Genomic DNA, 72,089 nt, shown 5'->3' with positions numbered 1-72,089 from the left:
GCCCGTTACATCACCGCCGTCATCCTGTCCAGAGGGAAACAGTATACATATATATGCTGCCTACAGTATCTGTCTGCTGTCTCAGCTCAGCCTTTAAAAAAATAGAAGCAAAGTACTTAAGGCCTACTAGTGAATTCCACTAGCTCAGTCATACGCACCTACGTCTCACTACAGGCTTGCGCAAAATTCTTTCCTGGCTCTGCTGTGCGTTCCGTAAGCGAAGTCAGCCTCCAACCACAGGCGAATAAGCGGCACATTTAATTACAGCGTTCTGTTTCTGCTCTACTCGTAATACACCTTGCTGAGGGGTAGGGGTAGGCCTAGAGGACGTGGACGCGGGCGAGGATGCGGAGGCCCAAGTCAGGGTGTGGGCACAGGCCGAGCTCCTGATCCAGGTGTATCGCAGCCGACTGCTGCGGGATTAGGAGAGAGACACGTTTCTGGCGTCCCCAGATTAATCTCACAATTAATGGGTCCACACGGTAGACCTTTATTAGAAAATGAGCAGTGTGAGCAGGTCCTGTCGTGGATGGCAGAAAGTGCATCCAGCAATCTATCAACCACCCAGAGTTCTATGTCGTCCACTGCTGCAACTCTGAATCCTCTGGCTGCTGCTCCTCCTTCCTCCCAGCCTCCTCACTCCATTACAATGACACATTCTGAGGAGCAGGCAGACTCCCAGGAACTGTTCTCGGGCCCCTGCCCAGAATGGGCAGCAATGGTTCCTCTCCCACCGTAGGAGTTTGTCGTGACTGATGCCCAACCTTTGGAAAGTTCCCGGGGTCCGGGGGATGAGGCTGGGGACTTCCGGCAACTGTCTCAAGAGCTTTCAGTGGGTGAGGAGGACGACAACGATGAGACACAGTTGTCTATCACTCAGGTAGTAGTAATTGCAGTAAGTCCAAGGGAGAAGCGCACAGAGGATTTGGAGGAAGAGCAGTAGGACGATGACATGACTGACCCCACCTGGTTTGCTAAGCCTACTGAGGACAGGTCTTCAGAGGGGGAGGCAAGTGCAGCAGCAGGACAGGTTGGAAGAGGCAGTGCGGTGGCCAGGGGTAGAGGCAGGGCCAGACCAAATAATCCACCAACTGTTTCCCAAAGTGCCCCCTCGCACCATGTCACCCTGCAGAGGCCGAAGTGCTCAAAGGTGTGGCAGTTTTTCACTGAGAGTGCAGACGACCGACGAACTGTGGTGTGCAAGGTTTGTCGCGCCATGATCAGCCATGGAGCCACCACCACCAGCCTCACCACCACCAGCATGCGCAGACATATGATGGCCAAGCACCCCACAAGGTGGGACAAAGGCCGTTCACTGCCTCCGGTTTGCACCAGTGCCTCTCCCCCTGTGCCCCAACTTGCCACTGAGATCCAACCCCCCTCTCAGGACACAGGCACTACCGTCTCCCGGCCTGCACCCACACCCTCACCTCCGCTGTACTCGGCCGCATCCAGCAATGTCTCTCAGTGCACCGTCCAGCCATCGCTAGCGCAAGTGTTTGAGCGTGAGCGCAAGTACGCAGCCACGCACCCGCACGCTCAAGCGTTAAACGTGCACATAGCCAAATTGATCAGCCTGGAGATGCTGCCGTATAGGCTTGTGGAAATGGAGGCTTTCAAAAACATGGTGGCGGCGGCCCCACGCTACTCGGTTCCCAGTCGCCACTACTTTTCCCGATGTGCCGTCCCAGCCCTGCACGACCACGTCTCCCGCAACATTGTACGTGCCCTCACCAACACGGTTACTGCCAAGGTCCACTTAAGAACGGACACGTGGACAAGCACAGGTGGGCAGGGCCACTATATCTCCCTGACGGCACATTGGGTGATTTTAGTGGAGGCTGGGACCGAGTCAGAGCCTGGGACCGCTCACGTCCTACCCACCCCCAGAATTGCGGGCCCCAGCTCGGTGCCGGTATCTGCGGCGGTGTATGCTTCCTCCACTAAACCACCCTCCTCCTCCTCCTACGCAACCTCTGTCTCGCAATCAAGATCTGCCAGCAGCAGCACGTCGCCAGCAGTCGGTGTCGCGCGGCGTGGCAGCACAGCGGTGGCCAAGCGTCAGCAGGCCGTGCTGAAACTACTCAGCTTAGGAGAGAAGAGGCACACGGCCCACGAACTGATGCAGGGTCTGAAAGAGCAGACCGACCGCTGGCTTTCGCCGCTGAGCCTCCAACCGGGCATGGTCATGTGTGACAACGGCCGTAACCTGGTGGCGGCTCTGCAGCTTGGCAGCCTCAGGCACGTGTCATGCCTGGCCCACCTCTTTAGTTTGGTGGTTCAGCGGTTTCTGAAAAGCTACCCACGCTTGTCAGAACTGCTCGGAAAGGTGCGCCGGCTCAGCGCACATTTCCGCAAGTCCAAGATGGACGCTGCCACCCTGCGCACCCTGCAACATCGGTTTAATCTTCCAGTGCACCGACTGCTGTGCGACGTGCCCACACGGTGGAACTCTATGCTCCACATGTTGGCCAGGCTCTATGAGCAGCGTAGAGCTATAGTGGAATACCAACTCCAACATGGGCGGCGTAGTGGGAGTCAGCCTCCTCAATTCTTTACAGAAGAGTGGGCCTGGTTGGCAGACATCTGCCAGGTCCTTGGAAACTTTGAGGAGTCTATCCAGATGGTGATCAGCGATGCTGCAATCATTAGCGTCACCATCCCTCTGCTATGCCTCTTGAGAAGTTCCCTGCAAAGCATAAAGGCAGACGCTTTGCGCTCGGAAACGGAGGCGGGGGAAGACAGTATGTCGCTGGATAGTCAGAGCACCCTCATGCCTATATCTCAGCGAGTTGAGGAGGAGGAGGGGGAGGAGCATGAGGAGGAGGGGGAAGAGACAGCTTGGCCCACTGCTGAGGGTACCCATGCTGCTTGCCTGTCATCCTTTCAGCGTGTATGGCCTGAGGAGGAGGAGGATCCTGAAAGTGAACTTCCGAGTGAGGACAGCCATGTGTTGCGTACAGGTACCCTGGCACACATGGCTGACTTCATGTTAGGATGCCTTTCTCGTGACCCTCGCGTTACACGCATTCTGGCCACTACGGATTACTGGGTGTACAGACTGCTCGATCCACGGTATAAGGAGAACCTTTCCACTCTCATACCCGAAGAGGAAAGGGGTTCGAGAGTGATGCTATACCACAGGACCCTGGCGGACAAACTGATGGTAAAATTCCCATCCGACAGCTCTAGTGGCAGAAGGCGCAGTTCCGAGGGCCAGGTAGCAGGGGAGGCGCGGAGATCAGGCAGCATGTACAGCACAGGCAGGGGAACACTATCCAAGGCCTTTGACAGCTTTATGGCTCCCCAGCAAGACTGTGTCACCGCTCCCTAGTCAAGGCTGAGTCGGCGGGAGCACTGTAAAAGGATGGTGAGGGAGTACGTAGCCGATCGCACAACCGTCCTCTGTGACGCCTCTGCTCCCTACAACTACTGGGTGTCGAAGCTGGACTTGCGCTGTATGCCCTGGAGGTGCTTGCTTGTCCTGCTGCTAGCGTCTTGTCAGAGAGGGTGTTTAGTGCGGCTGGGGGAATCATCACGGATAAGCGTACCCGCCTGTCAACCGACAGTGCCGACAGGCTTACAATCATAAAGATGAACAAAGCCTGGATTTCCCCAGACTTCTTTTCTCCACCAGCGGACAGCAGCGATACCTAAGCAATACGTAGGCTGCACCCGCGGATGGAAGCATCATTCTCTATCACCATAAAAAATGGGGACCTTTTAGCTTCATCAATCTGTGTATTATATTCATCCTCCTCCTCCTGCTCCTCCTCCTGAAACCTCACGTAATCACGCCGAACGGGCAATTTTTCTTAGGCCCACAAGGCTCAGTCATATAACTTTTGTAAACAATGTTTATACGTTTCAATTCTCACTTCAATAAAGCGTTGAAACTTGCACCTGAACCAATTTTTATTTTCACTGGTGTGGGAGATATCCTATATGTATTTTCTGTTGTCAACTGTGAATATACTGTATTTTGTCTATAATGGTCTGAAACTCTGGGGGAAGTGAAGATCACCCCCCCCCCCCCCACCTCCACAAGAATTTAAGGAGCAGTGCCTATTGTTCCAGTACTGGTTAAACCGGTTCTAACTGGCAGACACCTATCTAGGAATGTTTGTCTTGGACAGCAGAGAGGAGAAACAGGATGTTCTCCTCATGAGACCAAATTCAAGAATGAACTGAGCGTGCTCACTGAAGTCCCTCCCAGATGGATGACATCACAGGCTACCTCACAAATACCTCCCTATGAGGACAACCAATCAGCACGCTAAATAATGTAACTGTATACTTCCTGTGTTGAAACTTATTTAAGTTTTACCCGCGCTTAATAAAGCTAGAGATTCTTTTGGGGCACATGATGTAGACGTGTGGTCTTTGAAAGGCTCTCCAGGCCTGCACATATTATCTTAATTTGGAAACGCACAGTATATCGAAATAGCGAAAATTGCGCTAACACTGGGCTGCCTTCAGGCCTAGTTACAAATTAAGCCACATTAACCAAAGCGATTAATGGGTTTCACCTGCACTCTTGGTTGGGCATGGGCAATTTTTCTGAAGTACATTTGTACTGTTGGTACACCAATTTTTTGGGCCCTCGCCTACAGTGTAATCCTACTAATTTTTAGCCTACCTGCATTAAAGCTGCCGTTACCTCAGCTGTGCTGGGCACTGCAATGGGATATATTTATGTACCGCCGGTGGCTTCCTGGGACCCACCCATGCTGTCAGTGCACACAGAGTTGTAACTCCATGTGTCCACTTCTAAAGAACCCCAGTCTGACTGGGGCATGCAGTGTGGGCCGAAGCCCACCTGCATTAAATCTGACGTTACCTCAGCTGTGCTGGGCACTGCAATGGGATACATTTATGTACAGCCGGTGGGTTCCAGGGAGCCACCCATGCTGTGGGTGCACACGGAATTCCCATTGCGGAGTCTTACCTGCCTGTGACTATTTATAACAACCGCGGTCTGACTGGGGCATGCAGACACCTTGACAGAATGAATAGTGTGTGGCACATGGGTTCCCCATTGCTATGCCCACGTTTGCAGCTCCTGATGGAGGTGGCACAGGATTGGATTTCTCATTGCTTCTGTACAGCATTATGGGCTATCGCCCTTTTTAAAGAGGGTCGCTGCCTGACTGTGCCAACCCTCTGCAGTGTGTGCCTGCGCTTCCTCCTCATGGCAGACGCACTTATAAATAGACATGAGGGTGGTGTGGCTATGAGGCCAGCGTGTGGCATGAGGACAGCTGAAGGCTACGCAGGGACACTTTGGTGTGCGCTGTGGACACTGGGTCGTGCGCGGGGAGGGGGGGGGGGTTGGGCAGCATGTAACCCAGGAGAAGTGGCAGCGGAGTGTCATGCAGGCAGTGATTGTGCTTTGTTGGAGGTAGTGTGGTGCTTAGCTAAGGTATGCCTTGCTAATGAGGGTTTTTCAGAAGTAAAAGTTTTTGGGAGGGGGGGGGGCCCACTCTTGCCGCTATTGTGGCTTAATAGTGGGACCTGGGAACTTGAGATGCAGCCCAACATGTAGCCCCTCGCCTGCCCTATCCGTTGCTGTGTCGTTCCCATCACTTTCTTGAATTGCCCAGATTTTCACAAATGAAAACCTTAGCGAGCATCGGCGATATACAAAAATGCTCTGGTCGCCCATTGACTTCAATGGGGTTCGTTACTCGAAACGAACCCTCGAGCATCGCGATAATTTCGTCTCGAGTAACGAGCACCCGAGCATTTTGCTGCTCGCTCATCTCTAGTCCTGAATGTTTGTAAATGGGACCTAACTCATACTTTAACATCTTTTACATTTGTCTGCAGAATATCTGCTGCATTGCTGATGTTTAAGGAACGCGGTTTCTCTTTAAAGGGGTTGTCCCGCGCCGAAACGGGTTTTTTTTTTTTTCAACCCCCCCCCCCGTTCGGCGCGAGACAACCCCGATGCAGGGAAGTAAAGAAAGTTTACCGGAGCGCTTACCTTAATCCCCGCGCTCCGGTGACTTCAATACTTACCGCTGAAGATGGCCGCCGGGATCCTCTGTCTTCGTGGACCGCAGCTCTTCTGTGCGGTCCACTGCCGATTCCAGCCTCCTGATTGGCTGGAATCGGCACGTGGCGGGGCGGAGCTACACGGAGCCGCTCTCTGGCACGAGCGGCTCCATAGAAGACTGCTGAAGACCCGGACTGCGCAAGCGCGGCTAATTTGGCCATCGGAGGCCAAAAATTTGTCGGCACCATGGAGACGAGGACGCTAGCAACGGAGCAGGTAAGTAAAAAACTTTTTATAACTTCTGTATGGCTCATAATTAATGCACAATGTACATTACAAAGTGCATTAATATGGCCATACAGAAGTGTATAGACCCACTTGCTGCCTCGGGACAACCCCTTTAAGTGTTTTGTGGACTATTAGATGCAAGAATCGTCTGTGGATTGCCATAATTCCTTTACATTTAGTTATTGCATGTTTTGCAATCACTTCTGCAGATTTGCTAACTGTCCCTTTAATATTTGAAATACATGAGAACATATGGGGTTCTGGAGTGCTATAATATTTCTAAATATTCCTAAATAATTTTACTTTATCATAAGGTCCGGGTCCATCGGTTCTGCAGGATTTGCAACTCATATATATATATATATATATATATATATATATATATATATATATATATATATATATATATATATATATATAAATGACGAGTAACTATTAGGAAATTATAGTACCAGTGTTTCTGGTAGCACATGAGCCACCCAGCTTTGCTACATGCACGTCTCAGACAGCTGTGGAACATAGGCGTGTGACAGACACACACAGCTGTGCTACATGCCATGCGCATAACAGACACAGCTCTGCTACATGACATGCCTGTCACAGACATAGCTTTGGTACATGACATGCGCATGGTACAAACACAGCTCTGCTACATTATATGTGCGTGACAGATACAGCTGTGCCACAGTACATGCACATGTTACAAACTCAGCTTTGGTACATGACATGCGCATGGTACAAACACAGCTTTGCTACATTATATGCACATAACAGACGCAGCTGCGCTACATGACATACATCCATGCTGACTATACACATTGCACTCACAGCACATTAGACAAATAGCCACTTGCAGCTCTACTACATTTATGCTGACTGCACACATGACACACACAGCTCCTGGAATACAGTGATGAGCCTCTGGTCATGTGATCCCTGACTCTACTCACACAGGTGATCACATGATGGTGACATCATCCCAGGTCCTGGTACTTTCTGTTGGCTTGTCCAGTATACAGTACTACCAAACTCCAGAATGGCTCCTCCCACTGCAGTGACTTCACCACAGGTCCTTCAGCCCACACGATGTCTGTGGTGGCGGTAGATCGGTGTCTCCTGTCAGGACCGCTGAGTTGTGTCTAACATAATAACGGCTTAGTTGTATTCTTAGTGTGTTAGGACCTGCCATAGTGATGATGGCACCAGGGCGGGGCTATCATATCAACATGGTGGGACTATGGCATCGCCAAGGAGCCGAGCTATGAGACTCACTCACTCACATACAAACAGACAAGTGGTCCTTAGTAGTTTGATTTATGTGTGTATGTGCCACCATAACTCATGAATGTCTGTAGCAATTTCAACCAAACTTGGTACATAGATAACTCAAACTATGAGGACACATTTGAGGAGGGGGGGGGGGGGTACACAGCTCTACTACCCCTGGGGGTGAGGGTGGAATGCCAGAATTGCACTTGAGCAGATGGTTTTTATTTTACAGTCTTATCCACCACAGACGACCTCCTCCTCATCATACATTAATCTATTACACAGACAACTTCCCCCTCAAATACTAATATATTACACAGACCTCCTGCTCCTCAGATAATAATATCTTATATAGACAACCTCCCCCTCTGCTCCAACTACCACACAGCTTCCCACCAACACTAAGTCTCTATGTACCACACAGAAATGAGCACAGCACCCACTCTTATGAAAGATGTCCAATGGGAAATCTGTGTTGCCCATAGCAACCAATCACAGCCCACCTTTATTTTACCTCAGCAGTATAACAAATTAAAGCTGAGCTGTGATTTGTTTCTATTGGCAACAAAAATTACAGGAGAAGTTGGTGAGTTTTGGACTTTTAATTACGCCAGTATTACACGGACCTCCTGCTCCTCATAATATTTTACACAGCCCACTTCCTCCTCCTGATATACCAATATATTACACAGACGACCTCCTCCTCTTCTCTGCTGTTCTCCTGTACTTCCTTAAATACCCAGAGCATGGATAGAGTGAGTAATGGAAGGAAGGAGGGATCTGGGGATAGATAGATAGATAGATAGATAGATAGATAGATAGATAGATAGATAGATAGATAGATAGATAGATAGATAGATAGATAGATAGATATGAGATAGATAGATAGATAGATAGATAGATATGAGATAGATAGATAGATAGATATGAGATAGATAGATAGATAGATAGATAGATAGATAGATAGATAGATAGATAGATAGATATGAGATAGATAGATAGATAGATAGATAGATAGATAGATAGATATGAGATAGATTGATTGATAGATAGACAGATAGATAGATATGAGATAGATAGATAGAGATAGAAGATTGATAGATAGATAGATAGATAGATAGATAGATAGATAGATAGATAGATAGATAGATAGATAGATAGATAGATAGATAGATAGATAGATAGATAGATAGATAGATAGATAGAGGAAGGGATAGAGCTATAGATGTTTGGATGGTTGTGTTGATAGGTGGATGGATGGATTAGGGGATGGATTGATGTTTGGATGGCTAAATAGATTAGGGAATAGATGGTGTGAGGGCTAATTAGATGGAAGTGGTATATGATGGAGGCAAACAGAATGGATTCTGTATCCTTCCCTACACCCGTGCGCCATCCTCCTTTCCCTGCCATTTCTGTGCAGCGCATCAGATGCCGTTAGGTGAGAATCATAAACTATATTTTTACTTATTATATATCAGCCAAACAAACATCTGTTTACCTGACCTACTAATTAACACAATGCAGTGACAATCAGGGACAAAACCTTTTATTCAAGGTTCTCAGAGCAGATGGGCATGCCATATTGGCATTATGTGGCGGTATTACAAGAACGCGTCTAATAGGCTTGAATAATGTGTTTCCTGAATAGTATTAATATTAGTTGTTGGCACGTTCAGCTCTGCAGTGTTTCCGGTAAAAATGGTTTATCTTATTATGATGGTATACATGCTTGGAGAATAAGTGGTGCTTAGTGCAGGTTGCAAGATATCCCAAGACCCTGGTGAATAACTCTGATGGGCAGTATGGGGGCAGATAGTGAGTCAGTAGCAGTTCGAGCCACCACCTTCAAGACAGGATTTGAGAGATTGATCTGTAATGGATGTGAATCCTTCTATGCCTGGATGCTGAAGAAACATGAGTTATCTGTTGCCCTGCTTGACTCATTTTACTGTCTTCCACTGGAAAACACTGAACTATACCACTGTATTACACCAAGGAGTAGACACTAACCTTTACCATCAACCCCCAACAATTTTACTGTAGTGTAGCCAGGTAGGAGTTATACTATCACTGCCATGGTGACCCTAAGCTCCCACTCCGGCACACTACATGCACAGCCAGAAACACATTATGTACGTGACACATTCTGGTACTAAAGATAAAGAGAGTATTATAAAGGGAGGGGGGACTAAACGTATATACTGACACCCCAATGGAATCATCTGTCAAACACTTTACATGGCGGGGTATCCAATGTATTGTTGTGCAGTGCCTGGTCCAGAGCTGCACTTACAATTCTACTAGCTTCAGAACTGAAATCTTCCAGATATAAAGGCCAGTATAATTATACCTAATTTTGAGTTCTAGGTTCTGCTATGGCCTCGAAATCACCATTTTATCAGTTGAATTATGTAGACATTAGCTCCAAACTGTCCAATGGGCAGTATGTTGGCTTGCACTGCTTCAGGCTCTTGTTGGTCTCCTGTAAAACCCTAAAATCCAACCTCTTGGTGAGTAACTGATATCTTCAATTTCTGCTTGCTTTGCACACCTAGTACTAGACACATGAACAGTGGTGATAGGGAGGGCAATGCCCACAGCAAGCAAGTCAGTGCTGTACACATCTGCGATGTAATGGCCCATTTACATGTAACAATTATCGCTCAAAATGTGTTCGAACAAACAAATTTGAGCAATAATTGTTCAGTGTTAGGGCTCCTTTCCACTGGCGAGGTAATCGCACGTTGTCAGTGCGATGCCAGAGTGCGAGCTCTCGCAGGAAAGTCCCACACATGTTGTTCTATGACAACCTTTCCACTAGCGATGTTTAAGGGCAAGCTGCGATGTGACGATTAAAAATCGCAGCAGGAGGATTGTTTCAGCATTTTGCATTTTTCTGCGGACATACAGTGCAATGGCAAAACAGATTCTCGCATCGCAATGCAAAAGCTTGCGATTTTGCAGTGTTGCGATGCGATTTTAACATTGCAATTTTCTCGCTGTGATATCGCTTTCGCCAGTGGAAAGGAACCCTTAGGGCTCCTGCACAGTTGCGTTTTTCTTGCGTGTTTTTTTCATGTGATATCGCTGCGTTTTTTCACGCAATGGTCAATGAGACTTTCTTTTTTTTTTCAAATCAATTTTTATTAGATTTTTTATATAAACATGCAAGGTATGGGCATGCCTCAACACATATGTAAAACCGCTAATACAACAATCTTTTTACTCCAGAAACCCTGGCTCTGCAGTGACAGCGTTAAATAAAGGCTTTAACGAGAGATCAGGGAACTGAAGACCAGCGTGCGTCCGCTGCCCAAGTGGTCCCTGTGGGCCCTCCGGACTGGAGGATCCAACAAACCTGTTACACAACACATATTGGGAAAAGTGGGGCGGGTAGGAGGGGAAGGGGATAGGAGGGTAGGGGGGTCTTGGTAACTGCACCTACTGTTGGGAGAAAACGTCTAGGAGCCTCAACTCACGCCAGGGATGCCACGTTATAATGAATTTGTCATGTGTGTTATTCTGCCAGCTCGCCAGTTCCTCAAGATTATAGATCCAATCCACCTTCTCTTTCCAGTGTGAAAGAAGGGGGGGTGCCTCAGACTTCCAGGACAGCGGGATCAGGGCTTTGGCCGCATCTATCAACTGGGCCACCAATCTGTCTCTCCGTGGGTGAAACGCTTGGGAGGGTTTCCACAGGAAGACTATCTCCGGCGTTAGAATAAAGTTTTGTTTAATTTCACACAACACCTCGCTCACTCCCCTCCAGAAGGTCCCAAGTCCCTTGCAGGACCACCATATATGTAGGTAGGACCCCACTTCGGCGTCACACCTCCAACATCTGTTATGTGGCGCCAACCTGTATGCAGCCAACCACTGTGGTGTTTTGTACCAGCGTACTAATAATTTATAATGGGATTCTTGAGCAAGGATACATGGAGAAAGGCCGCAGGAGTTGGACAAAATTAGATTGATATCTGAAGATGTCAACGAGATGCTCAGTTCCTTCTCCCAAGAGGCGAGAAATCCTGGCTTGATTATAGCGTGCGGAACAATAAAATGGCCGCGGAGCTGCGAGATTCTTCTTGCCCTGGGGTTGGGATCGATTAAAGCGCGTTCAAAAGGGGTTTTGGGCCTGGTAGATGCATAAGCTTTAAAAAAGTCCTCCATGATCCCTGTAACCGTGGCTTTCACCAAAAAGGAGGGGGACCAATCCGTCTGGATTTTTTGTAAGATATCTACAGCCGGCAGGTGAGCCAGCGCCTGAAGGTCCCCCACCGTAAGGTGGTTAAATTTTTTCCAGACCGAGGTGGTAGTGGGATCTTCTGGTAACTTCATGTAATTGTGTATTAAGCTTAGTGGAGCCACCAGGGAGGGCTCTGGTGACAGAGTCCCCTTCAGTTTATTCCACACTTCGCATGGTCGGTCCTTTCAAAAGAGGAGAGAACCCCTTTGCCAGGTATCTTTTCCTCTCAGGGAACCACAGGTCTTTCTGAGAACCACTGTAGGTGTGGGCCAATGCCAGGTTAGAGAGTATCTTGTCCCCTGACGGACACGTCAAGTCCATCCAGTAGTTCAACTGGGCTGCACGATAATAATCCAGGACATTCGGGAGGCCTATACCTCCCTCCGATCTCCTTTTGATCATTAGGCTGTAAGCCAATCTGGGTCTTCTTTGCCTCCAAACGAAGGCAGCAAAGACCGTGCGAATCGTTTTAAAGAAACTGGGAGGTATATAGATCGGTAGCATTCTGATCTTATAAAGGATAATCGGAAGGCTGTATGATTTGAGGATATTGCGTCTACCAAACCAAGATATGCTGGGTATATCATAATCTTTCACAAGCTTTCTAACCTGGTCCAGTAGCGGGACGAAATTAGTTGCATATATATCCTCTATTTTTTGTGGGATTTTAACTCCCAGATAGTCCATGGCTGTCTCCGACCAGACGAACGGTGAAGAACTAGCTATGTTTTTGCCAACTGTGTGTGGAACCGAGACATTTAGAACCGTAGACTTGTCGAAATTAATTTTAATATTTGATAATTCACCATAGGCATTTAGTGTTTCGACAAGTCTGCGGAGACCCTCCTCGGGGTTAGTGATAATAAAGACGATGTCGTCTGCAAAAGCCGCGGAAGACAACCGATCGTTTCCGACCGCTAGGCCTTCTATCTTTGGGTCCTGTCTGATCTGTACTAGGAGGGGCTCCACAGCCAAGATGAACAGCGAGGGCGATAATGGACACCCTTGACGTGTGCCATTGTTAATTTCGAAGGGGGGGACAGAGTGTCGTTAACCTTAATTCTGGCATGTGGAGCGGCGTACAGAGAAAAGATGGCTGTTACAAAACTATCCGGGATATTGTAATTTAGTAGGGTAGTTTTCATGTACTGCCAATTGACCCGGTCAAAGGCTTTCTCTGCGTCGGTTCCTACAAATACCATGGGGATATTCTGTGATTGCGCGTATCGGGAAGCATGTAGAAGTCTCCTACAGTTATCCTTACCCTCCCTTCTTTTTACAAAGCCCGCTTGCTCCTTGCCGACAAGATCGGGGATAAATTTGTCGAGTCTTCTGGCCAATAGCTTAGCCCATAGCTTGGCATCTAGGTTAATAAGGGAAATAGGTCTGTAGTTGCTACAGAGAACAGGATCTCTTTTTTCTTTGGGGATTAAGGTAATGTGGGCTTCTTGAGCCTGTCTAGGGAGAGGGGCCCCACCTAGCAACGAAGTTAAATAAATCCGTCATCTTGGGCACCAGGATATCCTGGAGGGCCTTATAATAAGGCATAGAAAGCCCGTCCGGGCCAGGACTTTTATTAGGGGGGGAGGAGGCTAATATCTCCTTAACTTCTGCTTGTGTGACCGGAGTCAACAAAGAGTCAGCGTTCGCTTCGCTCAATTTCAGTAGAGGAATCCGACGGAGGAAAGACTCAATCCTGTCTTTTGCTAACAGGGCTTCTTCTGGGGAGGTTTGTTTATCCAAATTATATAGGCCTGAGTAATAATGTTGAAATTCTTTAGCTATTTCGTTAGTGTCCATTGATATTTTTCCAGTGTGGGTTTTAATGGCAGTAATTGTGTTTTTGGTCTTTGCTTTTTTGATTAGTGAGGACGTAAATTTACTTCCTTTGTTGCCCTGTATATAGATTATATGCTTCCAGAACAGGTGTTTTTTATTAAATTTCGCGTTAAGACAGAGTTGGAGATCTTTTCTTAATTCCGTCAGCTTTCCCAATTCAGTTTTCACTTGGGAGAGTTTTACTTTTTGCTCAATGGTGGCAATTTGGGTTAATTTTTCGTCTATCTCCTTTTGCGCTATTTTCTTGGCCCTGGAGCCCATAGCAATCAACAGGTCCCTAACATATGCCTTGTGGGTTTCCCACACAGTTGGCACATTCACCCCTCCCCCAGAGTTTAGCTGGAAGAATTCCTCTATTTGAGCTGAAATGGCGGAGACATTTTCCAGAGAATCTAGCAAAGAGGCGTTCAGTCTCCAACGCCACTCTCTAGACGGCTGTCTGAAGGGAAGGAACGTTGCGTGGACCGGCGCGTGGTCGGAGACAGTCACTACATCTATGTGCGCCCCTTGAAGAGCTTTTAACAGCCCCGGGGAGACGAAAATGTAGTCCAATCTTTGATGTGTAAGATGGACCTGAGAGAGGAACGTATAGTCCCTATCTACAGGAAATAGGAGGCGCCATGCATCTACCAGGCCCAACTCCTGCAAGCTTTTGTTCAGTTTTCTTAGCTTCGATTGGGATATATGGGAGCGACTGGTGGAGGAGTCTAACAGGGGATTAAGAGTTAGATTCAGGTCGCCCCCCAGGATAATTTGGCCTATTGCAAAATTTTTTAATATGTCCAATTGTGCTACCAACCATGAGACCTGATCTGTGTTAGGTGCATACAGGTTGGCGATGGTGATTTGCATGTTGTCTATCTTCCCCTTCAGGAGCAGAACTCTTCCCTTACCATCCGTGTACTGCGAATCGCATATAAAGTTAACGGAATGGTGGAAGAGAGTTGAGACTCCCCTGGAGGCGGAGATCGCGTACGTGCTGTGGAAGTGCTGTGGAAATTGCTTACCCGGTAGCGTGAAGCACCTGGTCCCCTTGAAGTGGGTTTCTTGTAGAAGCAAAATTTTTGTCCCATATTTCTTAATCATACAGGCAGTGTTGTGGCGTTTGACCGGCGTGTTAAGGCCCCTGACGTTGAATGACGTGACCTTCAACTCGTTCATCGTACCTGCTCACAACGGAAGATAAGACAAGAATTAATGGAAAAAGTGATAAACGTTACTTATCTTACTCAGTTACCAAAGCAGAGGTAGAGGGACAGGGACAGGGAGGGGGCAGGGAAAGCGGGGGACGGAAGGCTTGTAGGTAAGGTGTGGAGCACCCCTAGGTGCTTACTGAGAGAACAACAGGGGTTGCCTCTCAGGGATATGAATCAAAAGATATCAAAAGACTCAGAAAAAAAAAATGGAGGACGGACTGCGTCCAGGAGTATCAACGCAGTACTCAGTAATTAAACGAGAACTAAGTCAGCCTGACCTGACAGGCACGATCGGGGACCCCCTCTAAAAGGGGGGAAGTATTCCAGCATAGAACTTTAGAAAAAACAGGAGTTTAAGTAGAGAACAAATACTTAACAAAATAGACCATTCTTAGCCTGATTAATCGTGCAAACAAAGAAACTCCCAACGGAAGGCGGAGAGGGGAGAGACGTCTGGCCCCCCGTAGGTGGCTGCACAGCCCGCCGAAAGTTCCGCTGCCTCTCTTCCTCTCACTTGGATCAACAGGAGAAACATAAACCGTGATAGACCTCAACCCTAGGCAATAGGGTTGGCTTGCTCCAGGGCATACGCGGTGTAAGTGGACTGTTCCACTTAGTCCTTCAAGTGTCCCTTGCTTCGGATTCGTCTCTGGTTTTCTTTTTTTTCCCTTTTGGGGACTTGTGATTGACCACCGGCTGCCAGCTCTCTGTCGCTGTTAAGGAGGGTAGTCTCACCGGTTCAGGCAGCGGGAGCCAATTAGGAATGTCCAGAGGTTCCATTTCCAACTGATGCCAGCAACGATGCAAATCTTCCGGGGACCGTATATTTATCTTACCGTCTTTATGGGTTATCCCCAGGCCAAAGGGGAATAACCAAGCATATCGGATCCCCTTCTGTTTTAGGGCATCCAAAAGAGGGCGCATCATCCTGCATTTTGCCAGAGTGGATGGGGACAAATCCTGGAAGATGCGTATGGAGGCGTCACCGTAACGGATGTCGTTAATTTGCCTTGCAGCCTTCAGGACTTCCAGCGCATCAGGGAATGCCAGAATCTTGCAGATAATGTCCCTCGGTGGTTCCGAAGGTGGGGGAGGGGGTTTAAGCGCCCTGTGGACTCGCTCGATGCAAATGGTCGCCGCTCTCTCTTCTCCTAGCAGTTGGCTGAAGATCTCTTTGGTGATTTTCATTAGGCACTTTGCAGCCCAGGTCTCAGGAAGCCCCTTGATGCGCACATTATTGCGCCTGTTTCTATTTTCAATGTCCTCTTGCATCAAGAGGGCTTTGTTAATTTGCAGGTGGTGCTCTTGTAAGGTTTTTTCTACCTCTAGGGAGTGAGATGTGATTGCAGCAGTAGTGGACTCCAGCTCTTCAACTCTGCGCCCCAGCTGCTTCAGCTCTTCTTTAATTTCAGTCAAATCAGTTTTGACTGGGTGCAGGGCTTGTGAAAGGAGCTCTCTCATAACGCTCCTGGATAAACCTTCTCCCTCCTCTCCATCTGAAGAAGCCCCGTCCTCCCCCTCCTTACTGTTGGTGACAGAAATCCCTGCAGCCGGCGCCATCTTGAAGGGAGCACGAGGAGAGCGGGAGCTCCGTTCTTTTAGGTATCGCTGCATGTCCGCTTGTCCCTTACTTGCTCTGGGGGTGCTCTGGGCTTCTCCCCCCTTCTCTCTGCCGATTTTCCCCATCTAAACTTCTTGTAGCCGCTGTGTGGGGTCCCCGCGGGTGCCGGTGTGATGGAGCTCCGGGCTCAGCACTCCATCTTCTTCAGCGGTCAGGCTCCGCCCCGTCAATGAGGCTTTCTAATGTTAAAAATGCATTGTACAAAAATTGCAAAGGACCAACTTGCGATGCGTTTTTAACATTAGAAAGTCCCATTGACTATTGCGTGAAAAAAAACGCGCAAGAAAAACGCAAGTGTGCAGGAGCCGTAAACGCAGAGTGCTGATGACCTTAGCGGTGACGTCAGCACTCATGCAGTCATTTAAAAGACTGCTGGCCTGAGTAAAAGGACCATTACATAGGACTACAGTGGGTCGGGAGAGGTATCATCTTTCCTTAAGGCTTCCTGCAGATGGGATTTCCTGCAGAATTTCCATCAGTGCATGCTGCCATAGGATTGCATTAGATAATCCAATCCTATGCAAACAGCCGAGATGTGACCGCGGGAAAACTCGCGTGGTAAACAAATCGCGGCATGTCCTATTTCTGTGCGAGCCTCGTAGAGGCCCGCACAGAAATGTCACTGGTGACATCTGGTCTGCGCATGTGCAGAGCAGGGAGACGCTGGAGCAGGTGAGCTGCAGTGGTCACTGCAGGGGCACGGCTCGCAGCAGGATCTGACCCGACCATCTGTAGGAGGCCTTAGGAGAGCACCCAGAAGGTGTGTGAGGAGACTTATAAGGCCATCCATGCTACTTTGGGAAATATATACAAATAAGAAAATGGAACAATACCTCTGCAGCTCCACCTATTGCATGGCAGCATTCCCGCAAGTCAATGTCAGACCCTTTATACAGGTTTTTAGAACAATGATTGGGAATTGAAACCCGATGTTACCTCATCAGTGTGCAGTAGATAATCAAGCCAGAAGCCTACTGCACACTGATGAGGTTCAAAAGCCCAAAACAGTTGTCTGTGTATGGATTCTGGCTTGGTTTCCTGATACTCTCCCAGAGCCGGATTCCACTAAGACTTTAGGTATTGATTTTTACCAAGGGAATTATGACTTAAAAAACTGGGAAGGCAGATTGAGGAATGGCGCTTAAAAGGTGGAGCAATGGAAAGGGTGGTCTTTGACCCTGACAGAAAGGATTTAATTGATCAAGACCTATCTGTTCCCTTTATTAATATACCTGGGAAGTGTATGTTTTTGCCAGAACCTCTTTTTTCATGGGTCTACAGCCTGTTCTTCCAGCTGTTATGTGGAAATAAAGTGAACCTAGTTCAGAGGGAGGTTCCTTACCGTACGAGGAGACTAGGCGGGTTGGGTATAGTCAACCCAGTGGCATTCCTTGTGAATACCTTTTTGAAACTTAATATCACAAACCTCTGGAAAAAGAGGAATTCTCCGTGGGTATCCTCCAGTAAGGGATGCTTTCGGCCTTTATTCCAGGATAGGAGATATGGGGGCATGTGAAAGATTTTTGTACATCACATGGACATTTTCCTGCTTATGCTGCATTGCTTCTGAAGGTTTTAAGCCAATGGGAGCTGACTAAGTGGGAAGTCTGGGTGCTGGTTAGGTGTATGCTTGACCAAAGGGTTTTGACAACTCACTTTCAGAGTCCATTGGCCCTCAAAGACTGCCCAAGTCGGGATTTGAGGGTAGGTTTGTTTCTTTTAAATTCAGTGAAAATCTCATTGAAGTATTGGGACTTGACCTGGCGCTGCTTCCATGAAAACCTATAGGTAGGGGACAACTTGAGACCTGGAGGCGTGTGGCCATACTCTGGAGAGCATGGATCACTTCCTGCTTCATTGGGCCTTTAATACAAAGATGTTCAAGAGTTTAGGGGACAATCAGTTGGCCTTGGCTAGCTGACCTTATCTATGCTGGGTGATGCTATGGCGCATTCAGAAATCTGACTGGCAGGAACAGCTGTGCTTTATTTTCATTAAGTATAGTGATTAGGTATCACCTAAGGTAAGTAGGAACATTCTCGGTGACCTGGTGAACTTGCGTTCTCTGGAGTTTAAAAGGTTTTGTGAGCCTCAAGCAGCCTCCCCTTGGAGGTTTTTCTTTTTCTTTGGGGTTCCCTAACATGGAGAACTCTTTCATGGTGGGGGGGCTGGCTTATTTCACACAAGCTTTTTGTTTTAAGTTTAGTGAAAGGCTTATGGGACCCAAACCATTGCTTGAGGGCTGGAGACCCTGAAACGTATTGGCTATGTCTTTGTCATTTGTTCTACATATTTACTAATTCACAAATTATACTAATTCCCCGCCGCAACGCTGTGGTAAGAGACTGCTTGCCTGACCTTTTAAGACACTTCGTCATAAAATATGACAATCAGAATTTTTCATTTTTCTTCGCGAGAGCCACCATATTCTGCCCAACCTGCCTCTGTGGCCCCCTCAACATGGACCAGCCACCTCTCCTATTTCAATCAGAGATACTTCATCGTCCGAAGAAGAATCCTCGCAGACATTGCTCTCAACGGTAAACTACTTCGTGTCTGAGTATCTGGACAAGTGTGAAGAGGAGGTCAGCTTGTTATGTCAAACCAGCTCTTCAGGAAGCTCCGTGGTTGAGGTGCCTGTCAGTACAAGAGCATCAGCCGCCATTATGGCTACTGACTCCGAAAGTGATGACTCGCAGGAAGCTTTGCAGGCCAACCTAGTTTCGCGAGGGAACTGTTTCCAGTACTAACATAAAAGACTCTTTATTTCCACCCCGTTAAGCCCATTTTTATCTAAAAAGGACTCCAAAGTTACTTATTCCCTATTGCATAGTCTTATGCCATGTTAATTATTTTTTCACATTGAAAAGTCGGTTGTTATGTAACGTTGTGTTTAAGAAATGTGCAGGAGGAAGTACTTTAAGAATGCTCATTGCTCTTAAACTAAAAGTGTTTAATTTAAATGCTCCCATCTGAATGAGCCTTTGTGAATGGTATGTATGCTTTGATGTGTATGACTGGAGGTTTCTGTTCCCCATGTCGCGTGCCAGTGTCAGTCCACTGTCCTAGTCTGTACCAGCAGGCAGGGCATCCCTTTCACCTTCTCTTTAGTCCCGGGCAGGGAGTATTGACTTAAGCTACGACCTGTTCTGGAGTCTAGTGCTTTTTTCAGAGAGAGTGATGATCATTCCACTCATCTCTTTTCTTTCCTGCCAGTCACCCCTTTTAATTTTGAAGTTTAGCACTAGTATTGTACTTGCTTTTTGTCTGAGGAAGTGATGTTCATTCCACTTGCCTCATTCCTTTTGTCTTTGGCGAAAAGAGTCATGTAATTGCCCCATAGCTATACTAGTGCATCCTGAATTCTGTTCAGCCTAGTAGAATCTACACATGGTTAGGCCAACCATGTTCATACATGCTGTCATAAACAAAGGCTATACTCAGAAAGTGTCATTCATAAGGTAGTTGCAGAGCATCAAGAATGGGTTAATGTTTTTACATAATAACTGTGGGGTAGGAGCTGTGTCTACAGGTTTTGTCTTGGACACTCCGTGACTGAGCAGAGGTCCTATAGGTGAAATGGGAGTAGCAGACTGAGATATTCCTTCTCCGAATGATACACTCTGTTTTAGAGGTACTGGGGTCAGCTTATTTTAAGTAGGGGGGAAGTGTAGTGGCCCAGAACGTCTATTCCTGGCCCTTTCATAAATGTCATACATGTCATGTCCTTTGTGTGGATGCACTGTGCAAATTGTCTTGTCTCTTGTTATGTGTATGGCACAGCTGCAGCAGATGAAGGGTTAATGTCTGCATGAGACTGGGAGAAGTCTGCAAATGTATCAATTTATGCCATGTCACATGTTGTGCTAGAGACTATAAGTATGAGTGCTTGAGAGCAAGGTGTGGTTCATCATCTTCAATGGTAGAGAGGAGTGTAGTGCCGGCTGCATGAAGGTACCTTCAACACTCATATGGTGAAGAGTGATGGAAGAGGAAAAGCGTTTTCCTGAGGGCCCTATTGCCAGGAATCATTAGAGAGGATAGAGAGAGAGAGATAAGGAGAGCGTGAGCAGTGAGAAAAAGTCAAGAGCACCGTGCAGAGGTACTTCAAAAAGTGAGTGTCTATGGTGAGTTTGCCTCTTCCCCTTCCTGGAGCAGTACCATACAGATAACGAGGACTGTAGGACTGCCATCATCTGGAGTTCCTCCCTGACCTCCCTGCCTCTGTCTTGCCTGCACCAGTGTGTTTTTATGTTGTATAAGTGTCAAAGTTTACAGTAAAGTTTTACCAGGCCCTGACCGTTCCCAGGAACTGAGGTACTTAAACTAAAGTGTGTGTGGGCTCTCATAATTATTATCGCTGAGGGTCATTCTGGTGAGTAAAGGAACGTTGGTGTCACATAAAAAGTTAAAGTTCTACTGCATGTATATTGGCTATCCCTCTCCTAGGGGTGTCCGGAAGAGGCCCAGCTATAATCTGGCTGAGGATGCATATGTCCCTCTGGGGAGGAGTCTGGTAAGTGCCACTGTGACAAGTGAGAGCTTTACCCTCACAGCTCCTCATTCTGTGCCCTGTGTCCTGAGCTACCCCTTGGGATGCTGCACCGTTGAGCTCCAGCCTTTCGTGCATACACCTGTGAGCGATTCTATCAGTGGACGATAATTATTATGTTTTAGCACCGGTTTCATGTTAAATAGATGCCTATTTAGATAAATCCGTACTATAAATCAGTTCACAGAAACTCTCAGCTTCCTCTATTAATTAAAGCAAAGCGATGGGGATCATTCTATATTGTCACATCTTCTCTTCTTAAGGAAGGTCACTAAGAAGGTCATCAGCATCCAACAAAATCACTATTAATCAAACAGCAATGAGTCGGCTGCCCCGTCAGGATCTGTAAGGTGCTGCAGTCCTGGCAGAGAGATGAACTGAGTAATGGATAGGATATCAGGAGGTGACTAATGGCTCCATCACAACCCTTTGTGATCTTCCGCTGTTTAACCGCTCGGATGATGGGATTTTCTGGAGCGACGGAAGGACCGTTACATTATATGGATGGAGCCATTTCCAAAAGGGTCTATAAAGTTTAGAAAAGGTTACCGTATAGTTCGCAGGATGTTTAGTATTCCCAACATGTCTCCAGATGTTTAAGTATCTAATATATATATATATATATATATATATATATATATATATATATATATATATATATACTAGCTGATATACCCGGCTTCACCTGAGTTAATTTGGTACTGGTGTTTATCTGGCGTTCACACGGAAAGTCTTATGAAGTCGTGGTTACTTTAGAGATACCGAGAAAAAAAATATGTTCACCATTTTGCATGGTTCTTTGCGTTACCCTGGAACGTGGAGTTAACCATGCAAGGCTTCCTTTATATAAATGACATCAGGAAGTGAGAGAATTAGATTCCGTATGTAAAATTTGGACGCTAATTCTTTTGGGCTTAGAATTGAATAATCAAGTTGGGACCCATTAATTTTTCCTATTTATGACATAATCAATGCCCGTGCCAAATTTCAAAGTTCTATGACATCAGGAAGTGAGAGAATTAGATTCCGTACGTACAATTTGGACGCTAATTCTTTTATGCTTAGAATTGAATAATCAAGTTGGGACCCATTAACTTTTCCTATTTATGACATAATCAATGCCCGTGCCAAATTTCAAAGTTCTATGACATCAGGAAGTGAGAGAATTAGATTACGTACGTAAAATTTGGATGCTAATTCTTTTGCGCTTAGAATTGAATAATCAAGTTGGGACCCATTAGCTTTTACTATTTATGACATAATAATCAATGCCTGTGCCAAATGTCAAGTGAGAGAATTAGATTCCGTACGTAAAATTTGGACGCTAATTTTTTTGCGCTAAAATTGAATAATCGAGTTGGGACCCATTAGCTTTTCCTATTTATGACATAGTCAATGCTCGTGCCAAATTTCATGTTTCTATGACGTCTGGAAATAAGAGAATTAGATTACGTACGTAAAATTTGGACGTTAATTCTTTGGCGCTTAGAATTGAATAATCGAGTTGGGACACATTAGATTCTCCAATTTATGACATAATCAATGCCCGTGCCAGATTTCATGTTTCTACAACATCGGGAAGTGAGAGCATTAGATTACGCACGTAAAATTTGGACGCCAATTCTTTTGCACTAGAATTGAATAATCGAGTTGGGACCCATTAACTTTTCCTATTTATGACACAATCAATGCTCGTGCCAAATTTCAAGTTTCTATGTCATCGGGAAGTGACAGAATTAGATTCCGTACGTAAAATTTGGACGCTAATTATTTTGCACTTAGAATTGAATAATCGAGTTGGGACCCGTTACCTTTCCTATTTATGACACAATCAATGCTCATGCCAAATTTCAAATTTCTACGACATTGGGAAGTTAGAGAATTAGATTACGTACGTAAAATTTGGATGCCAGTTCTTTTGCGCTAGAATTGAATAATCGAGTTGGGACCCATTAGCTTATCCTATTTATGACATAATCAATGCTTGTGCCAAATTTCAAATTTCTATGACATTGGGAAGTGAGAGAATTAGATTACGTACGTAAAATTTTGACGCTAATTATTTTGCGCTAGTATTGAATAATCGAGTTGGGACCCATTAGATTCTCCTATTTATGACATAATCAATGCTCGTGCCAAATTTCAAGTTTCTATGACATCGGGAAATAAGAGAATTAGATTACGTACGTAAAATTTGGACGTTAATTCTTTGGCGCTTAGAATTGAATAATCGAGTTGGGACCCATTAAATTCTCCTATTTATGACATAATCAATGCCCGTGCCAGATTTCATGTTTCTACAACATCGGGAAGTGAGAGCATTAGATTACGCACGTAAAATTTGGACGCTAATTCTTTTGCACTAGAATTGAATAAACGAGTTGGGACCCATTAACTTTTCCTATTTTAGACATAGTCTATGATTTTGCCAAATTTCATGTTTCTACGACCTCGAGAGAATTAGATTCTGTACAAAAAATTTGAACGCTAGTTCTTTTGCGCTACAATTGAATAATTGAGTTGGGACTCATTTACTTTTTCTATTTTGGACATAATTTATGCTTGTGCCAAATTTCATGTTTCTACGACATCGGGAAGTTGGAGAATTAGTGGCGAGTCAGTGAGTGAGTGAGTCAGTGAGGGCTTTCGGCTTTATATATATAGATATATATGTGCTTTAGCATGTCCTGTGTCCGTTTGTAACCAAAATACTGCCATTGTGTGGTTGGATGAGCACATGACATGCTAGGGCATTTATATACAGGAATGTGCAGCATAATGTGGGCGATACCAAGCAGGGGGGCACCATCTGATCCGAGCTCACTCCACTGTTCCCCATGCCCTGCACTCAGCAGCATAGCAGGGAATGGTTCCCACTACACTAAGGGTTCTTTCACACAGTAATACGCATATGTCGGTCTGTGAAGATGCAGAGTATTCACACACTGAAATACAGTGATTGCCTGCGTATTTCTGCCTGTCAGCAGGTTTTTTCAGTGCATAAATACACAGCATATTTCCCCGCCGCCCCCCAAGCCTGCTCGGACGAGAATGCAGTTACTCGAGAAAAGCGATGCTTGCTCGGGTAACTGCCTTATCCGAGTGTGCTCGCTCATCTCTAAAGGGGACAACTAGAAGGTGACAGATGCTGAGTTACATTGTGGGGTGATCTGTTTCCCTAGCGGTGCAGAGCATTTAAGGAGAAGATTGTAATCATCATTGGGGGAGGTAGGGGGGGGGGAGCACAATCCAACAGGTGTACAGAGTATATCAGGACATCGCTGTGTTGCTCTTATGGGACGTTGCGGCACACAATACATCAACAAAGGATGTAATTTATATGAGTATCAGTGTGCACTTTTACGATGACTGCATGAAGGTTTGCTTCCACCATGTGGCTCTGTGACAGCTATTGCCCCTTACTGGTAAAGCACACACCACAATGGCACAGCCATCATCTGCCCGTAGGGTTACCATATGGCGCAAAATCCTATATGCCGCCAACTGAATCCATCTGATCACTGCACGCAGCCGTGCCATGTAACACAGTTATCAGGCCCTTGCAATTTGGTGCTCCGCTCATTATCATTCACACAGATTTTAAGGAGAAGTCGTAAATTCTACAGCATTTTGTCATTATTTCTTTCTCTGCTTTTTAAGCCCAGTCCAGAAGTTCTGTCTCGACGGCAGTAATTACTATTGTTATAGATTGCTCCTTCGTCACGTTTGGGGTATGGCTTTTTTTCCTTTCGCAGAGTTATTATTTTGCAGCGAGCAGTTCATAGCGCCGCAGCTTTCTCTTCTATTTGAAGGATGACATTTTCTGCCCTCTTGTTTTTGCTTCTTGTTCTAATTGGGAATTCATAAATCTTTTCAGACATGGACTTTCTACTCTACACACCCCTCTGACCTTCAGCGAAAACTATAAAGACATCAGGGTGACACCGAAAATACAAATATACTTATAACCGTGAGATGCTTAAAAAGCAAATTAAAATGCAGCACTTGTAGGTAATGTGGGCGCATTCATTACCTCATTTTCTATTGTAGTTTGCTTCTCCTCATTTCGGCATTACCTTTCAGCGTGCCGCAATGTTATGATATTCAATCCATAATATTCTAGAAATGTGACTAACAGAAGGTAATTAACGTCTCTCACTTATTTGGTAATTTTGGTTAATGGAAATGGGATTCCTGGGTAATTTGATGCGCACAAATAAAGGGAACATCTTGCACAGAATCAAAATACATGCAAGTTTTTTTCTTCCACGTTATTAAAGTTTGTAAAAGTTTTCTAATTGCTTTCATAGGATAAACTTATACAAACTTCTTTAAAGAGGATGGATGGTTTAGAAAGCACAGTTTCAAATGCCACATTAGAGAATTCTGAAGGTAAAAAAAGGGTCTGGGGGCTCCCTTTTAAGAGCTGTGATCTACAGTGGGTCCAAACAATCTTTAGACTTGTGCAAATTTTTAAAAAATCAAGTTTGTTCCCCATCATTCTGCACTCAATACCTCATAATGGCAAAGTGACCATAGAATGTTAGCCTCTGGTTGATCAGTCCAGAAGAATGAGGGCCTCTTGTAATAGTGCTTGTAGCCTTTGTCCTCTCTGCAGACCATTGCACCTTCACTCCACAGTGTCCACAGTAATCTCAATGCCGCTCCTGCTGCCTCTCCTCCTAGATGCTCTTGGTGGTGCATACCACTGTGCCTGCCACCCTTCTCTACTGCCACTGCACGCTGTGTCTGCCACCCTGCAGCTGCTCTACAGGATATTATGCCTTCTAAATATCATTTAGCAGCACTTCTTGCTACTGGCAGCACTCCCTGTTTTCAGTCTGGTGCAGTAAACAATTTCTTTTATTGGCCAGCTGCAGCCAATCAATGACTGTCCTAAAGTTCATATTTTGTTGCAAGGCCCAAATTATCCCAAAATTTGTTGCAGCTCTGCCCCATTACCATAGTAACTAATTAGCCCTCTAGGGGAAAACCCTTACACATGCATTTTAGGGTCAGCACATCAGGAGTGTAAATAAAAGCTCATGGGCGCTGATGCATAAGTTTGGCTTGGGTGCATTTCCAAGCAACTTTACTTCATGGTTCATGGGCGTGGGCCTTCAGTATCTTTCAGTCACATTACTGCATCTGTAAAGTGAGCCACGGTCATTGCTATGGTAATAGAGGGATTTCCCAAATAGCTGCAACTGCGTTAAAATAACCAAAAGAGCTATACTTACTAGAGATGAGCGAGCATACTCGTCCGAGCTTGATGCTCGTTCGAGTATTAGGATGCTCGAGATGGTCATTACTCGAGACGAGCACCACGCGGTACTCGTCTCGATTAAACGAGCACTGACCATTGAATTCAATGGAGCCGGCAATACAGCCGGCTCCATTGAAAGCAATGGGCTGCCGGTGAGCGCGGGATGAATTGTCGGGAAGGGCTTAAATATATAAGCCCTTCCCTGCAATTCATCCAGAAATGTGTAAAAATAAAAAATATATATATATATACTCACCTTGTCCCGGCAGACGGAGTTCAGCGCGGCCGGCCTGCAGTGGGTGTGAGTCAGACATGCCCCTGATTGGCTCAGCGCTGAGCCAATCAGAGGCAGATCTCACTCACACCCATTCATGAATTCATGAATGGGTGAGTGAGTGTTGCCTCTGATTGGCTCAGCGCAGCTCTCAGCTGAATGACAGCAGTTCAGCACCACAGTGCAGGGGACAGCAGGAGAAGACGAGGCTGTGCCCCGGCAGCTGAAGGGAGGTGAGTATCTATTTTTTTGTTTTTTAAATCACTTTTAATTCATTTCCAGGGAATGGCTTATATGTAAAGCCCTTCCCTGAAAAAGAATTCAGGTGTGCCAGCGGACCATTGTCTTCAATGGAGTCGCCGGCAGCAGCAGAGAATGCCTGCATTTTTATTCTTTTTTACACTAAAATCTTTCTTTTTCAGGTAAGGGCTTATATTTTTAAGCCCTTCCAGAAAAATCATCCCGCGCTCGCCGGCAGCCCATTGCTTTCAATGGAGCCGGCTGTATTGCCGGCTCCATTGAATTCAATGGGCTAACATTGTTCTGCTCTGCCACAGCTGTTACAGCTGTGGCAGAGGAGAACGATCGTTATGCTGACAGTGAGGGGGGGGTCTCACTCTTGCCACTATTGTGGCTTAATAGTGAGACCTCGGAGCCCGAAATGCAGCCCTGCATGTTGGTCCTCGCCTGCCCTATCCATTTCTGTGTTTTTTACATGACTTTGGTGATTTTGCTAAGATTTTCACAAATGAAAACCTTAGCGGAGCACCAGTCATATACAAAAATGCTCGAGTCGCCCATTGACTTCAATGGGGTTCGTTACTCGAAACGAACTCTCGATCATCACTGAAAGTTCGACTCGAGTAACGAGCACTCGAGCATTTTGGTGCTCGCTCATCTCTAATACTTACCCATCCTCCACCATGGGTATCCAGCCCCGTCATCCTCCTGGTAGTTGTCATGGAAGATGTCATCACAAATAAGTCACCTCACCTCTGCAGTCAATCAGAGGCTGCATGGTCACCATTCTGAACTCCTGGCATCATGGCACCCAGAATGTGTGCACTGATGCCAGGAGAATGGCTGGTTATGCTGCAGCCTCTGATTGGCTGGAGCAACTTGTTGTGACATCATCGCAGATGTGTAGGTGAGAAGCAGCACACCAAAAAAAGGAAGGTTTTTCACAACATCTTCTTCCAAAAATAAAAAATACCTATCTTTATTAGAACATCCAGGTCAAAAGGCAGAGCAATGCTATGTTTCGGCTGATACGTCAGCCTTTCTCAAGATGATGCCATATAGAACAAACTCCCCGCATTTATAAAACCAATCCACCAATCAGGATACAAAATTTTAAGGTATGGGTAAGTATAGCTCTTTTGATTATTTTAGTGCAGTTGCAGCAATGTGGGAAATGTTGTCCAGTCTTCGTCTTTTCCTATGCGGACATCCAGAGCTAGTGAATCACTGGGTAGAGGTACACATATTTATCTTTCACACACTGGCATCCTGAAGCCAGGGATCACCGGGTGGAGGTACTACTTCACAAGTTTATCTTAATACCTGCACTTCAAGTATTGTCAATTGTGCTTTGTATTTTCCAAAGTTTATTCAAGTAAAGTTCTTCAAGGCCCTGACCATTCCCAGGGACCTGAGGTACACTAATTCCATCTGCAGCTCCCTTTATTCACTGCCAAGGGTCAAACTGGTGGGTAACGGAACAGTAGCTTCACCCGTGACAACCACTATCTTTGTTCTCATGTTTATTGGGCATATTGGGCAACCCTCTTTGAGGGGTGTCCAGAAGGGGCTCAGTGCTGCCCTAGCCAAGGCTATATGCATCCCTCCGGGATGGAGCGTGGTAAGTGCCGCCGTTACAAGCAGCATCTTACCCTCCTCACTACCCAATGTATGCCATGTGTCCAGGGTCACAGGCCACTAGACATGTGCTTCCCACATTTGGGGAGAAAAACATTGGTGTCAACAGGTCTATAAGATAACTATTATAACAGAACAGTCTTAAATACAGCATCTCAGCTCATAATCTTACTGACCGATACGATAAAGTTATCATGTCATTTTTACCGCAACGTGTACTACGTAAAAACAGGACCCAGAACAGGCAAATACAAGAATAAATACAGGTAAAATAACTCCCCCTCTGGTCCCTGGACAGAATTTTGCCCTGAGTCTGGAGGTTCACATTAATAAAGGCCAACCATAAATTACAACCATTAAAGGCATATTCTCATCTCAGCTTTCATAGCCGAGATAGGAATATGCTGTCATGGTTACTGGCCACCCATCTGAAGCTATGAAAAGAATCGAGTGCTTAGGCAAGCAGTGTTTCCGTTGCTATCATTGAAGTGAATGGGAGCTACGGGAATAGAGTAGCACCGTTCACTACATTGTTTCCGTAACTCGCTGTGCTACACTGTTTCCATAGCTCCTATTCACTTTAGTGAGAATTATGGAAACAGCGCTGGGCTAAAGCACTCGTCTCTTTCCAACAGGTCGTCGGAACAGAGCAACAAGTTTTTCCCATCTCAATCATGGGAAGCCAAGATGAGAATAGCCCTTTAAGCAGCTTGAAATGCGGCACTGTTTTCTGACTATAAATCACGTTATACATTTGCCAATAAAATACATCTTGCAGGTAGGAGTCACCAAAGGGCCAACAGCGATAAATGAGTATGGAAATGATGAAGATGAATGCGTATCTGTGCTTGAAAGTAATCTCACACAGTGTTTATCTGAGAGTATTAAGGGTCACTATAGAAAATGGAAGGGTAATTAGCATTCCAACATTTGTAGAAAGACGTAGAAGCATCTTTGTAGTAGATTTCTATTTATTTTGCCTTTTTGTATAGTAAAACACAGAACGCCTGACTAGTAAATAATAACTCTTGGAATGGGTGATACTTCAGTGGCACTCAATAGTTTGCTGGATATTTGCCAGAACAGAGAAATGACTCTATAAAGACAGCAAAAATAATCCAGTCTGTAGTTTAGTATGCATCTACTGAACCAAAAGAGCACAATCTTAAGAAATATGCTCAAGGCACTTAAAGGGATTGTGCCAAGATGGCATCCTCTGTTGATATGCCCTATTAAGGCATATGGATGTCATAGAGCGCGCCCCCTGCTTGTGTCCTCCTCTTTGTCCCAGAAAGAGCAGTAAGAGCAGCCTCCATTTTGGTGGAACATCCGCCATTCTGTTATTATATGACGGCCATTCATGTGAATGGTCGTGCTATAATGTTCCATTGGCCTGCAGTAGCCGCTGCAGTGAAATGATCAGGCTGGCTGCGACTTTATCGGCAGAATAAGCTGTTTGCTAGCGGTAAAAGCTGAGAGTGAGATTCAGATCAGCTGATTACCCCTAGCCCTGCATTCTCCAAGGGGTTGTGTATCTTGGCACTATCCCTTAAAAGAACACCTGTCCATGGTTGTGTCAAGTATTGCAGCGCAGCAATGGATCTGAGCTGCGATACTACACACAACCTGTGGACAAGTGTGGTGCTGTTTTTGAAAAAAGATTTGCCATATTTTTCCAATGCTGGATAAGCCTTTAATAATTTTTGTGGTTGCAACTTACAGGGGTTTGGCCAATAATAGGTGTGAAGATTTATGGCTTAAATATACCATCAATTGCTAATCAGTACCACACCAGAGCAGCTCAGTGAATAAATACTGTAGCTGAACTATGATACTACAGCTCCAGAACCAAGCTCATCACATGAATACAGAACCAGAGTACATAAATATACAGTTTCCCTGAAAATAAGGTAGCAACAGGAAACAATTCCAGTTTATAAATACAGCATCAGAAACAAGCTTAGCCCATGAGTACAGCACCAGAACTAAGCTCAGTACATAAGCACCATAACCAAGCCCATCTAATATAAACAAGCCTACAGGCTTTATCTTGCCCCACACTTTGACCCCTTTGTGTGACCTTTGGTGGATGATTTTGGTGTCATTAGATTAGTGACATCCTCACCACAGCCGTAAATCATAAAATTTAAGATTGCTAAATTGAGTGACTGTCAGGCCAGGTCAAAGTTCCTATGTTACGTCTAGCGGCGCTGCTGCTCTTCAGCCAGTGAAGCATTGTTAAGCGGCGTTCATAGCAAACTATGGACGGCGAATACTTGTAGTGGAATCCTCGCTCTGCGAGAGGGAGAGACCGAGAGAGAGAGACCGAAAGAAAGAGAGACAGACAGAGAGAGACCAAGAGAGAAACAGACAGGGAGAAAGACTGAGAGAGAGATAGAGAGAGACAGAGAGAGTGAGAGACCGAAAGAGAGAGTGAGACAGAGACAAAGTGAAAGAGAGATGCAGAGAGACCGTGATCGAGAGAGAGACAGACCAAGACAGTGACAGAGAGAGATTGACAGACAAAGAGAGAGACCGAGAAAGAGAGACACCGAGAGAAAGCAAGACCGAGAAAGAGAGAGACCTAAAGAGAGAGACAGACAGAGTCCAACAGTGAAAGACAGAGAGGGAGAGAGAGACAGACCAACAGAGACAAACTGAAGACAGAGAGCAGCCGAGAGAGAGAAAGACAAAGAGAGAACAAGAGAGAGACAGAGAGAGGAACAGAGAGACAGACCGAAAGAGATAGAGAGAGAGAGACAGACTGAAAGAGACTGGGAGAGAGAGACAGATCGAGAGAAAGAAAGAGACAAAGAGATAGACACAGACAGAGAGAGCTGTAGGCTTTTTTATATTAGATATCTGCTCCAAATACAAAGTGACACTCTGAATAGTCACCTAATCAAGCAGATTTAGAAGTTCACAACCCCCACTTTTACAAATATTCTATGTTGGTAGCGAACATCGGCTCAGTCTAGTAACATAAATACAGCATCAGAACCAAGCTTGGTACACAGATTCAATACCAGAGCCATGAGGAGGAGGATTTATGTAGCTCCACAAGGAGCAACTGTACGGAGGAAGATCATCTGGTTGGGCATACCTAAGGTGTGCAATCACTCCCAGCCCATATCTGCCTATATCTGCCTGGTGCCTGACTTGCAAGCTGGCCACAGACACCCTGTGTGACCCCACAGATTGCACGTAGCTAAGGTGGGCCATGTCTTACAGCTTTTCATATACTTAACGTTCACAATATGGGTGTAGATAGACAGTAAGAGAATGCACTCACTAAGATGAGCCCCTCATCAGAAATGTACTGTACGTCGTTGGCACTAATAAGTACCTCTGAGCCGTAGCAGAAATGTATTATATTGGCATGCACTGGAGTTATGAAGCCAATGTTAGTACAAACTCTAAGCCTCTGTTCATTAGACCATAGGGCTAGGCCTCTGTACACAGCCGAGACGAGCGGCTGCCGGAATGATGCACGGCATGTTTTATCGCTATGTAATGTCTAAATAAAAATTCTTTTAGCCAATATATCAGTGCGCAGTATTCTGGACATCTCACCATAAAACTTTTATGTCATTAATCTGTGTATGTTTATAGTCCCTGCAGAAAGTGCATAATGCCAAGAAAGAAATCTGAATACTACAATGTATGTACAGATGCTCAACCCTTAAAGGGGTTGTCAGGTTTCTAAAGATAAAAAAAAAATAAAAAGGCACACATGCTGTAAAATAAGAAGACTCTACTCACCCTGGTATGTGTCCTCTGTGGCCATTTAGTGGCCACTGCAATCACGAATGGGAGCCATGATGCTAGTACTAGGGCTACTGTTTACCTACAGCTGTCATTTGCCAGTGATTAATGCCTTTAAGTGATCAGCAGAAAGGGTTCACTATTCCTTGAGAACCATGTCTTAGCTAATCAAAGACCTTTCAAAGATGACACAAACAACATCGCCATGCAATACTCTATTAACTGTGTGACTACTTATGTTTAGTGTGTGGGAAGAGTTACTGCATTACTTCTGTCTTGTTCTATCTATGGCAGTGGTGGACAACCACCAGACCAGATAGAATTCATCGACTTCTATGGGGATCAGAGTTTCGGCACTCATTGAATGAACATGTTGGACATCCTTGTTACATCATCATTCTCTCCTTGAGACTGGTGCAAGAGTGTTTATTGTATTCTAATGCTACCATCATAGAGATCAATGATCCTGTTGTTTCCAGTCCAATCTGCCCCCACTGATAAATTAGTTTGAAGAAGACACAACCATGTTACCACATATCAAATGTAAGTCTACAAGTTCATCAATGCAATCCTAGTGACAACACTCTGAATCCAAAAACAAAGGTTTCTAATAGATTTACTGTATTCTTGACAATTAAGGGCCCAACACAAAATCTGGGCCTCACATTTAATCAAAAGATGCAGTTTCTTAAACTCATAGAATTCATGGTAGAATAGTCCCTTATGGAAATGTTATGACTAGTGGTACAACACTAGTCTGGTAGCCTCTCCAGGCAGAATGGTGACTTTATGGTTAGCACTCTTGTCTGACATTCTGAGTTCAAATAGGTTTAAGGACAATGCCATTTATAGAGTTAAAGGGTTTTTTCATGACGTTAATAAACTTCCACAGGGTTAAAATAAATAGAAATTGAATACACATCTATCCCAGGAGCTCCCCATCCAGCATTGCAGCCCATGTGCCCAGTCATACCCAAACTTCAGCAGTCAGAGAACAATCACTGTTGAAGCCTGTGAGTGACTGAGTGGTCATATGTACAATAAAAGGCTTCTTCCAGGTTCCGAGCAGTATACGTTTTTTAATGTCCCAGAAAACCCTTTTAAGCCAATTGGCTAGTGAGTGTGTGTGTGTGTGTATTTGGGTGTTTAAGATATGGTGAAGACTGGAACAGATGGTGTGGAACTGAAATAACTACCAGAAAAATGCTGACCTTAACACAGACTCTCTTTGACATTGTTCCTAACAATACCAAACCCCACTATCTCTAAACAGCTCTAAATTGTCACCATGGTTGACCCTGTCCAAAACACTGTCCCCGAGAACAAGAGGACACTAGAACTCAAACAAGAGGCTAAAAAAGCAAATTCTGGAATGATCCAAGGCAAACAGGAACAAACAAGGAATGATTAAACAAGAATCAAACTAGGAAACAAAGACTAGACTAGAAAACCAATGGGCAAGACTGAGCTAGGTATTTGGAACTAAAACAAGGAATATAGGATAGCACACATGTTATCATAGCTATCAACTGCACTGCACTGCAGAAGGCAAAATTATTCATAGAAAGACTTACCAATCAGACACTCCTCTCTGTTAAGAGACTGTGCATAGTGGTTCATTTACCTCCCTTAATGAGCAACTGCTCCAATAACCACTTAAAATGCAGGATATAGAGGTGAAGTAGGAGACCTCCTGTTGGTCATAACAGTAACACAATATTGTGTGCAAAGAATGAAAAGTTTATGGGGTGGTAAAGGGGTGTGGATGCTCTATCTTTATAAAATTGCATGGAGTTCTGAATATTGACTCCACCGATGAGAACCTCTCACATGTTAATTTGCTGTGGACTTCTCTTAGAAGTAGAAGCCTTTTAAGGCTTTTATACTCTTCTGTGAAGGGATAAATATTTTGGAACACCAAATATTGCTAAGACTGATGATACAAAGCTAATGTTCCCGGCACGTGTTCTAGTCCATCAACAGCCAACGCAGAGTCTTGAAGCTCCTTTTGTTTCCTTAACTAAAATGGACTGTCCAAGGTCTCCGGAAAAAAGCCTGATCCTCACCCATCACTCTGCATCTACCTCTGACTATTATATTCTGGTTGCAGGAGGCTATTTATGTCAAAATCACATTTCAATAGAAACGTTTCAGCCTTGACTCTGCGTATTATGGCACAATGCAAGGTACATATTTCTGGGCCACCTTTTCATCTGAAGCACATTGTTATTGAAGAGCTTTTCTTTGCAAGGTTTTGCTCCATCTTCATTCTGAATAATCAATAGATCTGAAGATAAAAATAAGCTTGAATTACGACAAAAGAGAGGAAAGAGAGGCTGCAACCAAATAACAGTAAAGTAAAAATATAAAGATTTAGTCAATAATACTGTAAGTGTAAGATCAAAGGAAATGTAGCTCATCTTCATGTCCGTGCAGAGTAAAACCACAATGCCCTGCATGAGCGTCACCAAAAAAGGCAAAGATGAACTGAACAGACGCAAGTTGGGAATTCTTTCCCTCACTGAACCAAAACTTCTTGGACTCTTGCCTGAAAGCAGGATGATCATGTTATGCTTTTCCCTGACTCTGAGGTTTTGTGTTTGTCAGTTGTCTTCTGTTAGTTTGTCTTCTCTGTCCCTTCTGTCACGGGGTCCCCCTTAGTGCAGAGTAGGGACCGCCGCCCAGTTGTCGCCCTGGGGTTTAGCCCAGGGGGGCAAGTAGGCAGGGACAGGGGAGAGGGCTGGTGTAGGGACTTCCATGCCCCCTGGTCCCTAATCAGTCCTGACATAGCCAAGTCACACCATGACACTTATGTTATTCTTTAACTTGCAGTTTCTTGTGATCCTTCTCACTGCCTGTCCAGTCCTGTTGAAGAAACTGACCAACAGATTTAGATACAGTTATGGAAACAGGCTGAATGATCTGTAGAACACGGGGGTCATCTGAGTCAAGAAACCTTATGATTATAGAAATGGAGGTGAGGCTCGGGATCTTTCCCTGATTTGTCTCAACAAGCCCTGCCAATAAAACAGAGCACCCGAGCCAAAAAGGGTGACCCCACATCTGGAACCTAAACTGGTCCCCTTTATGCCCCTAGCTACTATATGGAGGAGAAGGTAAATATAAAGGCAGAGGTGTAAAACATTGGTCAAATAATGTAGTGCTCAGAGTGCGAGTGACAACAGATTACAATTTAACATATCATATAATGTATCTGTATCTCTCTGATCTAGGGATATAGACTGCCGGTATGATGTCTTCTATATACTGCACATGGAGAAAAAAGCAGATTCTGTTCGCTAACTCTCTGTAGCACACAGAGAGAAATAATATTGTCATGTAGGACACCAGAGAAGAAGAATAACTCACTAGTAGCTCTAAAAGCTATATCTCTGTGAATCTCTGTTTTTCTCCTCCTCCTTTCCTGTCCCCTCTCCTCTCTATAGACTTTATGGGCAGCATGAGTCATCACCCTCCTTCATTTCTGTGATCCATCTTATTATTTCTGTTACTAGTGATGGGCATCACTTCATAACAGGCAGTGGACAGGTAAGAGGAAGGCAAGCTCATATTGGCCAACACTTCTTAGCCCCAAAACATAATTGTAGGTAAATAGAATGACTTGCACTTCTGCTAGTTATCACATTGGCCATCACATAAGAACAAATAGTTTACAAAGTTACTCATAATTTAAATCAGTATAAAATAAAAGTATAAAATAAAACAAGGTCTAGACATCGCCAAGGTGTTATCTGTATGTTCACCATAGTAAAGAATACTGAGCACTTGTGTCACATGAGAAAAAAAGACCCAGTAAATCTAAATACATATCTGTTTAATCTGTGACACACTTTCTATCCTACATAATGTTAAAGGTCATTCTTTATATACTATGCAGTAGTTTCACATAACAAATGTTCTAAATACCACTAAGCACATTAATCTTCCTTTCTCTAGTGCCTTAGAATGCCCTTGTTTACGAGACACAATGAAATATGGGATATATGGATAGATATGAGATAGATAGATAGATAGATAGATAGATAGATAGATAGATAGATAGATAGATAGATAGATATGAGATAGACTGGCGTAACTATAGGGGGATGCAGAGCATGTGATTGCACCCAGGCCCAGGAGCCTTAGGGGGCCTATAGGTCTGTCATCTCCAAATAGGGAGCCCAGTACTATGAATATAGCATTATAGCTGGGGGCTCTGTTACAGGTTTGCATTGGGGTTTCGGAACTTCACGTTACACCTCTGAGGGGATAGATATATAGATAGATAGATATGGGATAGGATATAGATAGATATATAGATACTAGATAGATATGAGATAGATAGATAGATAGATAGATAGATAGATAGATAGATAGATAGATAGATAGATAGATAGATATTAGATAGATATGAGATAGATCGATAGATAGATATGAGATAGATAGACAAGAGATAGATAGATAGATAGATAAATAGATAGATAGATAGATATGAGATAGATAGATATGAGATACATAGATAGATAGATAGATAGATATGAGATACATAGATAGATAGATATGAGATAGATAGATAGATAGATAGATAGATAGATAGATAGATAGATCGATAGATATCAGATGTTCCATTCTTCTACAGTCTAGTTTTGATGCCCACTGTGGGATCCAATTCTTATTTTTCTCTTATGTCAGAGAAGAGCCCAGTGTGATTTTCTGTAGATTAATTCAATCCCAACATTTTAAGTGATTAGAAATGATCACCTACTGATTGTGTATAATATGGAGGTATTTGGGTTTGGCCTCATACTCTCCGCCACATTGTAGAAAACACCTGAATCACATCCTAAACTTTCATGAGCTTTTTGAATTTCTGTCATATGATTGGATACACAGATATTTGCATTCGTGTACAGGAGACCTACCCTATTTTTCGGATTATGCGACACACCTGGCTATAAGGTGCACTGAGGTCTAGACAACAGAAAATAGTAATATTTCATACTTACATAAACGTCCCTGGTGGGCTAAAGAAGTGCACTTGGATAGCCACAGCGACTCTAATAGGGATTTTGTCCCCTATCAGTGTCTCCAATAGTAATATTGGTCCCCAACAGTCCTAGTAGTAATAGTGGCACCTAGTGGTAATAGCGGCCCCTTGAAGGTCCCAGATGTTATAGTGGCCTCCAGTAGTATAGTGCCTCCCAGTGGCCCCAATACTAATAGTGAAACCCAGTATTCATAGTCGCAATAACGTCCCTCTGTACTGATAATGTCCCCAGTACCTATGATGGGGCAGCAAACCCACCAGAAAACATTTTACCTCTCTTTGTAATTCCAGACCAGCCGCTGTTGATTATCACATGCTCTGACTTCTGACTTCTCCCCCTGGTGTCTGTGTTACTGCACATTTGGTATGCTGCACAGATGCCGGAAGGAGAGATCAGAGTTCAGAACCTGTTATAATTAATGTCAGGTGGACTAAGGGAGGTAAAGTGCTTCCTGGTAGTCCTAAAGATCAGTTGCAGCACAAAAGCACTGTAACTGATCATTATGGACGTGGTCAAAGGGGTCTGGCACTACCGGACCCTCCTGATCTCAGACCAAAGGGGACACACACTTTTTAGCAATTTTTTTTTTCCTTCCTAAGATGTGCATCTTTTAGTGTGAAAAACACAGATAGCCACCAATGAGTGCAGATTACAATGTGGATAATGGACAGTTCTATTAACGATAATAACATGAAAAACAGAAAGAAAATCACACTTAAAGGGGTTGTCTCGCGAAAGCAAGTGGGGTTATACACTTCTGTATGGCCATATTAATGCACTTTGTAATATACATCGTGCATTAAATATGAGCCATACAGAAGTTATTCACTTACCTTCCCTGCGCTGGCGTCCCCGTCTCCATGGCTCCGTCTAACTTCAGCGTCTAATCTCCCGATTAGACGCGCTTGCGCAGAAGGGCCTTCTGCCTTCAGCTCAGTCCGGGCACGAGCGGCGTTCTGGCTCTGCCCCCTTCTACACGTCATCGCGTAGCTCCGCCCCGTCACGTGTGCCGATTCCAGCCAATCAGAAGGCTGGAATCGGCACACGTGACAGGGCGGAGCTGCACGATGACACGTAGAAGGGGGCGGAGCCAGAACGCCGCTGCTGCCGGACAGACCCGAAGGCAGAAGACCCTTCTGCGCAAGCGCGTCTAATCGGGCGATTAGACGCTGAAGTTAGACGGAGCCATGGAGACGGGGACGCTAGCGCAGGAAAGGTAAGTGAATAACTTCTGTATGGCTCATATTTAATGCACGATGTATATTACAAAGTGCATTAATATGGCCATACAGACGTGTATAACCCCACTTGCTTTCGCGAGACAACCCCTTTAAGTCTAACTAGAAATAGGATCCAGAGAAATGTTATTCTTCTTCCAAAATACAAAAATATTCAGGATCAGGCCTCAGTCATACAGGCGTTTTGACGCACCAATTTTTGCACGCATCAGTTATGGCAGAGGATTTCTTCAGAGAGTCCCCTTGTCACTGGACACAGTGACAGCATTGTCACAGTGTCTAGAAAAAATGGAACTCCCCGCTGAGATGAAGAAATCCTCTTCCACAGCTGTCACAGCTGTGGCAGAGGCGAGCGATGTTCTCCCATTGAATTCAATGGAGCCGGCAATACAGCCGGATCCATTGAAAGCAATGGGCGAGCGCTGCAGTGATTTTTGAGGAATGGCATAAAATACAAGCCCTTCCCTGAAAACCACCCTAAAAATGTGTAAAAAATGAATTCATGAATGGGTGAGTTCTGCCTCTGGTTGGCTGAGCGCAGGGCCAATCAGAGACAGCTTTCAGCTGTTATTCAATAGCTAAGAGCTGCCTCTGATGGTTACAGTGCTCAGCCAATCAGAGGCAGCCCTCTCAGCAGGCTGGGATTTTAAATCCCCGCCTGCTGAATATTACTCAGAGCAGTGTAGGAGAAGAGCCGGCTGGACACGGCAGAGCCCCAGCAGCTGCAGAGAGGTGAGTATAGATTTTTTTTTATTTTTAACACATTTTTAGGATGCTTTTCAGGGAAGGGCTTATACTTTAAGCCCTTCCCTGAAAATTACTGCAGCACTGGCCGGCAGCTCATTGCTTTCAATAGAGCCGGTTGTATTGCCGGCTCCATTGAATTCAATGGAATAACAATGGAAGAAAATCAGCTGTGGCAGAGAATCACCATCTTCACTATATGTTCTCAATGGGGTCGGCTGGCCCCGTTGAATGCAAGGTGAAGCCCCTAGATGCTGTCATATCCAGGAGTTTCACATACACAGAACACCGGTTTGCCGCAGAACGCAGTTACATGCGTTCGGTGAATTGGTGTCCTATAATTTTCGCCGCAGGCATTTTTCCGCATATAAAATTCGCACATGTGACCGCTGCTATTGAAAATCATTGGTTCTATCTAGTGTGAATTTTTTGACGTGCGGAAAAACGCTCGTGTGACTGAGCTTTTAGTTCAGAAAAACTTCGTAGTTAGACTTCTTTGACTGATGATTATTTCCCTGCATTCATAGGATATTTTGTATGGCTTTGGGGGATTTTTATTTACTAATATAGTAACACCCAAAAAAAAAGCAGAGGCATTTAATTATAGAAAATTGAGGCAATTATTTGGCTACTTAAATAAGTTTCCCCAATCCTTTCTGCACTGTTTATTTCATGATCGCTTCGAAAGCATTTTTACAGTGAGCATTAGGCAGCGTCTCTTGAGAGACGGTTATTGATACTGTCAGAGTTAATGTAGTGCCAATAAAAGTGAACGTGATTATACATTTTAACAATCTGTTTTTTCCTCTCTTCATTTTCAACTGGTGCCAATAAACATATCAGATTCTTTTAATATACCATCAAACACAGAGCCTAATGAAATGGATGGGGAGACGAGACACATCAGAAAGAAGAGTTAATATGTACGACTATTGAGGAAATATTACACATCGCAATTTGAATTTAATAGCAGTAGTCGGCCATATGAAAAAAAGCTGCATTTCAAAATTATCTCTCTATCTCATATCTATTTATCAATCTGTCTCATATCTGTCTATCGATCTCATCTCTCTCTCTCTCTCTCTCTCTCTCATATCTATCTATCTATCTATCTATCTATCTATCTATCTCATATCTATCTATCTATCTATCTCATATCTATCTATCTCATATCTATCTATCTATCTATCTATCTATCTATCTATCTATCTATCTATCTATCTATCTATCTATCTATCTATCTATTATTTATCTATTATCTATCTATCATTTATCTATCTATCTATCTATCTATCTATCTCATATCTATCTATCTCATATCTATCTATCTATCTATATATATATCTATCTATCTCATATCTATCTACCCATTATAAACTTGGGCAACTTTTCTTAATTCCAATCTGTAATTCATTTTTAATAACTTTGCAAATCTGTTGTTTAACCTATCTTGCACTGACCTTGGACAGTGTTCAGCAAACTTTTGAAAAGTTGAGTTGGTTCGCCGAAATTCAGTTTGAATGTGTTTGAACCAAGCCAATGCCTGTAAAATAATGATGGCTCAGTGGTTAGCATTGTTGTCTAGCAGCACTGTCCTAGGTTCAAATCTGACAAAGGACGAAACACAATCAAACTCCAAAGTGTTTACTCTACTCGGGCTTACTCATAGATATTATGTGCAATGGATTCCCCTATCATATATATGCATATAATAAATCACAGATAAGGTATATTTATTGTTTTTAGCAAATTGGGTGCACAAGCACATATGCCTGAGGAAGGGGAGGTTTCCTAAAATGTTGCTGCTATTGCCTCCACGCTTGGCTCTCTTGTCTTGTCCTCACCTTGATTTGCTGTGTATAAATTGAAGCACTTAATGGACTAAACACACTTTATGGACTCAAATCTGACCAAGAACAACATCTGCATGGAGTTTGTATGTTCTCCTTGAGTTTCCTAATAATCACCTTTATTTATATGACACATACATATTACACTACTCTTTACATCACTTGATATCTTCTATCCCCATTGAGGCTCACAATCTGTATTCACCTATAAGTATGTTTTTGTACTGTAGGAGGAAAGCCACACAAACATAGGGAAAGCTTACAAACTCCATGCAGATGTTGTCCTTGGTCAGATTTGAACCTAGGACCTCATCGCTGCTCCAATAAGCAATAAAAATAATCGCTGAGCCACCAGGCTCCTCCTTCTTATTTTCCTTATGAGGATGAAGGCAGAAGAGTAATAGGAAGAAGAAGGAAGGAGCATGTTGACTCAGTGGTTATCACTGGTGCCTTGCAATGCTGGGGTCTTAGGTTCAAATCTGACCAAGGACAATTTCTGCATGAAGTTTGTATGTTCTCCAAAAACATACTAATAGGTGAATATAGATTGTGAGCCCCAATGAAAACAGAAGATATCAAGTGATAGGCCATCAGTAGTTTATCAGCGGGGATGTACTGACTGCAATCACATAGTAAGGCTAGACATCAACATTGGGGTCAGAGCAGGAAGTTTAATAGGCAGCTTTGTTCCTATTGAAACCAGTGGGAGGGAAGCCACCTGTTACATTTCTGCCTCTGACCCCATTGCAGAGCTGAAAGTGTAATAGATGCCTTTGCTCCCATTGATTTTAATGGAACTGAAGCTACCTACGAGACTCTCTGCTCCAATGATGATGCCCAGTCCTGCTGCACAGGCATTTGATCCCCAACAGTTAACTATTAATGATCTATTTTAAAGACAGGTCATCATTAATACTTTCCCAGGAAGCCCCTTAAAGCTTTCTAAACCTTTACAGTGACACAATTGGAGATGTGCTGTGCTAGACCATCGATTGTCTGACAAATACAGTGTGGATATTGTATTTATACGGAAGCAGATACCAATGTTGAAGGTTTGTATCATTTGAGCCTATTATATATTTTGTTTTGTAACAGAATCTCCTTCTCTGCTTCAGTTTCTTATGCATTCCACCTCCGCTTGGCTCACCATGTCCATAAAATGATCATTAAGAATTCCAAAATCTCCACACGGGGAGGGAAAAGGAAGTTCTAATTGCAACAATGTATGTTATCTCACCAGGGTACATTGCCCTACATCCATTGTTCTGTTTAATGTGATCATTTAGTGCAAGTACCTTTCAAATTGCACATTGATGTCAAAACCCATTTGGTAATAGATTTTTTGCATTTAAACCTGGAATAAAATATTGGTCATTAAGCAGTAGGACGCCATGTCTGAGGAGGCCCAGGACTTGTGCACCAATCCCGGGAGGAAACAAGATGATGTACACAGCTCTGCAGATGTTCCATCTGATACAATACAGGCCTTTTCTATCCACTGAGATTTACCTTCCTGACAGTTTCTCTTGTTAAAAATGCCACCTGTACTAGTTAAATAAAGACTGGGTGGCAGCATGATGTATGGCGAGCTTCATACGTATGAAATATAGATGCGTCTCATTTACCTTGAGGACATTCCTAAGATCTGGTAAATTGGTAAGGGAATTGGGAAATGTTCTTCCTAAGACAAAACAGATAAAACTATCGACTCTGCTTCTTGAAACCATTTTTAGGTCCTTCAGATAAACTACTGCTTCCAGTCTTTCCATGCGCTCCAGAAAGTTAAGATCTGCAGACAATGCAGATATTTTAGCACAAGGTATCTTAGCAGATTCAGTTGAGTAATTTGAGAGGCAGATTAAAAAATTTAAATTGCCCCCTTTATGGCCGTCGCCTTTTTTCTTTTTTGAGCTTTAGTTTTTGCAAGAAATCCTAACTCTTTTATTTATCTATAGATGTTGCCGTCTGAGGGTTGTTTTTTGCAGGGCGAGTTGTATTTTTCAGTGTTGCTATTTAATGTACCATATAATATACTGAAAAATCTTTACAGAATTTCTAAACGGGCTGAAATGGAAAAAAGAAACTCACTTTCTCAACTTCGGGGGGGGGGGGGGGGGGTTGTTTCTACAACATACACACTACAGTAAAAATGACATGCTAACATTATTATATTTGGCAGTACAATTATGCCAATAGCAAATTTACAGGGTTTTTGGGCTGTACTATTAAAAAAAAAAAAGCAAAAATATATTTGGAAAAAAATATAATTATTTTCATTTTTTTATATTCCCTTCAACAAAGTTGTGTGAGGGCTCCTTTTTATGGGCCATCCTGTAGTTCCTACTGGTACCATTTTGGAGTAAATACAACTTTTTGATCACTTTTTTTGAAATAGAGGGACCAAAAAAGCACAATTTTGGCATTGTGTTTTTTTTTCTTACAACATTCACTGGACAGGATAAACAATGTGTTACTTTGATAGAGTTCAGTGATACTAATTATGTTTTTGTTTTTAAATATTATAAATATGGAAAAGGGGATTTTCATATGTGAGTTGTGTCCAATTGAGAAATGGACAGACCTTGCATGTGAAAATAACCAATTCATTTTAATGAGTTAAAGGAGTTATCCACTATTGATGACCCATCTGTAGGGTAGGCTATTAAAAGTAGGTTAGCAAAGGCTCGCTGTCTGAGAAGCTTGCCGATTAGCGGTTCGCCGAGCGTGTGTGCTCATGCACAGATCTGATTTCTGTAGGAAGCAGACAGCTCCATTATCTCTGCAGTGGTCAGGCCTGGTATTGCAGTTGCAGCTTACATTCCCTTTAATAGGCACTTTGCCTGCCATAACAAGCCTGGCCACCACAGTGTGAACAGAGCTGTATGCTTCCTGCAGAAAACAGCTCAGTGCACAAGATCACTGACCTAGCAAACAGCTGTTTAATCGAAGTCCCAAGCGGTGGACCTGTGCCGATCTACCATTGATGACCTATTCTAAGGATAGCCCATCAATAGTTTACAACTGGACAACCCCTTTGACGCACAAATTTTTGACCGCATAACTGATGCGTTGAAAAATTCACATGACGTAAGCGGGAGTCACAGCGGAAAAAACGCTGCTAGCAGCTTTTATCCGCTCAAAAGGGCTCGGTCACACCGGCGTTTCCAGCTATCCCCTGCTGCAGCTGTAACAGCAGTGGCAGAGGATTTCATCATCTCTGTGGGGAGTCCCATTGTCACTGGTCACCTTGACAGCTGTGACAGCTGTGGCAGAGAATTTCTTCATCTCCGCGGGGAGTCCCATTGTCACTGGACACTGTAACAGCATTGTTCTCCCACAGAAAATGTCCCATTCATGAAAAGTTAAGTGCTGCCTCTGATTGGCTGACTGCAGGCACCAATCAGAGGCAGCTCTCAGCTGTCATTCAATAGCTGAGAACTGCCTCTGATAGGTCACAGTGCTCAGCCAATCAGAGACAGCCCATTCAGCAGGCGGGGATTTTAAATCCCTGCCTGCTGAATACTACTCAGAGCAGTACAGGAGAAAAGCCGGCTGGACGCGGCTGAGCCCTGGCAGCTGCAGAGAGGTGAGTATAGATTTTTTTTTACACATTTTTGGATTGATTTTCAGGAAAGGGCTTATATTTGAAGCCCTTCCCTGAAAATCACTGCAGCACTTGCCGGCAGCCCATTGCTTTCGATGGAGCCGGCTGTATTGCTGGCTCCATTGAATTCAATGGGAGAACATCGCTCTCCTCTGCCAAAGCTGTGACAAAGGAGATCGATCTTCAATATATGTCCTCAATGGGGTCGGTGCTGCTGCCGCCGGCCCTATTGAGCGCAAGGTGAAACCCCTGGATGCGAAAGCATCCAGGGGTTTCACATACACAGAACACCGGTTTGCCGCAGAATGCAGTTACAGGTGTTCTGTGAATCGGTGTCCTATAATGTTCACCGCAGGTGTTTTTCCGCATGTAAAATTGGCACATGTGACCACTGCTATTGAAAAGCATTGGTTCTATCTAGTGCAAAATTTTTGATGTGCTTGGTAGTTCACCAAGCAGCTCCCTCATTTGGTAGTTTGCTACCTGTATGCTGAGAGGAAACATCTATATGCCCTCCTTAGTCAGTAAGTATATGGCCATTTTCTGTGATTGTTTGTTTTTAAATTTCCCCTTCTGTGACGTATTTATAGTAGTATAGGGACTCACTACAAGCAAGGAACCTTGACGTGGTTAGTGAGCTGATGTATGTTGGCCAAAATCCAACTAATACCTTGCATTTTTTATCTATTATTCACGTGCAGTGGGGCTTTAAAATGCCAGGGGGAGCCTAGGGTGGCAGTACCAATGTGGTTCACTTATTGAGGTGCAGGGCAACCTGCTGAACTATTATGGCGTCATTAATAGGTTGCTGGTCTGCATGGTGCACTACATGTATCAGAAGGTCTGGCACTTTGTATCCACTCTGTGTGGGAGTATACACCAAGCAGCTACCCCCCTCTATATTTAGAGGCTGTGTGAGTGGCTGTCTCATCAGGTGTCCCTCACAGGTGCAATTTGCTCCCTCATTTGGTAGTTTGCTAACTGCATGCTGAGCAGATGCACCTATCTGGCCTGCTTAGTCAGTAAGTATATGGCCATTTTCTCTGATTGTTTGTTTTCATATTTCCCCTTCTGTGATGTATTATTAGGCAAATATGGATCAGTAGAATATAAAACCAATTACAGCAAATACAGAGGCAAATACTGATGAAATACTGATGGCATACAGTTGTAATGTCATCTATAACACCTCCATATTACAGAAGTTTACAAAACCGGCCTAAATGTCGTGCCAAACCGACGGGTTATTGATGCAATTTCTGCCAGAAAATAGGTGCATAGTAAATTTGTCCCAGTGTCAGCCTCTATAAGAAATCTATGCATAGTATGGCCCATAGACGTCTGTAGGCGCAATGAGAATAACATCTCTGCTCACATCTGCTTTGGAGTCTCCTTCATAGATTTGTCATTTAAAGGGCTTCTTCAGATGGGTGCATGCACAAATACACCATGTTATATCCTTTTTAGAGATGAGCGAGCATACTCGTCCGAGCTTGATGCTCGTTCGAGTATTAGGGTGAATGGGCTCAGGGCAGGGACCAATCTGATTGGTCCCGCTGAGCCAATGAGAGGCAGCAGTCGCTCACCCATTCATAAACTCATGAATGGGTGTGTGAGTGAGATCCGCCTCTGATTGGTCAGGCTGTGACCAATCAGAGGCAGCTCATTCAGCAGGCGGGGATTTTAAATCCCCGGCTGCTGAATACTACTTACAGCTGTTCAGAGCAGTTCAGGAGGACTGCCGCCGGCCACGCTGAACTCCGTCTGCCGGGACCAGCTGAGTATATATTTTTATTTTTTATTTTGTACACATTTCTGGATGAATTGCAGGGAAGGGCTTATATATTTAAGCCCTTCCCGACAATTCATCCCGCGATCGCCCACAGCCCATTGCTTTCAATGGAGCCGGCTGTATTGCCGGCTCCATTGAATTCAATGGGCTAACATCGTTCTGCCTGGACAAGGTGAGTATATATATTTTTTTTATTTTTACACATTTCTGGATGAATTGCAGGGAAGGGCTTATATATTTAAGCCCTTGCCGACAATTCTTCCCGCGATCGCCGGCAGCCCATTGCTTTCAATGGAGCCGGCTGTATTGCCGGCTCCATTGAATTCAATGGGCTAACATCGTTCTTCTCTGCCATAGCTGTTACAGCTGTGGCAGAGGAGAACGATCTTTATGCTGACAGTGCGGGGGGGGGGGGGGGGTGTCTCACTCTTGCCACTATTGTGGCTTACTAGTGGGACCTGGGAACTTGGGATGCAGCCCAACATGTAGCCCCTCACCTGCCCTATCCGTTTCTGTGTCGTTCCCATCATTTTCTTGAATTTCCCAGGTTTTCACAAATGAAAAACTTAGCGCGCATCGGCGATATACAAAAATGCTCGAGTCGTCCATTGACTTCAATGGGGTTCGTTACTCGAAACGAACTCTCGAGCATCACTGAAAGTTCGACTCGAGTAACGAGCACTCAAGCATTTTGGTGCTCGCTCATCTCTAATCCTTTTGCATTATGTAAGCTCTTGATTTACAATGTGATGCCCTGCTATGATTAAGGCTCCATGACAGCCAAAACGTGTTAGTTTGTTGTTTTATTCCTGTGCACGTGGGAATTTTCAAAAAGTATTTTCAATAAAGGAGTTAATTATTTAAAAATGCTGGTGCTGGATTGAATCTTCATCTTTCACATGTGCAAATACACTCACTGCTACGGAGCGTAGTAGCACATGAGCCTGTCAAAAGTCTTAACCATTTAAACTTTGCGCTATTGTGCAGGTAGAAAGTAAGCAGAATGATAGGTCCTGCTTAAATTTTCTATGTGTGAGAAAGATAGGGCAAGGCCTATTTTTACTTGCGAGAATCACACTAGTGAAAACAAAACTATTGAAATCAATGGTTTTGTTTTGTCATGTCTGCAAAACGTGGCGAAAACATGGTCATCTATTGAAGCACTTAGTCAATGGTGCCCGTCGGGCATTGTAGAGGCAACGAATCCAGCACAGTGTTGTTGCTTCTAGAAACCACAATGCTGATGTGAACACAACCTGATGGCAAACATCTCCCAGATACACAATTTAATCCACAACACTTCTGTAATAAAAGGGTTTGAGCACATTTTAGTGTTTGTTTTGTAATAATCAACAGTCCGTAACCCCAATACGGTAACCTCGATCATCCCCTCCACAGTAGCCGGGATTGCTTTTAATAACATGGACTGCTCTCCTCACACGGTGACGAGCGGCAGGGTAAATTCCTTCCTCTGCTCCTCTGTAACTTCTTGCTTAATTTTTACATTTTAATCAGAATTCTAATCGTAATTAAGACGGTTGTAAAGTCATTATCAAATTATTGAAAGACATTTGTAATTGCACAATGAACCACAAACTGTAAAAGAGTCCGTGAGGTACGGAGCCGAGATCCAGGCATACAGGATGACTTCATCTATTAAGACAACCAAAGAAGAAAAAAATCAGTTGAATAATCTGTCCATTTTTCTGCATTGAGATGAAGAACTGCAACCTTTTCACACTCATTTCTCCAAGCTTCAGCTGATTATTACGGGGAATGCGCTGTATCGTGAGCGCAATTGTAGTTTCATTAATTAAATGTAAATCTGTAGAAGAGAAATGATCTGACTGTTTTTCAGAAGATTGTAAGTTCTGGAACTGGTTTTTATTTTCAAACTTCCTTTGGGGACATATTATCTCTTTTCAGCATTTTCTATATAGTCAGCACAGCAGGCTGCGTGTGCTTTATGGCAGCTTCAAACCCTAAGTGACGTGGCCTATGTTGCTCCTGAGGACGCAACAATTTTTTGGGGGGGATTTTCATCTCCACATTTCAAAGGCAATAACTTTTTTATTTTTGCATCAAAATGATCATATGCCGGCTTGTTTATTGAGTGTTGAGTTGCAGATTTTATTAGTATAATTTTTGGGTACATATAATGTATCGCATAACTTGTATTAAAGTTTTTGGGATAGCAGGGAGAAAAAAACCCACCAAATTTCTGCAATTCTTTCTGCGGCTTGGTATGATTATGACAATAGAAAAATTATAAAAAAAATTTCTAGGTTTTCCAATTTTGCACAATAAATTCCCTTTTTGGAAATTATTTCTTTTGCATCGCTGCATCCAGAGTCCCATAGATTTTTTTTTTATTTTTCCATAGATGGAGCTGTGTGAGGGCTTGTTTTTTTTCGGGGTACATATGGCTTTTTAATCACTGTTTTTGCATTTTTGGAGGCAAAATGAATGAAATGATAATTTTGGCTGTGTTTTTTTTTTTATAGGTTTTTCTGTGCAGAGTAAATAGTGTGCTCGGTGTATTGCACAGGTTGTTACAGATGCAACAATACCAAATGTGAGTTTTTATTTTTTGAGAAACAAAGCGGGTAAATTGTACAATTTCTTTTCTCATACTTTGTTAATACATTTTTTTCGTTTACATTTTTATGTCCCTGTAGGGGACTTGAACCTGTGAAGGTATATTAGTAATCATTGACCACCTATCATTAAATATATGCCCTGTAATTATAATGAGATAACTACTGATCTTGTCCTTTATTGGTAATGAGATTACTAAACTGTAATGATCTGAAGACAACTCAACTGACTCTACTCATTGATGATAATGAGATCACTCTGTGGACTTCCCTCTGTAATGATAATGGGATCACTCTTCTGAACTCCTACTTTAATTATAATACTATCCTGACCCAGCCATATAGATAAAATGAGATGACTATGTTGACTCTGCCCCAGTCTACACAGCCGAGATGGAACATGAGCTGCAAGACAGAAAATGTCACCATTTGTTTTATTTCATTGTTTTAGTACCCCAGTGGCCAATGTTTTAGGACACTTTTTAGATTAATCCTCAAGTCAAATGCTTGTTTTAAAATGTTAACTTTAATTGATATGTAATTTTCTGATTATTAGATTAAGTTGGCTGCAAATGGAAATAATTAAATTTAAAAGGGCTAATTGCAATGAATATTTTAGAGCAACAGCATGAGAGGAAACCCATGCAACCATAAGGAGAACATACAAACTCCATGCAGATGTCGTTAGTTGCAAGGACCTCTTGGCTATCACCCCAAGAGTAGAGCCAGTGCAGTGGCAGATGACATGAACAGGTCAGAGGCACCATAGCTCAGTACTGGATGGACAAGCAGAGACCTATGTAGGCAATTTCACAAGCCAGGGTCAGAACAAATGGAGATCTTTCATAAATGGAAAGACAGGTAGAGAGGCAGGGCAGGTGATCAGATAAATCATGGTCAAGGTAGAAGCTGAGGTCAGGATAGGGGAAGTCAGAAAACCTGGGTAAACAACCAAGGGTCAAAGCCAGGAGAAAAAAATAACAAGTTTTTTTTTTTTTTGCAGAACTTAGCGGAATCTACTACTCAGGCACCTTCCACTGGGAAGGCCTTAATGGGACTATATCCCCAAAATCTTTTGTATTAGCTAAAACCAGATAGTAAACATTTTCCATTTTTTCTAATCATTTTTTATTTTCTAAGAGTAGAATTTTGTTGTCTGAACATGACTGTGGGGGCAGCCATTTTGCCAGAATTGCAGTTAACAGCATTTAGAGGTATGCTTTATGGCTGCTTCATGGGTCATTCAAACAATGGCAGGCCCAGTGTCAGCACATGGCAAACCTGGGCAAGGTGGAAGCACTCCACTCGATGACGGGAGATGGGTCAGGAGGGCCCAGGCTGTTGGGTCAGGTACAGCAGTTGAGTCACGCTATTTTAATTTGAAGGGTGTTAAAGTAAAAAACAAAGCAAAAAAAAACATCACATACTCACCTCCCCCATCATTCCCTGACAGCTGTCTCCTGCTCACTTCTGCATTATGCGGTCATGTAGCAATCACATCATTGCTGTAGTCAGTTCCTGGCTTCAGCAATCATGTTTATCACATAACCACACAACATGTTAGTGCGAAGAACACTACAAAATAAATTACAGCTACCAGGGAGGTGAGTATGTACTGCTTATTTTTACTAGATTGACCCGATGTTTGCTACACGAACATAAAAAGCTTGGAAAAACAGTTGTAAATGTTTTAAGAACTGTCGAGCCAAGGATCGTCTTGAACAGTTCACAGTCCGCAGTCCACGGCTTGGTCTTCCATGTTTTGGGGGCTCTCTCTGTCTCTGTGTGTGTGTGTGTGTCTCTCTCTCTCTGTCTCTCTTTGTCTCTCATGTGTATCTCTCTCTCTGTCTGCCATGTTTGTCTCTGTCTCTATGTCTCTCTCTGTCTGTCGTGTGTGTCTCTGTTTCTGTCTGCCATGTGTGCGTCTCTCTCTCTCTGTGTCTGCCATGTGTGCCTCTCTCTTTCTGTCTTCCTCTCTGTCTATCGCCTGTCTCTCTCTGTTTGCTGTGTGTGTGTGTCTCTGTGTCTGCCGTGTGTGTCTCTCTCTTTCTCTCTCTCTCTCTCTGTGTCTCCCTCTGTCTGCCATGTGTGTGTGTGTCTCTCTCTGTCTCTCTCTCTATGCCATGTATGTCTCTTCTTCTCTCTGGCTCTCTCTCTGTCTCTTTCTCTGTCTGTCATGTGTCTCTGTCTATCTCTCTGCTTGCCGTGTGAGTGTCTCTCTCTCTGTCTGTTTATGTCTGCCATGCCTCTCTCTCTGTCTGTATTTCTGTGTCTCTCTCTGTCTGCCGTGTGTGTCTCTCTTTCTCTGTGTGTGTGTCTCACTGTCTCTCTCTCTGTGTCTCTCTGTTTGTGTAACTCTCTCTGTGTGTCTCTGTTTGCCATGTGTGTCTCTCTTTCTCTGTGTGTGTGCCTCTCTCTGTGTCTCTCTCTGTTTGTGTGTCTCTGTCTGCCATGTGTGTCTCTCTGTTTGTGTGTGTCTCTTTTTGTCTCTCTCTCTCTGTTTCTCACTCTGTGTGCCTCTGTCTGTCAAGTGTGTGTGTGTGTGTGTCTCCGTCTGCCATGTGTGTGTGTGTCTGTGTGTGTCTCTTTCTCTGAGTCTGTGTGTGTGTCTCTCTCTCTCTCTCTCTCTGTCTCTGTCTCTCTCTCTGTGTCTCTCTCGCTTTCTATGTGTCTCTCTATCTGTTTCTCTTTCTGTGTGTCTCTGTCTACCATGTGTGTGTCTCACTCTGACTCTCTCTTTCTGTGTCTCTGTCTCTCTGTGTGTCTCTCATTTGCTTTGCCTCTTTCTCTCTCTGTCTCTCTGTCTCTGTCTCTCTCTCTGTGTCTCTTTCGCTTTCTATGTGTCTCTCTATCTGTTTCTCTTTCTGTGTGTCTCTGTCTACCATGTGTGTGTCTCACTCTGACTCTCTCTTTCTGTGTCTCTGTCTCTCTGTGTGTCTCTCATTTGCTTTGCCTCTTTCTCTCTCTGTCTGTGTGTGTGTGTGTGTCTCTCTTTCTCTCTCTCTCTCTCTTTCTCTCTCGGTGTGTCTCTCTCTGTGTCTCTGTCTGCCTTATGTCTTTCTCCCTCCCTCATGCAGCCTCACTGTTTGCTGGCTTCCTATCAGCATTGCTTAGCAACACAACTAGAGATGAGCGAGCATACTCGTTAAGGCAAAATACTTGAGCGAGTATTGCCATTTTCGAGTACATGCCTGCTCATGAGAAAAGATTCGGGGGCCGGCGGGGGTGAGCGGTAAGTTGCGGGAGTGAGCATGGGGGAGCGGGTGGGAGAGGGAGAGATCTCCCCCCCGTTCCTCCCTGCTCTGCCCCGCCGCCCCCCGAATCTTTTGGCACGAGCGGAAAATGGCAATACTCGCTTGAGTATTTTGCCTTAACGAGTACGCTCGCTCATCTCTAAACACAACCCTTCACTCTCTATTCAAAGCAGAGCAGCCATAAACTGACATTGTAACTTTGAACTCCCCTGACTGCCCACTGAACCTATTAAACTCAAGTTAAATGGTTTAACATCGGAGGTGAGCCTGTGCCCCATCTAATGACACCAACATCAGCCACCAAAGTTAAAGCCACGGGGTCAAGGTGGGGTGCAAGAAAAAGCATGGAGGCTTATTTATATTCGATTACATTTATGGGGACATTGAGGGAATTACTATGGAAAGGGGCTATTCTTTTTGAAAGGGGGCATTATTACTGACAAGAGGAAAGGGGGGCATTCATTTTAAAATCAGATAAATGGAAACATTATCTCTGAATATGTGAAAACAGGGGCATTATTTCTCAAAGGGGGCAAACTTGGATATTATTTCTAAAAGGGGCAGTATTAGTAAATGAGAACAAAAGTTGCAGTATTAGGCCTCATTCAGACAAGTGTTTTTTTGGCTCACATATAGACATGTGTCTATTAGAACGAATGGTTTCCTATTGAAGAGTTCACATGAACGATTTTTAGACATGCAAAATACTTGCACCTGCAAACGATAGGACATGTGTGGCTACAATGCCCACAGCTAACGTCCAGAATGCGAGAAAAGATAGTGCCTGACCTATCTTTGGTGCGAGCTGCGCAGGAGTTCCCATTGACTCCTACGGGAGCTGGATTAATGTGCATCATGCACCATGGATCGTATGCGTGGATGTAGATCACTTCTTTAGCTTTATTCACACAATTTTTCCACACGCAATCTTTTTGCGTGGCTATTTGTGCGCAAACAAAATGCTGGTCGGAATGAGGCCTTACCGAGTGAAGGCATAAGGGAATATTATTACTGAGTGGAGACCTAACAAAAGCATTATTTTTAAGTGGGGGCACATTTACCGTGTGAGGGAGGGTTACTATAAGCAGCACTTATTGTGTGGGGCCTTCAGGGGTACAAAAATGGGGACAATACTACTGTATGGGGTACCACAGGTGGCATTATTACTATCTTGGGTATTATAGAAGGGGGGGGGATATAAAGCTATAGATAAGGGAGGGTGATGTAAAAGTGATGAGCCAAAGATATCTGTGTGTTAAGTTCCACAGAGACAAGTTGTGGCCAGGAGAAATTATCATGGCTATCTGGGCCAGATACACATAAAAAGAGCAACTGAACAGCTGCAAGCAGAGAGGACATCACCTGTGATCACTGGCTATAGCGATACTGTAATCACATATATGGTCTGCAAAACAGATGAGTAGAGCTGGCATCTACCGTTATAAGGCCACTGTATGTACTAATGTAGATTTACTGCCGCATGTGTGTTACACATTGCAAAGGGGCCCACTGAGATTCTGTCACCCAAGGGCCCGCATAAACCTGTAGCCGACCCTGCACAGTGGACAGGAATTGACCCACTGACTTGTATGGGAGACTGTTCTAGATATGCTCTGTGCACTGCAGGGGTCGTTTTGCAGTGAGGTGGAGTAGATAGTCACAGCCGATTACCTATTGTGAATGGTGGATCCTGTGTTACATATAGGTGCCCCCTCCCAGTGTAATCCTGCCTGTGATGTCAGTGAGATGATCACTGCAAAGCTTTCTCTACAGATCAGTAAGTGACAGACTAGTATTAGACTATGTGGTGCAGGATTTGGGGATTGTTTTTTAAATATAGATTGTCACCAAAAAAATAAAAAAAATGTCAACGAAAATTAAAAAAATATATGTTTAACACAAAAATGTGATTTATAAAACAGGTCATTTTCTGATGACGCATTCCCTTTAAATATGCAGAGGAAAGTCTGGATTGGAAACGGATGGGAAAGCTTCATGCAAATTGTGTCCCTTTAAAAAGTGGGCCAGGTGCATGCATGCACCCGATGAGTAGCACTGACAGGAGGAGGGACGCTACACTTTCTGCCGCATAGCAGAGGGAGAAAATACTGATAGTGCCACCAGCAGGAGCAGAAAGTAGGGAAAGCTGCCGGCAGCAATAACATAATAATAATACTACTAATAATAATAAGAAATAATAGTGAGAATAATAAACATGTATAATAAAGAGAACAATACTACTACTACTAATATGTCCTGATAGAGTGACTATTTCTAGCACGGACCAGAACTGGCTGTAAGCCGATTCCTGACAGTCGGGGATTTTGTGTGGGAGCCCGGTCTCCTCTTGAAGTTGTGAATTCTTTTCATTTAACAAGAAATTCATTCTAATTAAAATAAAAATGAAATGGCTTTCAGCGCTGTCCGGAGAGGGAGTTTATCACCACTCTTTTCTACTTATTTGAAGTCTAAAGTAATTTTGTATCCAATAAGGTACTTATGCAAATGCCGTCCTCCCGCATCGCCGAGGCGGAAGAGATCTCTCCATTATATTGCACTTTTTAATAGTGATAAGAAAAGATTTCCTGCTTCGGATTGTACACATCCTCGCTGGATAGACTGCACTGGAAATTATACATAATTACTAATAGACTTGCACTATTACAGACATGTTTGAAATCATTTGGGCTTTTGGATGCTTTGAAAAAGCAGTTTAGAATAACTTAGAGTCGGGCAGCCAATATGTGTTATATATGGTACAAGGTATCCTGTATTCAGATGGGGGAAGGTAATTTAAAGATATTCCTGCTGGAGCATCCACCATGGAAGTTCCAATACCGAGACCCTATCATTAGGACTTATGAGGATACAGTGTAGACAAAAAGACTTGTCCAGTGCTATATATCAATACTGGTGTCATCTATTGAAATAACAGTAGTGTACTTGAATAGGAAGGCAGGAAAGCACTGCATGATGGTATGGGACACAGCCTTCCTCCCACCAGCCTGACAAGAAGGGGTCAGCGATTCATGCTGCTTGTGCCAAAATCTGACCTCTTATCAGCACAGTGCAACAGAAACCTGGATCCATTTGACCAGGTGTTGTCTTTCTACTGCTCAGTGATACAAGTTTTGAGCTCTTTTGCCCTCTAGAGTCTCGCACTTTTGTTTCTCTTAGACACAATGGCACTGAAACTGGTCATCTACTGTTATATCCCATCTGTCCTAAGGAAGGCGAGCTGTGTCTTCCAACAAGTTGGTTGGAGCTCCAGCATCGCATTTAGCTGCTCTTGATTGGGCAGCGCCTGTTCAATCCTCATCTGACCCCTTTTGGCATTGAGTTGTTTCCGGTCAAAGGTTTCCTTTCACTGGATATTTTCCTTGATCACACCATTCTTGATATACTCTGCACACTGTTACATAAGAAAACCTCATAGGGTTGGCAATGAGGCCTCGGGTAGTCTAGTGCCGATGACCGGAGCTTGTTGGAAGTCACTCAGATTACTGGATTTTCCCATCTAATGTAGATTCACACTTACTGATCCATGGAAAAGTTGTCACGTGATTTTATGCTGCACTCTGGGGTCATAGGGGTTAATTTCCATACAGTGAAGCACCAATTGTGAAAAGGCCAGGTCTATAATAAAGAAGCCATTCAGTGTATATCTGTAAACATGTGATACATTATGTTAGCTATTGTCATAGCATCTCACTAGTCTCACCACAAAGACAACGAACCGAGGTAACAACTGTTTGAATACAGACTTTTAATATATCCATGATTTTTATCATCAGCTATAATCTGCCAGAGAACCCAGCAGCAAATGTTCAATTTCCTTGCAGTGCCATGACTAAAAAAATGAAGTATTACACATATCACATTAAACTCAATGGGCGGACTACATAAGCTATGGGTCCAACAGGTACTCCAGAGTGATATGTAGGCATTCTCCACTCTGCCTGCAGTGGCCCAGCACATCTATTTCTGGCCCCCTCCATAATGTCATACATGTCATGTCTTCTGTAGGTGTGCTGTGCAAATTGTCTAGTCATTCTGTTATGTGTATTGCACAGCTGCAGCAAGTGAGAGGTTAAGTGTTGCATGAGTCTGGGTGATGCTTGCAATGTATCATTTATGTCCTGTCATGTGGTATGAGTAAGAATATAAATTGGAGTGTGTGAGAGTGGGAAAAGATTCATTATTCAAGGTCGAGTCTCTTGTCTATGCTTCTGGGTTCCTGAGAGTGCCAACCATGTGGTGAAGAATGGAGGAGGAAGAGCGGTTCCTAATCTTTTGTGTGCCAGTGATTGTGGAGGAGTGAGAGCCCACAAAAGAGAGAGAGCGTGAACATGTTGGTGGTGAGTCAAGGCCAAAGTCCCTGTGCAGAGGTACTCCTTTTCTACTGTTCCTACATGGCTCTCCTGTGCCTGGGATCACCGCACAGAGGTACTCATATACTGCTATTTCCTACACCCGTGATGGCGAACCTATGACACGCGTGTCAGCACTGACACGCGTGGCCATAGTCGCTGACACGCGGCCGCTGTCGGCCGTTCACCCCGTTGGTGAATACCAGCAGGGGTCGCCGCGGCTCCCCTGCTGGTATTCACTAACCAGCGCTGATCCCGGCGCACACTGTGATGTCAGTGTGCACCAGGATCGTCCTGCAACACACTGACGTCACAGTGTGCGCCGGAGATCATCGCTGCTGGAGGGCGCGGAGGCCAGCGGAGGAGCGGAGCTTTCAGGACGTGGATGGGGTGAGTACGCGGGTCTCGGGGTCCGCTGTCGTTGCTGAGGCGGTCCGCTGTGGCAGGGCCTCTATCACTGCTGGGGGGGTCCGCTGTCGCTTCTGTAGGGTCCGCTGTGGGGTCCACTGTCGCTGCTGGGGGGTCCGCTGTCGCTGCTGCGGGTCCGCTGCTGGGGGCGTTGTCACCGCTGGGGGCTGCTGTGGGGGGGCACTGTCACTGCTGGGGGTGATCATTACTAAGATGAGTGAGGGGGAGAGGTGAGGGCCTGTGCTATGGGTGTTTTAGGTTTACTAAATACAGTTATACATTACAATTATACATTTTCGTTATTTAAACTATAAATATCGCAAATTTATGGCTTTCTTCCCGAAGTGACACACCACCAGAGTTGTGCTCGTTTTTTTGGTGAATTTTGGCACACCGAGCTCAAAAGGTTGCCCATCACTGTCCTACACAGTCGTCCCATGCCAGGGATCACCGTGTAGAGATACTATCCTACTGTTTGGTTTTCCTGCACCTCCAACTTGTGTAAATTGTGCCTTTCATACAGTGTGGTCTTTAAGTAAAGTTATGCCAGGTCCTGACCATTCCCAGGGACCTGAGGTACGTTACAAAGTCTGCGGCTCATTTCTTGGCCTCTCCCCTGCCGAGGCTACATGCGTCCCTCCGGGAGGGAGTTTGGTAAGTGCCACCGTGACAAGCAACCAACTTACCCTCCCATCTGCTCAATGTACGCCCTGTGTCCGGGGTCACCCTACTGGACACTGCATGACTACTAGATGAGGATCTTGAAATTTGGATCTTCCTCTATAAACACAGAATTTCCCCTTTGAAAATGTATTTTTAAGCAGCCTCTTCAAAATGAGCCACTTGGTAATAGCAACGATGGTGTGTAAACCTATAAGACATAATAGTACTGTATCAGTGTTATTATATGGTAATATTACATAATATATAAGTGGTTTCTTCTATTTCAGTTTGAGGAATAGCTACCATGTTTCCCTGAAAATGAGACCTACCCCAAAAATTAGCCCTAGCTACACTAGATTAAAAAAACAAAAAAACAGCAATACTCACCTAGCCAGCGGCATATTTGTCCCTTATACTGGTCTCTGGCGCTGTGACAGGCTGCAGTGTAATCCTCTTTACTGACAACATTCTCTTCCTGGTAACAGGGCTTTGAATACCCCACCTCCAGCAAGCAAGTGCTGTGATTGGATCACGAGTGCCGCTGGCTCAGCCAATTAGAGCCGGCGCTCGATCATTCACAGCCATTCAGTGAATGACATCACTGAATGACTGTGATTGGTTCATTGAGCACCTGCTCTCATTGGCTGAGCCAGCAGCGCTCGTGATCCAATCACAGCACTCACTTGCTGGAGGCGGGGTATTCAAAGCTCTGTTAGTTACCAGGAAGAAAATGCTGTCAGTGTGGAGGACACAGTAGCCTGCTGCAGCGCCGGAGATCAGCGTGAGGCAATGGGACGCCGTCGGCTAGGTGAGTATAAGACTCCCCTTAAAATAAGACACTGTGCCTCTTTTGAGGCAAAAATGAATATAAGACAGTGCCTTATTTACAGGGAAACATGCTACTTCCTTGGCAGAAGAATCTTTGTTTACCTAAATAGGATGTGATCTAATGCTGTCTGGTGCACAGAGTATATGTGGTAAGACTTGTAGGACAGCCTCGCACTCATCCATACCTTTCCAGGACAAGCTAATTACCTAAATGAGGAGTCTTTGGCTTCTTTAACTGTTCCCCAGTGACTTGTTAGTGTGGATTGCAGTAAAATGGCTTGATAGTGCAATTTAACAGTTGTGGTATTTTTCTTGCGCTTGTGACATTACAATTAAGACACCGGGAAGGATCACAGTCATAGAGGTGATGTAAATCTTATTGACTGCCCGTCTTTATGCTGTCTTCTCATGTCTTTCACAATTATGCAGTCCAACATACCTGATTCTTGGTCAGTTTCAATCTATAACATTAGACGTTTACATTTCTGATCACATTTAGGGCTACATAACGAGAACTTTGTTCTTCCTCTTTACAAGTCACTGATCAGACCACACATGGAATATTGTGGACAGTTTTAGGCACCGGTACTCAAGAAGGACATATCAGAGCTTGAGCGGACACACAGGAGGGAAACTAAAGTAATACACAGAATAGGTGGACTGCAATACTCAGAGAGGTTAACAAATTTAGGATTATTTAGTTTTGAAAAAAGACGGCTGAGCGGAGACCTAATAAATATGTATAAATATATCAGGGGACAATACAGATATCTCTCCCATCATCTATTATACCCAGGAGTGCAACAAGGGGGCGCTCTAATAACTATGTATTATATATCAGGGGTCAGTGCAGAGATCTCTCCCATCATCTATTATACCCAGGAGTGCAACAAGGGGGCGCTCTAATAACTATGTATAAATATATCAGGAGTCAGTACAGAGATCTCTCCCATCATATATTATACCCAGGACTGTAACAAGGGGCGCGTTCTAATAACTATGTATAGATATATCATGGGGCAGTACAGAGATCTCTCCCATCATCTATTATACCCAGGACTGTAACAAGGGGGTGCTCTAATAACTATGTATAACTATATCAGGTCAGTACAGAGATATCTTCCAAACATTATTGTCTGCAAGCTGGAAGGAGAGACGCAAGTGAGAATGTGTTTTTTCTTTTGTTTTGTTTTTTAAAGCATATAACAGGCATTAAACAAATAGTTGATAAAAGAGACATTATTATTAGAGGGGGGCAAAGAGGGACACTAAGGGCTCATGTCCACGGGCAAAATAAGAATTAAAATCCGCAGCGGATTTTAACTCTTCTCCTGCCCGCGGATCCGCACCCCATAGGGATGCATTGACCACCCGCGGGGTAGATAAATACCCGCGGATGGTCAATAAAAGGGATTTTAAAAAAAATGGAGCATGAAAAAATCTGGACCATGCTCCATTTTCATTCGGGTCTCCCGCGGGGACGGCTTCCGCGGGCTTCTATTGAAGCCTATGGAAGCCGTCCGGATCTGCGGGAGACAAAAATCGGGATTTACTCACACGCTCCGTTTCTTCTCTTCGCGCGGCGCCATCTTCTCTCCGTCGCGGCCGGATCTTTTTTCTTCGGGACGGCGCATGCGCGCGGCACGTCAACGACGTCATCATGCGCATCCGCCGAGCCGAAGAAAGAAGATCCGGCCGCGACGCAGAGAAGATGACGCCGCGGCGAAGAGAAGAGACGGAGCGGATGGGAGGTGAGTTTATTCTCATTTATTCCTATTTTCAGCCTTCATGTCCGCGGGGCAGGAGGGACCCGCTGCAGATTCTACATGGAGAATCCGGAGCGGCCTGATTTTCCCCGTGGATATGAGGCCCAATACTAAACAGAGGGGCCATGAGTAACGTTGTTATTAGAAAGGGGCCATGAGGGGTATTATTACTAAAAGTTGGTTATAAGGGCATTATTACTTAAAAAGGGGCCAGGAGTAATGTAATTACTTAAAGGGAGCTAGGAGGGGCATTATTATTACTAAACACAGGCCAGGAGGGGCATTATTACTGAGTGGTGGGATAAAAGGAGGCACCATTACTGTGTAGAAAACATTAAATGTGTCACTTACTATGTGAGGCCTACAAGGAGCACAAAAAGGAGATAAAATTTCAACGTAACACATGTGGCATTATTACTGCCTGGGATACCATGGATTGGGACATTGTGTGAAGGAATAGAAAATTAAGGCAGTGGCTGGAAAATTGAGCAGTCAAACATGCCTGTCTGTCACATTCTACAGAAACATGCTGTGTCTGGGAGAAATCCTGATAGTGGTCTGAGCTGGATGGAGAAAAAAAAAAAAGAAAGTGCACAATCTGAGTCAGAGGGGACATCACCAGTGATTACTGGAGGTAACTGTATTGTAGTCACTTATATGGTTTGTACGTTGAACTGGCACAGTAACCTGGTATCTACCTGTCTATGGTCACTGTATGGCAGTAATATTTGTCTTTGTATATGGTTTTTAAGAAAAATATGGGTCTATTTTGTGGTCACAGTCTGTAGATATTATTTAGCTCCCATATATTGTTGTTTTTTTTTTTGGTAATATCAATCTTTATACTACTTTTTATTCAGTAGTAGCATTGTGGTAATATTTTTTCACTATGTTGTGGTAATATGTAATCATTGTGCGCAGTATAATTTGGTTTTCATATAGTGCTATTTTTCGTAATATTGATCTTTGTAATGGTCTTTATTCAGTAACATTATGGTGCTATTATTCAATCACTATGTGGTGGTAATATCTGATCATGGTGTGGCAGTATTATTTGTCCCTTATATAGTGTTATTACTGGTAATGTTGTTATTTGCATATTTTTTTTTTTGTACAATAATATGGGGGTAATTATAGGGGGCATGACTAATTATGTTAATAATTAATTATTTTTTTTCCAGGGCCACTTTAGGTTCCCAGTCAACCCTTACTTACATACTATATTACTGTGGTAGGGTTTCACTGTCAGGATTCTTATTCAACTCTAAGGCCTTAGTCAGACGGGCGTTTTTAGCCGCGGTTTGCGCATGCGCATTTTATAAAACCATTGCTTTGCAATGGTATCGGACACATGAGCGCTTTTTATGCGCTCGTCCGATAAATTATAGAACAAAAAATCGCAGATCGCACCTATCTGCGATCTGCGATTCCTGTTCTCTTCTGTATATGCGCTCAATGGGGCCGGTGGCAGCAGCGCCGACCCCATTGAGAACATATAGAAGACAAATCATTCTTCTCTGCCACAGCTGTAACAGCTGTGGCAGAGAAGAACGATGTTTGCCCATTGAATTCAATGGAGCGGCAATACAGCCGCTCCATTGAAAGCAATGGGCTGCCGGCGTGCGCGGGGTGAATTGTCGGGAAGGGGTTAAATATATAAGCCCTTCCCTGCAATTCATCCTAAAATGTGTTAAAATAAAAAAAAAATGTATACTCACCTTTCCGCTACAGCCGGAGTCCAGCCGTGGCCGCTGTCAGTTCTCCTGAACTGCTTCTAGTCACTATTCAGCCGGTGGGGCTTTAAAATCCCCGCCTGCTGAATGATCTGCCTCTGATTGGTCACAGCCCTGACCAATCAGAGGCCGGTTTCACTCACACACCCATTCATGAATTCATGAATGGGTGAGTGACTGCTGCCTCTCAGCGCTGAGCCAATCAGGGGCAGGTCTGACTCACATCCATTCATGAATTCATGAATGGGTGTGAGTGAGGCATGCCTCTGATTGGCTCAGCGCTAAGCCAATCAGGGGGCAGGTCTGACTCACACCCCCTTCACACCCACTGCAGGACGGCCGTGCGGAGCTCCGGCTGCCGGGAGAAGGTGAGTATACATATATTTTTTATTTTTACACATTTTAGGATGAATTGCAGGGAAGGGCTTATATATTTAAGCCCTTACCGACAATTCATCCCGGGCTCGCCCGCAGCGCATTGCTTTAAATGGAGGCGGCTCTATTGCCGTCTCCATTGAATGCAATGCGCTGGACAGCTCCGGCCCGTTACTAATGAAACGCGGCTAGGAGCAGATTTTCAGGCGATTTGCGGGCGACTTGCGTGCACCGGTCACGCGATTTGCGGATGCGCATCCGTCATGCGATCCGCAAATCGCGCGAAAAAACACCCGTCTGACTAAGGCCTAAAACATAACCTTTAATAGATGTAAAAATAAAAGAGATAGGCTTAAAGGCCAATCTTCAAAGGGACACACAAAATAAAAATAAAAATTCCCTTTCGAAAATCCGTGTCCGTTTTTAGTATAAGGCTCAAAAAAAAAAAAAAGCCGCCAGCCTACCTTAAGGGCTGGTGCTGCTATTTTTTGTTTTCTGTTCCTGCTGGTGGGATTAGGATGGGGGATTGCTCTAGAAGCTAACATTACTAAGAGGCTTTTAGGAGATAGCATTGTCTATCACCCACTTATTTACCTATTGACTAGTCCACCTTTTCTTACTTAGGGATCGGTGTTTATTTTACTAGATCCTCTCTAGGAATAGCTCGGAGGTTTATTTTACACCTCTCTTTGGTTCCTGACGAAGCTAAATGAACGTTAGCGGAAACGCGTCGAATCTCCCTGAATTTCCATTATCGCTGTAGCTATACCTTTTGTTTGGATTCGTTAGCTGTTCCAACTTTGAAACCCTGCCATAGCAAATTACACTGCAGACGTTTTTCAGTCTCGAATCCTTCTTGTTGTCCCGTGCCGAACCTTTTTTTGAGCCTTATACTAAAAATGGACACGGATTTTCGATTTACCCCTCAATGGAACACTTTAGTCTAACCGAAACTCTGTTCGCATTGTGGTTACAGGAACACGGTTATTAGAGACCGTTTCATTATCCGGATAACCAGCACTATATTCATCCTTGGATCCGGTCTCTCTAGAAACCCTAGTTTTTTCTATTGGTTTCTTATTCCCTTTCATTTTTTGCCCACACATCTATTTGGGATTCTGGAAAGGGAATTTATATTTTTATTTTTGTGTGTCCCTTTGAAGATTGGCCTTTAAGCCTATCTCTTTTATTTTTACATCTATTAAAAGTTATGTTTTAGAGTCGAATAAGAATCCTGACAGTGAAACCTCCCTTTTTGTAGTTATCCAGTTGATTTTCCTGCTTCTGTGAATGTTTTTTATATTACTGTGGTACAGTTAAAAAAAGGTTTGGTCCAGTGTCGCCAGTAGAGCAAAATGTGATTTTTCTCAGTAAGAGAAACCAAGTAATCCTGTAGATACCTTTTAATGGCTAACAAGAATACATGATGTTGTTGCAAGCTTTCGGATACTCTCAGAATCCTTCTTCAGGCTTAATTAAACAGATTTGGATGGGAATTTTCACCGGGGAAAGGTACCCATAAGGGATGCTTTTCCCAATCATTGTTTTAAAGATTTGGTAAAAAGTCATACATTGATTTAAAGGAATGTTGCCATCCAATAGGTGGCGCTGCTGCAGCATCCGAGGAGCGGGCCCCAGCCTAGGAGACAGTGGGATAGAGTTTGGGCCTTGTCATGGGGCTATACTGTCTCTCACCCCGAGGGTAACCAGGGACATGTCCAAGGGGCTGAGGACAGGCTATTAAATAGGGGTAACCCAACTGCAGTTTACCTTAGTCCTTTGTCACGTGTAACGCCAACGTTCCTTCCCCACAGTGAATTCCAGAAGATGTAATAAAGAGTCCACACACACAGAGTTGACTTTTAAAGGCTGAACCAGGAGCAGTCGGTAAAGCCGCTTACTTGAAAAAAAACTTGAACAATCTTGGAAACAGTCCAAAACAATTTACATTTACAGGAGGACTCGTGGTGTGACAGGGAAGAATCACGGGATGATAGATGAGTTCCACGGGCCTAGTTATCTGTGGGTTTCTGTTCCCAGCCACTCTTCTTCTTACTCTCTCACACTCACGGACTAGAATATACACTAAGCGCTGCACGGCGGGCTCTCGCAGACTCGCGGCTTTTCTGTTCCTCCTTAGTAAAGAGGCCTGGGTAGAAGAGGCCCTAGACAAACACATGCCATTCTCTTCTGCCTCTTCCATCTTCCCTACACACAGGCTAAAGGTGTCTGTGTGCAGACAGGCTCCTGACTTGAACACTCTAAGAAGAAGACTGACAAAAAGACCTCTCCCATGTGCCTTACAAATGCATATATAAAACAAGACTACATGAAAGATACATTTCCAGATATAACACAAACAGTAATCCATTCAGTGCTGCAACTATGCAATACACATCATATTCACTCACATGGAAGACACTGACAACATATAGGCACGAGACATACATGGATCATTCAGAAACGTCTAGAACGCTCTGTACATTAACTTCTGTACACTACATTGCAGAGGTATTGTTATATCTTCCTTATGTGCAGGTCTGAAGGAGAAATAACACACGGGCCTGCCACTTTCTAGCACCAATGTAGAGATCATAAAACTGTCACATTCCTTGCCAGTGGACTTATTAAGTATTTACTTCTCTGCTCATCTTGTCTGGTATTGTTTTCAGTACAAATTAGTTTCTAATTTCTGTATCTTTTCATGTTTGAACATTTATATTTATATATGTCCCATCCAAATCTGTTTTATTACGCCTGAGGATGAACCCTAAGAGGATCCGAAAGCTTGCAATAAGATCGTGTATTTTTGTTAGCCATTTAAAAGGTATCATATCTACAAGATAACTTGGTTTCTCTTACTGAGAACAATCACATTGTGTTACAATTGGCATGCTGTGTGATAGTCTACAGTGGTCAACAAAAACATTATGGGAAATTCTTATTACAATTACCGGTACATAGATTTGTCTGAACAAGATATGAAGAAGATATAGATGACATAAGATGACTTAATGATACAGAAAAACACTATACAAGCAGCATAATTGTTCATGCTTTCAGCTGTATTATGGCTTTGGGTAGCAAATATCCTTAATACAGTGCCAAAAGAATGGTATAGAACCATACTGTGTTCCCATGTGCCTCTGGTTTTAAAGGGAGCAAAACAGAGTTGTTGTTTTTTAATTTTATGGAGCTAGATTAATAAATTGATAGATAATAGATAGATAGATAGATAGATAGATAGATAGATAGATAGATAGATAGATATTAGCTACATACATTAATAGATAAATAGATAGATAGATAGATAGATAGATATGAGATAAGTGGATAGATATGAGATAGATAGATAGATATGAGATAGATAGATAGATATGAGATAGATAGTTATGAGATAGGTGGATATGAGATAGATAGATAGATAGATAGATAGGAGATAGATAAATATGAGATAGATGGATAGATAGATATGAGATAGATAGTTATGAGATAGGTGGATATGAGATAGATAGATAGATAGATAGATAGATAGGAGATAGATAAATATGAGATAGATGGATAGATAGATATGAGATAGATAGTTATGAGATAGGTGGATATGAGATAGATAGATAGATAGATAGATAGATAGATAGATAGATAGATAGATAGATAGATAGATAGATAGATAGATGTCATGCAGCAGATGTGTAACTAATCAATTTGACTTTGGACTACTCCTGAGGAAAGCACCTAGGATGTCTTTTGATTTTCACCCTTTAAGTCCTTTCAGAGGGATCTGATCTCAGCTGCAGGATGCCCCAGAATACTACCCTAGAACTAGTCATAGTGCAGTGACAGCTGATGCAGGCAGGACAGAGGCATCATAGTAAGGTACTGGAGGAACAAGCATAGATGTAGTCCATAACACAGGCTAGAGTCAGGACAGATAGAATTTAAGTAAAAGCTAGAGACAGGTGAGGGGGTCAGGGCAGGCGGTAATCGGGCACATCATAGTCAAAGAACAGAACTATATCTGACAGGCAGAATATAGGAAGCCTGGATACACAGGCACAGGTCAAAACCAGGAGTCAAGTGAGAAACAGAAACACCTTTACAAAATTTTAAGGAACCTATTGCTAAGGCACGTTCCAGTGGGAAATGGCAGTTTAGATAACCAGGGAAGTAACAAGATTGCGTCACATCTGATACAGCTGGGTAATACAACTGAAATTCCAGAGCCAGGGAACAAATAGGATATTTATGGTCTGATGTAATTGACTTTAACAGACTATAACTAGAAATTATGGAATACCACAACCACCCAAGCAGGACTGATCTCTTAAGTGGAGCACCGGCCCCCAAAAAGGCAACTCCACTGAGGGAGACAAGCCAGAAACTGGTCCAAAACAAACACAACACCAATCTCTTTACACCTAACCACAGAGTATTTGGATTTTGAACACAGAGCTGAAAACTAAACAGAACATGTAGCATAGGTCCACTGAGCTTTATAATTACAGAGCATGGAACACATTGGCCTGTACAAAGATAGTATAATTGGGGTCCTAAATACAAAGCAGTCAGTTAAATATTAGAGATGAGCGAATACAAAATGCTCGGGTGCTCTTTACTCTGGACGAAATTTTCGCGATGCTCGAGGGTTCGTTTCGAGTAACGAACCCCATTGAAGTCAATGGGCGACCCGAGCATTTTTGTATATCGCCGATGCTCGCTAAGGTTTCCATTTGTGAAAATCTGGGCAATTCAAGAAAGTGATGGGAACGACACAGCAACGGATAGGGCAGGCGAGGGGCTACATGTTGCCTGCATCTCAACTTCCCAGGTCCCACTATTAAGCCACAATAGCGCAATAGCGGCAAGAGTGCACCCCCCCTCCCAACAATTTTTACTTCTGAAAAGCCCTCATTAGCAATGCATACCTTAGCTAAGCACAACACTACCTCCAACAAAGCACAATCACTGCCTGCATGACACTCCGCTGCCACTTCTCCTGGGTTACATGCTGCCCAACCCCCCCCCCCCCGCATGACCCAGTGTCCACAACGCACACCAAAGTGCCCCTGCGCAGCCTTCAGCTGCCCTCATGCCACTCCACCCTCATGTCTATTTATAAGTGCGTCTGCCATGAGGAGGAACCGCAGGCACACACTGCAGAGGGTTGGCACGGCTAGGCAGCGACCCTCTTTAAAAGGGGTGGGGCGATAGCCCACAATGCTGTACAGAAGCAATGAGAAATATAATCCTGTGCCACCGCCATTAGTAGCTGCACACGTGGGCATAGCAATGGGGAATCTATGTGCCACACACTATTCATTCTGTCAAGGTGTCTGCATGCCCCAGTCAGACCGCGGTTTTTTATAAATAGTCACAGGCAGGTACAACTCCGCAATGGGAATTCCGTGTGCACCCACAGCATGGGTGGGTGCCAGGAAGCCACAGGCGGTACATAAAAATATCCCATTGCAGTGCCCTGGACAGCAGAGCTAACGTCAGATTAAATGCAGGTGGGCTTCGGCCCACACTGCATGCCCCAACCTGACCGGGGTTTTTAATTCATAGACACAGGCAGGTACAACTCCCTATTGTGAAGTCCCTGTGGACCGACAGCATGGGTGGGTGCCAGGAAGCCACCTGCGGTACATAAATATATCCCATTGCATTGCCCATCACAGCTGAGGTAATGTCATGTTTAATGCAGGTGGGCTTCTGCCCACACTGCATGCCCCAGTCAGACTGGGGTTCTTTAGAAGTGGACACATGCAGTTACAACTCCGTGTGGACCGACAGCATGGGTGGCTCCCTGGAACCCACCGGCGGTACATAAATATATCCCATTGCAGTGCCCAGCACAGCTGATGTAACGTCAGCTTTAATGCAGGTGGGCAAAAAATTTATTGGATTACACTGTAGGCGAGGGCCCCAAAAAATTGGTGTACCAACAGTACTAATGTACGTCAGAAAAATTGCCCATGCCCAACCAAGAGGGCAGGTGAAACCCATTAATCGCTTTGGTTAATGGGGCTTAATTTGTAACAAGGCCTGGAGGCAGCCCAGTTAAAATAAAAATTGGTTCAGGTGCAAGTTTCAACGCTTTAATGAGCATTGAAACGTATAAAAATTGTTTAGAAAAATTATATGACTGAGCCTTGTGGGCCTAAGAAAAATTGCCCGTTTGGCGTGATTACGTCAGGTTTCAGGAGGAGGAGCAGGAGGAGGAGGATGAATATTATACACAGATTGATGAAGCGAAAAGGTCCCCGTTTTTGATGGTGATAGAGAACAATGCTTCCATCCGCGGGTGCAGCCTACGTATTGTTTAGGTATCGCTGCTGTCCGCTGGTGGAGAAGAGAAGTCTGGGGAAATCCAGGCTTTGTTCATCTTGATGAGTGTAAGCCTGTCGGCACTGTCGGTTGACAGGCGGGTACGCTTATCTGTGATAATTCCCCCAGCCGCACTAAACACCCTCTCTGACAAGGCTCTACCCCTACCCCGCAGGACAAGCAAGCACCTCCAGGGCATATAGCGCGAGTTCAGGCCACGTGTCCAGCTTCGACACCCAGTAGTTGTAGGGGGCAGAATGTGTGTAACGCGCGGGTCACGAGAAAGGCATCCTAACATGAAGTCAGCCATGTGTGCCAGGGTACCTGTACGCAACACATGGCTGTCCTCACTAGGAAGATCACTTTCAGGATCCTCCTCCTCCTCCTCCTCAGGCCATACACGCTGAAAGGATGACAGGCAAGCAGCATGGGTACCCTCAGCAGTGGGCCAAGCTGTCTCTTCCCCCTCCTCTTTATGCTCCTCCCCCCTCCTCCTCCTCCTCAACGCGCTGAGATATAAACATGAGGGTGCTCTGACTATCCAGCGACATACTGTCTTCCCCGCCTCTGTTTCCGAGCGCAAAGCGTCTGCCTTTATGCTTTGCATGGAACTTCTCAAGTTCGGGTGCGTGGCGGCGTACTTGCGCTTGCGCTCCAACACTTGCGCTAGCGACGGCTGCACGGTGCGCTGAGAGACATTGGTGGATGGGGCCGAGGACAGCGGAGGTGAGGGTGTGGGTGCAGGCCAGGAGATGGTAGTGCCTGTGTCCTGAGAGGGGGGTTGGATCTCAGTGGCAGGTTGGGGCACAGAGGGAGAGGCAGCCGTGCAAACCGGAGGCGGTGAACGGCCTTCGTCCCACCTTGTGGGGTGCTTGGCCATCATATGTCTGCGCATGCTGGTGATGGTGAGGCTGGTGGTGGTGGCTCCCCGGCTGATCTTGGCGCGACAAAGGTTGCACACCACTGTTCGTCGGTCGTCTGCACTCTCAGTGAAAAACTGCCAGACCTTTGAGCACCTCGGCCTCTGCAGGGTGGCATGGCGCGAGGGGGCGCTTTGGGAAACAGTTGGTGGATTATTCGGTCTGGCCCTGCCTCTACCCCTGGCCACCGCACTGCCTCTTCCAACCTGCCCTGCTGCTGCACTTGCCTCCCCCTCTTAAGACCTGTCCTCAGTAGGCGTAGCAAACCAGGTGGGGTCAGTCACCTCATCGTCCTGCTGCTCTTCCTCCGAATCCTCTGTGCGCTCCTCCCTCGGACTTACTCTAATTACTACTACCTGAGTGATAGACAACTGTGTCTCATCGTCATCGTCCTACTCACCCACTGAAAGCTCTTGAGACAGTTGCCGGAAGTCCCCAGCCTCATCCCCCGGACCCCGGGAACTTTCCAAAGGTTGGGCATCGGTCACGACAAACTCCTCCGGTGGGAGAGGAACCATTGCTGGCCATTCTGTGCAGGGGCCCGGGAACAGTTCCTGGGAGTCTTCCTGCTCCTCAGAATGTGTCATTGTAATGGAGTGAGGAGGCTGGGAGGAAGGAGGAGCAGCAGCCAGAGGATTCAGAGTTGCAGCAGTGGACGGCGCAGAATTCTGGGTGGTCGATAGATTGCTGGATGCACTTTCTGCCATCCAGGACAGGACCTGCTCACACTGCTCATTTTCTAATAAAGGTCTACCGCATGGACCCATTAATTGTGAGATGAATGTGGGGACGCCAGAAACGTGCCTCTCTCCTAATCCCGCAGCAGTCGGCTGCGATACACCTGGATCAGGAGCTCGGCCTGTGCCCACACCCTGACTTGGGCCTCCGCGTCCTCGCCCGCGTCCACGTCCTCTAGGCCTACCCCTACCCCTCAGCATGCTGTATTACCAGTAGTGCAGAAACAGAATGCTGTAATTAAATGTGCCGCTTATTGGCCTGTGGTTAGAGGTTGACTTCGCTTACGGAACGCACAGCAGAAGCAGACGCAAAGAGACGCAGTACAGTCAGTACGGTCACAGGCAGCCCAAATAGATTTTTTTCCCAAATTTTTTGAGAAAAGCCCACTGCGTATATAGACTGGATCTGTCTTTCACTGTCCCTGCCTCACCACTACTACTGGCCGTGGACTATGTAAAATTACTGCAGACTGTTTCACTCTGGACAGGATGACAGCGGTGATGTAAGAGGCAACGCAGAGGCAGGAAATAATTTTGCGCAAGCCTGGTGTAACACTTAGCTGGCTGCGTATGAATTAGGACAACTACCCCCAGCAGAGACGCAGTACAGTCAGGACGGTCACAGGCAGCCCAAATAGATTTTTTTTCCCAAATTTTTTTGGAAAAGCCCACTGCGTATATAGACTGGATATGTCGTTCACTGTCCCTGCCTCACCACCACTACTGGCCGTGGACTATGTAAAATTACTGCAGGACGCAATGCTCTGGATGCAATGCTCTGCACGGCCGATATACAAAAAAAATAAAAAATGTGCAACACTGCAAAAAGCAGCCTCAACACTACTGCACACGGTCAGATGTGACCCTAAGAAGGACCGTTGGGGTTCTTGAAGCCTAAAATCACTCCTAACGCTCTCCCTATAGCAGCTGCGGCATCAGCAGCACTCTTCCTGATCTCTGTCAGAATGCATCTGTGGCGAGCCGCGGGAGGGGCCGATTTTTATACTCGGGTGACACCTGATCTCGCCAGCCACTCACTGCAGGGGGGTGGTATAGGGCTTGAACGTCGCAGAGGGAAGTTGTAATGCCTTCCCTGTCTTTCTATTGGCCAGAAAAGCGCGCTAACGTCTCAGAGATGAAAGTGAAAATAACTCGAACATCGCGTGGTACTCGACACGAGTAACGAACATCTCGAACACGCTAATACTCGAACGAGTATCAAGCTCGGACGAGTACGTTCGCTCATCTCTATTAAATATCCTTACTGTAAGATGCATAAGCTGACTGGACTGATGGACTGCCAAGTCAGCCTATCAGCAGTAGAACCAAAGGGAGATTTTATTCCCTGAGCGTCCAGAGCAAAATGGCACTAAGCAGGCAACGCCCAGTACGTCACATGGTCCAAAGATGACATCACCCAGGAAAAGACCCGGTAACCCAAAGGCACGGCGTTGTAGAGGCAAAGACAAATGATTGGGGATGAAAAAGCGGGTTGTGTTGTGGATCTTTAAGAGGCCACTCAGGCACGCGTGCACTATGAGAATGGTGTGGCGTCAACTGCCCTGAAGGTGGTGCAGAGGAGGCTGTCAGGGGGTCAGGTGGGTCATAACAATACTAGATAGATAGACAGACAGACAAGC

The sequence above is a fragment of the Eleutherodactylus coqui genome, chromosome 10 (assembly GCF_035609145.1).
Source record: "Eleutherodactylus coqui strain aEleCoq1 chromosome 10, aEleCoq1.hap1, whole genome shotgun sequence".
Classification (NCBI taxonomy): domain Eukaryota; kingdom Metazoa; phylum Chordata; class Amphibia; order Anura; family Eleutherodactylidae; genus Eleutherodactylus; species Eleutherodactylus coqui.
Note: the sequence above shows the minus strand (reverse complement) of the source record.